Source organism: Cetorhinus maximus, chromosome 9 (assembly GCF_964194155.1).
Source record: "Cetorhinus maximus chromosome 9, sCetMax3.hap1.1, whole genome shotgun sequence".
NCBI classification, from domain to species: domain Eukaryota; kingdom Metazoa; phylum Chordata; class Chondrichthyes; order Lamniformes; family Cetorhinidae; genus Cetorhinus; species Cetorhinus maximus.
This window is the reverse complement of record NC_135887.1, coordinates 78,202,306-78,274,394: the sequence shown is the minus strand read 5'-3', so window position 1 is coordinate 78,274,394 and position 72,089 is coordinate 78,202,306. Positions and strand designations below refer to the sequence as shown.

At 46.2% G+C, this 72,089-nt stretch overlaps 1 protein-coding gene and 1 long non-coding RNA gene across 2 annotated transcripts; both read right to left on the bottom strand.

The window, feature by feature from the left end:
- Positions 1-49,973: 49,973 nt before the first annotated feature.
- Positions 49,974-50,859, bottom strand: LOC144684217 (uncharacterized). Its single transcript, XR_013577457.1, has 3 exons — positions 50,790-50,859; positions 50,540-50,634; positions 49,974-50,128 (listed from the first exon to the last, which is right to left on the bottom strand). It is a non-coding gene; the product is annotated as an uncharacterized LOC144684217 (long non-coding RNA).
- A 3,434-nt stretch (positions 50,860-54,293) lies between these two features.
- On the bottom strand, positions 54,294-57,037 carry cdkn1cb (cyclin dependent kinase inhibitor 1Cb). Its single transcript, XM_078548910.1, has 3 exons — positions 56,292-57,037; positions 55,697-55,840; positions 54,294-55,025 (listed from the first exon to the last, which is right to left on the bottom strand). The coding sequence occupies exons 1-2, from the start codon at positions 56,803-56,805 to the stop codon at positions 55,734-55,736; spliced, it is 621 nt and encodes a 206-aa protein (XP_078405036.1). The 5' UTR covers positions 56,806-57,037; the 3' UTR covers positions 54,294-55,025; positions 55,697-55,733.
- Between the last annotated feature and the right edge of the window lie 15,052 nt (positions 57,038-72,089).

Here is a 72,089-nt window from a genome sequence, read left to right as displayed (position 1 = left end):
AGGGCTAGGGCTTGCTTGGGGAAGGGGGAGAAGTAGCCTCAGGCACGGGAAGAGGCTGCAAGGCGAGGGCTGTACTGGGGTAGGGGGTATCCCAGGGTGTGTGTGGTGGCACAAGTTGACCTGTGCAAGTGGCCTCAAGATGGTGAGAGCTGAGGAGGCAGTTTTCAGAGGAGACCAGGCCAGATGGAGATGTGCAGGTAAGTGTGAGAGACTGAGTGGTGATGTCCCTTGGGCTGGCTGCATGGATGAGATCATTCATCCTCTATCTGCATTAGATGGCCAACCTCCTCCGTGCAGCATCGGCATTGATCACCACTGCCATCGCCTACCAAGCCAGACTGGTAATGTTGCTGCCCCTCCTGCGGCCAGAGTAGGGGTAGAGGACATCACAGCGGGCCTTCACGGTGTCCAAAAGGCGCCCGAGGGATGGGTCATTAAACTCGGGGGCTACAGTCTTTTTGCCTTTTGGGGCCATGTCTTCTATGCTGCAGTCCTGGGCTGGAAGCACTGAGAGGTGTGCATGTGGCTGCACTTTAAATATGGTGATGAAGTGGCGAGGTGATGGCGCGGTGGGTGAATCGGAGGCCGCCCGCCATCGAAACCGCATGTTTCCCAGGAACCAACACAGCAGTTTAGAGAAGCTGACTGCACAGCAGGAAGACATTGAGGACTCAATCCAATATCAGAGCATCAGTTTAAAAGGGGAAATCGGCATTCATTGGGCCAACTATAGTGCAAGACTAGCTCTGACTGTAGATACTCCTTGAAGCAAGTATATGGGGTAATTTTCAGCAAGAAAAACTTGATGTAATTCCATCGAGGCCAGTTGTAGATCCAACGTTGGATTCCATTGGAGCACTGAGATGATTGCTGGACCCATGAACCCCATAAACAGGTCGTCACAGGTCATTTCCCATAAAGCACTCCCTTTAAGGATGGGGGCTGTGGTGGGGTATTTCTTATAAATCAAGCCTAGGGGCTGCCTCTCCCCTGAATAACACCTGAACTCGCAGGGTTAAGTCAAGAGGAGAGATTGCATAAACTAGAGCTGGATTCCTTGGAATTTAGAAGGTTTAAGGTGATCTGGTCAAAGTCGTCAAGATATTAAGGGAACAGATGGGGTAGATAGAGAGAAAATATTTCTGCTGGTTGGGGAGTCTAGGGCTAGGGGGCATTGCCTAAAAATATAGAGTCAGATCTCTCAGGAGTGAAATTGGGAAACACTTCTAAACGCAAAGGCTAGTAGGAATTTGGAACTCTCTTTGAACACTGGATCAATTCAGAATATTGGTGAAGGTGATGGGGCAGAATCTTCCAGTTGCTGTGTGGGGCGGGCCGACATCATCACGCTTCATCTCGATATTTCGTTCGGCAGGTGCACACCGGAGTCGGCTGCATGCCCGCCGAAATGTCAGTGGCCTGTTAAGGCCATTAAGGAAGTAATTAAAGTAGTTAAGAACGCTGCCAATCCAACCTTAAGGTTGGCGGGCAGGCGAAAAGTCCAAGCAGCCTTAACATTTCTCAGAAAACCTCATCCACGGGCGGGAAGAGGTTTCCTGAAGCTTTTATAAAATAAATACATAAATTTTCCCACCTTTACAAACTTGTCCCAGCTCGTGACACAGTCACATGGGGGGGACATGTTTGAATAAATTTTTAAACCTATTCTTTACTAATTTTCATAACCTTTCAATCTCTCTGAGGCAGCTCCGTGCCTCAGGGAGATAGCTGCGCTCTTTCATGGGCATGCGCGATAGAGCGCTGGCCTTTACTCTCCCTCCTCCCCCCCCGCCTGCACAGGTAGTGCTGAGCGCTACCGGTTGCGCATTACGCTGGGCGGGCCTTAATTGGCCCACCCGTGTAAAATGGCGGCACGCAGCCGATCGCGGGCGGCGATCAGCTCTGCGCCCGCCCCTGCCCCGCCCGGTCCTGCCCAGCCCGCCCGCCACAGGAAAAATCTAGGCCATGGTTTATGCAGGGAGTGCAGCCAGAACCAGGTCCATGGCACCTTGGTTTGCTCAGTCGTGGATGGGGGAGGGGGACAGGAGGTAGACTGGAAAGCAACAGTGATAGGGGATTCAATAGGGGAATAGACAAGCTTTTCTGCAGCTGCAGTTGTGAATCCAGGATGGTGTGTTGCCTCCTTGGTGCCAGGGTCAAGGATGTCACTGAGTGACTGCAGAGCACTCAGAATGGGGAGGATGAGGAGCCAGCAGTACCAACGACATAGGTAGAAAGAGGGGTCCGGTCCTGAAGGCAGAGTTTAGGGAGCTAGGAAGGAAACTAGTAGGCAGCACCTCAAAGGTAGTAATCTCTGTATTACTCTCAGTACAGCGTGCAAGTGAATATAAAAATAGAAGTATAGAGCAGGGAAAGGCATGGCTGTTGAGATGGTACAGGGGGGAGGGCTTTAGATTCCGAGGACATTGGGACCAGTTCTGGGGGACATGGAACTTGTACAGGGCGGAGACAGGTTGTACCTCAAGGGGGTAAAAATATGTGGCTAGAATGGAGAAGCTGGGGTCATCCTCCTTAGAGGATAAGGTTGAGAGGAGATTTACATAGAATGACATAGAACATACAGCACAGGGACAGAACATTTGGCTCAATTGATAAGTTTGCTCAGAATCATGAGGGCCTGGACAGAGTAGATAGGAAAGAACCTCTCTTATTGGTGGAATGGTTGCGAACCAGGGGACATTGATTTAAAGTGATTGGCAAAAGAACAAAAGGCAACTTGAGGAAAGCCTTTTTCATGCATCAACATGTGTTTAGGATCTGGAATATGCTGCGTGAGGGTGTAGCAGAGTCAGATCTAATAGTGAGTTGCAAAAGAGAATCAGTATTTTTTTGAAGAGAAAATACTTGTGAAGCTACAGGAAAGGGTTGGGAAGTGGGCCGAGGTGAGTTGCTCTTTCAGAGAGGCGGCACAGACACAATAGATGAATGGCCTCCTCTTGTGCTATAGCCATTCTATGATTCTGACAGTTTTTTTGAACTTTAAGTCTGGGACCTTACAAGGCATGGTTTCACAAGCTCTGAAGTAGGGTGGGCCAGTGAGAACAGCCTTAAGCACTCTACATCTCATCATCCACAGTGGCTGGGACAGGGAACTCTTCAGGACCAGCAGCTGCAGCATCCAACACAGGAAATGGCACCTGGATCCAGCAGAGAGGGTGGTCAAAGGGTTGAAACCAGAAGAAGGCTATAGACTATGGATCAACTTCCTTGGCCTGGCAAAGCAGCAGTGCCTCCAGAGGATGCAGCCAAATCATCATTAACTTTTGTGCACTAATGGAAGAAGACCTGTTAGGAGCAGGAAGCCATCCATTGCCTGTGGTGGTGAAGGTTACCATAGTTTTAAGTTTCTATGCATCCAGCTCATTCCAGGGCTCAGCTGCCAGTACCTGCAGAATTTTGCAGTCTACAGCCCACAACTGTATTATCCAAGTGATGGGTGCATCAACTGAGGGCAGTGCGCTCATCATTGCCCTCGTGCAATCCATTGCCCTGATACTTACGCTGCCAACACACGCACATGCTACCCTGTTGTGAAGGCAGCCTGCTTGTCTCTCACCTCTGACAAATGAAATCCCCAAGGTTACGGAGCTCAAGAGGGGCTCCGCCACAGACTGCCCCACCTGCATCTGTGCAGGGGCAGCCTCGGCACTGTGGGTCATGCACAGCATTTCTGGTCCTGTCAGAGGTGCTGAGGAGGCAACTAGAGGCTGAGGTCACCTTGAGGAGAGCCCCCTCTGCCCTTATCCCTGCCCCTCTCTGCCCTTTCAGAGCCCACCTGCTCATCCCTGTTAGCCAAGAGTAGATGAGCATTTAGCTATGCAGTTCTGAGCCATTACTGCAACTGACCCATCAATGCTGACATATTGTGAAGGCCAGTGTGCTGCTCCTGTATCCACTCATTATCCGACTGCAAACCCCATGAGGGTGGCTTTTCTTTCAATGGAGGAGCTCTAACGCTCATATGCCTGAGAGATTGAAGCATCATGGTGTGGATGGACTTTTCCACCTTCTGTAGGAAGGCTCCACACTGCCTCAGGGAATGGACAGGCGGCCACACATCTCCCTTTGCTGATCCCAAGCATCCGTTTTGTGTATGAACCCCACCCCCTCCCCCCCCAACCGGGCTCAACATCTGTTTCGAGTGGACCATGGCTGAGGCTGTCCTCAGTCCCCCATATCTGTCACTTCCTCCATCACCTGCTTCTGCTCATGTGAAAAGTTCCTCACTTTGTGTCACTCATTCTATCTGCGACTCAGGCTCCTCTGAGGCGAGTGGATCTGCTCTGGTGGAGGGTGAGCATGACTCGTGTGATGATGTTTCCTCAAGAGTGCTGCTCCTCCTTTGAGGTCTGCACTGCCTCCACATGCCGCTCCTGCTGCACCCCTGGCATTGTCCCTGCAGGAGAGATAAGATCTCAATTAGTGAAAAACATTGGCGATATTAGTTTAATTCCCTCACATGCTGCAGAGTTTGAAATATTTACTGATGGCTACATAAGGCCAACTGAAGAAGCTGTTCAGATCCATTTCCAGCAATACAATTTAGTGGGTCAGCTGTGGTTCAGTTGCCTCTAAATTGCAAAGTTTTAGGTTCAAGCCCCACTCCAGGGCTTAAGCACAAAAATCAAGACTGGTACACAATGCAGTACTGAGGGAGTGCTCCTTTGTCAAAGGTGTTGCATTTTGGATGAGTCATTAAACTGAGGTCACCACTTGCCTGTGTGGGTGGAGGTAAACAATCCCACAGCATTATGTTTAAGAAGAGCAGGGGAGTTATTCCCAGTGTCCTGGTCAATATCTATCCCTTAATCAACATCACAAAAAATAGAATTATTTGGCCATTATCACATCACTGCTTGTGGGAGTTTGCTGAGTGCAAATTAGCTACAGTGTCTCCCACATTAAAACAGTGACTACATTTCAAAAAGTGCTTTATCAGCTGTAACGTGCTTTGAGGCATCTAGTGATCGTAAAAGCACCATATAAATGCAAGTCTTCTGTTTTGCTTTCACCCGTTTTCTGCTGCACCCCCTTCTCTCATTCAGTGGTGGCCTGGCTTGTGCCAATCTCCAGGGCTTCCTCCTTCATTGGTATCAGGACTGCCAGTAATCAACACAAACTCCACCCCCAGTCTGACACATCCCTGGGAGTTAGGATCACCCTTCTCTTGAAATAAAAACAAGAAGAATGTTAGAAAGTGTATTGTGCATATCACAAGGTGATGTGACATTTGATGGACTTCACTGTGGAATGGGGCATGTACTTTTGGGTTGTGTATGAGTGCTGTCTGTGTATGTGGAGTGTGACAAAGATCCTGTGTGAGACAATCCTCTGTGTTGCTGCAATTAGTGTGTCTTACCGCCTTTCTGTGCAGAGGTGAGTGTGGCATGGCTGCCAGCTTGGAGTTGCGGGCACTCACTTTGCCAGCCCTCATTGAAGCATTTCCTCTCACGAATCCTGTTCATCACATTGTGGCTACTGACCTCCTCAGCTACCTCCAGTCACGCCTGCTTGATCATGCTGGCTGACCTCTTTCTCCCATCCCCTGGATCCGGCACCTACCTTCAGCTCCTCACCACCTCCAACATATCCTTCAGGAAGGTTCCATGTCCTGCACAAGTCACGTGTTCAAATCCATCCTGCAGTAATCTCATTGCAGCAACTGTGAAGATGGCTGGCGGGCCTTCAAATATTGTACGCTCAATCACACTCCACTCGACATCCAACCCACTAAACCTAATTGGACAGCGATCCCGGAGGCAGGTTCCTAATTGGATGCCATCTGGAAGATTGAACTGGAAGGCCCGCTATCACACACCCAGGTTTCTGACCTGGAAGTGACCTGACATGTGAGCAAAAACCACAGCAGCAAGGTTCCACCCAGAAGGCGGAATCATCCCAGATTTGCACCAAGTGCAATAGTGGGCGAGAAAAAGCCGTTTTACCCACCGGCTGCAATGGCGGGTTTGCACATAGTATCGCCCCATTCCTGCCTCATTAATTACGCAGCCACAGGAAACACACGGTCTCACTGGCTTCTGATTTGCCAGCCACAGCATTACCTCGCCGATTCCTCACGTAGAGCACCATATTTAAACTGCAACCACGCACACATTTCTCAATACTTGCAGCCCAGGACTGCTCTGGTGAAGGCATAGCCCCAAAAGCCAATTAGAGTGCAGCCCCCCAATTCAGTGACACATCCCTGGGATGCTTTCTGAACACCGTGGAGGCCCGACGTGATGTCCTCTAACCCCGCTCTGGCCACAGGAGGTCCATCAGTGTCACTACTCTGGCTTGGGAGGTGGAGGCAGAGGTGGTCAGTGCCAATGCTGTCAGCCATCCAGTGCACAAAACGGATGAACAAACTCATCTGTGCTGCCAGGGTAAGGCAACCATCTCATCACTCTAAACTCACACACTCCCAAGGCCATCACACATTCACTGGCATCTCACTCACTGCCATCTCAAGGGACATCACCAATCACTCTGTCACACATGCCATCATCTCCGCTGGAGACAGCCTCCTCAGCCCTCACCCATCTTGAAGTCGCTTGCACAGATCAACATGTACCCCCACACACACCGAAGCAAGCCCTAGCCCTGCAGCCGTTGAAAAGCCACGCCTGCCTTATGGCTGGTCTGGTAGGTAGAGACCTGCCTGTGAGCCTCCCTAAAAGTGATGTGGTGCTGACTGTGAATCCTGGCGCTGATGACTGTGAGTGCTGCCCAAAGCAAGGTGGGCAAACAAGCCTCGAATCCCAAGTGAAGTGCAGCTGGCCAGGCACACCTCGCTTGTGTACAGTTGTGAAGCAGGTCGGCTGCCTGGATGATCCTGCATGGGGGGGATGATTCCAGTGAGCAGGGCTTATAATGAGATGCTGAAGTATTGAAATTAGGTTCCTAACGTGCGGCGGTGGGAAACAAAGCCCACCATTGAGGGGTGGAGTGGACGATCACAAAATGGTTTCACAATGGCTTGAAACCGATTTTTGGCCTTCTTGCCATATTGTCCCTCCTTGCCCAAGATGCCCGATGCCAACGGGGCTGGAAAATCCAGCCATAGTCTTTGGGGCACTGAGTAATAGTGTTTGTGATACTGAGTAACAGTGCTTGTAATTCTGAGTAATCGTGTTTGTGATACTGAGTAATAATGTTTGCGATATTGAGTAGTACGGTTTGTTCTGTGACACTCAGTAAAAGTGGTTGTGACACTCCTAATAGCTTTTGTCACAGCGAGTAATGGGGCGGAATTTTACTGGCTCTGTCTAGTGCGAACAAAGCCGACAGGGGGAGCAATAAAACAGCAGGGAGCTGGATTGGGACAGCTTCCTGGTGCTGTTCCGCCACTGGGAAGCTTCTCAGCAGCAGGCATGAGTTGGGTTGAGAGGTGGATCAGCTGCCCACCCCACAGATGCAGGCAGCCAACATGCACAATTATGCACCCAATTTCATTCTATGTGGCTGCTAACATTTTGCCAACAGTAGAAGGATTTCCCATCTATCCGATAGAGGGTGCCACCATCAACTCCCTCAATTTTAACTTCAAATACATTTCCAAGTGCACCCTGAGCTCCCCGACCCACCTCAGCAGTGCCCATCTCTCCCAATGAGGCTGCTGAGGCTTCAGAACTGTCAGCACTTTGATTAGGCCAGCCACATCAGGAGGCTGCTCGTCATCCTTAATTGGGTGGCAGCCCTCAGGCAGCCAACTAGGAGGCAGTCTGTGGTAACTTCACCGAAACAATCCCATTGTCAGCAAGTGCAGGCTCAGGACCTACCTTTCACTCCAAACATCGGGATTCTGAAGCCCACCGTAAAATGCAGCCCAAACTGTATGAGTCCTCTCACACGTAGTAATCATGTAAGTTCCGTGTTATTGAGTTACAAATTCAATGAGCAATACTACCATACTGACTGATATAGTTTGGCCATGAGTTCCCCACGGAGAAGCTTAGCTTTGATGTCTGTATAGCCATTGTCACTGGTCAAGATTTTCCGTGCCCGCTGGTGTCGGGCATATTCAGTGGCATGAGCGGACAATATGGCAATAAGGTCAAAAATCAGTGTCACGACGTCGTGAAACTAGTTTACGATTGCCCGCTCAACTCGCCGATGGCGGCCGCATTCAGCGGGAAAGCGCGCCAGTGCAGAACACGTCTTGACAACTGTGACATGCAGAAATCAGGGCTTACAGTAAGGAACTTGCTCACATCGCGGATATACCCAAGGAACAGAAGATGCTGGAGCCTGACAGTAACGACACACTGGAGGGAACGTTCATGACAGCCTGGGTGGATTCTCATGGGCATGGCTCCACTGTGAAGCAGCTCACAGAAGTTGGAAAGTCACCGTTGACTTTCACAACGGATGATGGTCGAGGGGGTGGGAGAGGGAGGTCTAGGATTGACTGGGAGAGGAAGAGGTATCGGTGGGGAATTAAGGTGTCGGCGGGGTGAGATTGGGTGGGGTAGGGAGTATGGGGGGGAAGACGGGGTACCGGGGAGTTGGCAACTGGGGAGGTAGGTGTAAGGAAAGGAGTTCAGAGGGGGAAGGGCTGTGGAGATGGGAAGGAGTCTGAGGGGAGGAAGGAGTGCAGAGAGGGAAAGGAATAAGGGTGGAGGAAGAAGTAAGGGTGCAGGAAGGAATCGGGAAGTGGGAAGGGTAAAGCTGGAGTAAGAAGTGAGGGTGTCTGAGGGAGTCAGGAAGGGGGAAGGAGTAACGCTGGAGGAAGAAGTGAGACTGGAGGAAAGAGTCAAGGGACTAAGTGGGAGGGGGAGCCTGGGAGGGTGGGGGGACTAAGGGTGGGGGGGTGGGGGGTGGGTGAAGGGGTTCCAGGGAGAGGAAAGGGTTCCAGGCGGGGAAGGGGTCCAGAGAGGGGAAGGGGTTCCAGGGTGGAAAGGGGTCCGGAGGGGGAAGGGGGTTCCGTTGAGGGAAAAGGGTTCCAGGGGAGGAAGGAGTTCTGGGGGAAAGGGTCCAGAGGGGGGAAGGGCTCTGCAAGGGGGAAGGGGATCCAGGGAGGGAAGAGGTCCAGGAGGAGGAAGGGATTCTGGGGGCAGGGAAAGGTGTCTGAAGGTGGGGTATGTCTAGGTGAACGTGCAAGGTAGGGGACTGATGGTTCCATGACTGCCTCCTGGGGAGCAAACTGAGGGTGGGCATGATACAAGGGAATGGTGAGAATGACAGAGGGCAGAGTGAGGCAGTAGGGTGGGAGCGTGAGGGTTCGAATGCATCGGTAGATTGGATGACAAGGGTGGTTGGTTGGAGGCAGACACGGACTGTGGGGGTGGGAAGGAGGAGGAGGCCGGGGAGGTGAGTGTGGATGGGGGGGTTCTCGGGAAGGTAGGCAACGTGCATGTTCACCTGGACATCCCCGAAGGGAAAGGGGTTGGCTGGTAGGTCACGGAGGGGAGGTGGAAGGTGACGCCAGGGGGGTCAACAGTGATGGGGGAAAGGAAATGAGCGACTGGGGAGAGGGGAAAAGACAGGGGATGGCACAAAAAACCCAATCCAGACCCTGCTGTCCAAATCGAAAGTGAAATGACAGTCATGATGGACGAGTTCAGGTGCTGCGTGGGAGTGTGATCAGTGGGTGGGCGGAGATGCAGGTCAGCTCAGATGGACAACTGAAAGAGAACCCCAGCAGGCAGCATTGAAAATGCTCAGAACGTTGAGATGAGAGTGATACAGGAAATATCCGCTTGCATGGGAGAGTGCTTGCACCAGGCTCCAAAAGGCCCTGCCACACACACTTCTCCCTCCAGAATCACTCGTTGGTCAGCTGCTCCCTCTGCGATGTCAGAGGATGAGGTTGAGGGGCTCACAGGCAAAGGGGACTCAGGAGGAGAATACAGCCTCTGAGATTCCCGAGTGGATGATCCACGGGTGTCCATTTGTCTCTCCTCCTCCCTTTGAGTGCCCAGGGACCCCGGCCTGACTCCTTGAGGGGAAGGAGCACCTGGAGGGATGTCAAGGTGCCCATTTCCCTCTCGTGTTGCCGCTGCAGGAACTCACCCATGGCTCCCATGATGGCGTGCAGGACTGTGCGCATCTCCGCATTCTGCTGGACCAGGGTCTCCATGGCGTTCGCCATCCTCCCCGTGGAGACCTCCATACGCACATATGTGGGCACCACTTCATCAGACAGCAGGCGGACACACTCTGACTCATGTGCCACTCTGCTGAAGGCTTCCTACAGCTCTGCATGATGTTCCCCTGCCTTCTGCTGACTGTCCACGATGAGATGGAAGGCCAAATCCAGAGGCTCATCATCTGAGTCGGACCTCACAGATGCTTGATCTCCAGCAGTACGCCGAGTGCTGGGGAGCTCAGCTGAATCTGCCTCCTGCTGCTGCAGGTCTGTGCCCATGTGATGACCACCAGATTGTGAACCCGAGCCACTGGGGTGTGTCTCTGGCTGGTGCAGGGTGTGGGTAAGCGCTGTGATGGGTCTCCCAGGCTGCTTATTTCCAGCTCTTCAATGGAGGAGGTGTCCTCTTGGCTGGAGACGAGGACCTGGATGGAGCTGAGGGACTGGCTGGCTGAGGGTGTCAGTCACTTGGCAGAGCTCCCTGTGAACCAAAGTAGAGATAATTAGTGCATGGCAGCAGAGTCAAAAGCAGGAGAGAGCACTCACATTTGGGTTGAGGGAGGGATGATGGGGTGCGGGATCCACATGAGGGTGTTCGCCGCTGACCTCACTGCCGCCACAGGCACGGTCCATGTCCTCAGTCAGCGCGATGGCACGTTCCTCAAAGTGAGAGAGAGATCCAATGTGTGCCACTCCACCCCTGGTCTGGGACCTCTCCCTGCTGTTGTGAGCCAGCTTCTCCTACATGAAAACAGAAGGAGTGTGAGCAGGACACATGGCACTGCATGGAATGTTTGTGTGGTGAGTGGAGTCATGGACAGGATGAGGAAACGAGCTCGAGAGGATATGAGCCCGATGGAGATTTGAATTAGTGGTGTTGTCCTTTAAAGTGCGAGACCCTGTGGATGTGTGATAGGTTTGTGAGTGTGTGAGTCGAGATTGATGAGAATAGTGACTTACCTTAGCAGACCATTCATCCTCTTCCTGCACTGGATGGCTGTCCTCCTTTGCAGGACATTGGCGCTGACCACCACGGCTACCACCTTCCATGCTGGATTGGTGACATTGCTTGCTGGTCTTCTCCCAGACCTGGGGTAGAAGACTTCGCTGTGGGCCTCCACTGCATCCAGTAGGCATTTGATGGAGGCATCGGTGAATTTGGGCACAGCATGTTTCCTCCCTCTGGCAACCATCTGTTCGCAGCAGCTTCCTATCCCTTGAAGAGTGCTTACTCTGTGCAGGAGTGGCCTTTAAATATGGCACCCAGTTTACAGAAGGCCTGAGGTGACGGTGGTGTGGGCTAATGAGAGGACAGCCCACCAGCAACCTGACATGTTTCCCAGGAGTGAACTATTAATGAGGTGTGACAGGCCAGGAACAAGACAACATGGCACGAAAAGCTGCCATTGCTGCAGCGGGTAAAACATCCTTTTTTCAGCCCCCTACTGCACTTATGGGCAAATCTGGGATGATTCCGCCCACTGTCTCAGTCACTGTCTCTGTCATTGTGTCACTCACCTTCTCAGTCACTTTCTCAGTCACTGTTGCAGTCACTTTCTGGGTCACTATCATAGTCACTGGGTGGAAATTCCTGTGCCCACTGCCCGTGTTCGGTGGCGTGAGTGGACAATACTGCGAAAAGGCCAGAAATCGGTTGCACGACGTCATGAAACCAATTTGTGATCGCCTGCTCAGCCCAGTGTTGGCCGGCCGTGTTTCCTGCCATCGGACGTCGGGAACCTCATTGTTATATATCTGCATATCGTTATAAGGCCAGCCCACCAAGGAAACCACCCCGATGGATTGTCCGCCAACATGTTTCAAAACTGCATATATAAGGTGTGTACTTGGCGGGCTGCACTTTGAGGGGACCTCGGAGGTGAGTGCACAGTAACCTTGTGCAGCACTCACCTGGGTTGCCTGTTGGACTTCAAGGTTGAGGCAATTTGGGGTGGAGGGGGAAAGGGCTGCCCTGCGGTTGAAGGTGGTGCACAAGCACATGCGGGGGTGGGGGAGGGAAGCAGCCATGCATTAGGGAAGCCTCGTATAAAGTGACAATTCCTCTGCAGCTGAGACAGTAGAGACACAGCCACATTGACATGCATGGAGTCAGCTCTCTAGCTTATCTGCCCATGGAAGCAGCACGGAGGCATGAGAGTGCCAGCAAGTGTTCCAGAGCTTTTCACCCCTCAGGCATGGACTGCAAACTAATGAGCATTTTAGTGGACTGCAGAACAGTTGAATGACTGGGCGCATTGTACAATCTCCTTGCTAAAGTTGGCCATGGAGCAGTCACTGGTGGAGGCGCTCACAGCCCCTTGCAATGTCATCATCCCAGTTTGTGCCAGTCTCCCCCATGGTCCAAGCTAACAGTGCAGCCTTGCAGTGCGGGTTAGGAGAATGCCTGTGCCTGAGCTGAGAGCACAGCATGCAGCCCAATGGGCAAAGCTGCTGCCAATCGGTCAGGTGGAGTAGTGCAGAGGAGGGTGGGGTTTCAGGCAGCCATGAAGCGTACTAAACTTTGGCTATCCAAGTGATGTCCAGCACTCTCCGGGATGCATTAAGGGGCCTTCAGACTTAGCCAAGAGAGGTTCTTAGAACACCCAAGCTAACCCACGCATCTCTCTCTTTCATCCTGCAGGGGGAGCACACCAGGAGCATGGAGCCTGGTGAACTAGCTGTATGCCTCGTGGCGTACAGAGAGCGGAGATGACAGAGAAGAGAACGACAGAGGTGTCTGGCTGCACAGAGGGAGGGGCAAAGCCCTCAACAAGAAGGGGCGGCTGGAGCTCCCACACACGCTGCTGAAGAGCCAATCGGTGCCTAGCTAGACCCAGGGTGTATGGGCACCGCCTTTTATTCCAGCAGATGATTAAGAACCAGTGTCATCGAAGACTGCGCATGTCTAGTGAACTGGCCGGTCACATCTGCCAGCTACTGCAGGATATGGTGCCATGTGGACATGGAGGGCATCTACTGCCAGTGGCCGTGAAAGTGACTGCGATGCTCAATTTTTATGGCAGTGGGTCCTTTTGGGGCTCCACAGGTGGCCTCTGTGGGATATCACAATCTGCCATCCATAAATGAATCCACAAGGTCATGGATGCCATCTTCACAATGGCACACAACTTTGTGCATTTCGCCCAGAACCAGGACAGCCAGGATTCAAGAGCGCTGGGATTTGCCCAGATCTCTGGCTTCCCACAGGTGCAGGGTGCCATCGACTGCACTCATGTGGCGCTTAGATCTCCATCATAAAATGTGGTCAATTATGTCAACCGCAAGGGTTTCCATTTGCTGAATGTGCAGTGGGTGTGCGACCACCACAAATGCATCCTGCAGGCCTGTGCATGGTCTCCAGACACAATCTGCTTGACTTTACCCAAATTGCTATAGATTTCAAGTTTCTCTTCAGACTCATCAATTTACCTTTACCTTAACCCCACCTGCTCCTACTACTTTAACACCCTGCCTACTATTCTACTTGTTTCAACTTGCCAGGACACCGGTCCTAGCCCGGTTTAATGAGAGTCCATCCCAACAGAACAGCTCCCTCTTCCCCACTACTGGTGCAAGTGCCCATACAATCAAAAGGCTGCCTCCAACACCACTTTTTCAGCTACACATTGAGCAGGATTTTCGGGTTGTTGGGAGGGCGTTGTCGGCGGGCCTGGGACAGCCAGGTAATGGTCCGCCACACGCAATCGGCCCCCGGCTGCAATTCCACACTGGCTATCCAATTAACAGCCAGCCAGCGTGAAACGCGTGCTGGAAGGCTCAGCACTGCTGGCATGAGGGCGAGCGCTAAAGTTTGTGCAGGCACGGGGGAGCGCACAATGAAAGCTCCCTGAAGGCAGAGAACTGCCAAAGGGAGCTGAAGATTTTTAAAATCAAGAATAAAGATTTGGAAATTCTGAAAAAAATGTCTCCACACAGGACTCACTCACATGAACATATACATAATAAAAATTATGTCAAAACATTTCTTTTTTAAATGAATGTCGGAAACCTCATCCCGTCCATGGATGAGGTTTCCTCAAAAATGCAAAGGCCTCCTGGCCGATTCACCTGCCCGCCAACCATAACGTTGGACAGGCAGTGAAAAATCTCTCTTAATTAATAAATTAATGGCCTTAACAGGCCTCTTAATTGTCAGTGGGCGCACTGCTGAGTCTCGTGCGCACCTGTCAACCGAAATATCGCACGTGTGCGCGATGACGTCGGGACACTCGCCCGACGTCATTACAAGCAATTTTACGCCTGATCAGGTCAGGCACATGTCCGCCCGTGGGACGTAAAATTCTGCCCAATTAAACTTCTCATTTGTTTGTCGCAATGTCAATTGGTGCTTGCCTCAAGTAGTAATTCAGACATTATAACCTTTGAGATCTTTTTACTTTGTACATTAGCTCCTCAAACTCACTCAACAAAACTTCATTCCTAGTTCTACCTATGTCATTGATGCCTACATAGACCACAACTGGATCCTCCCTGACTTTCTCCAAGTTCTTCTCCAGCTGTGAGGCGATGGCCTTAAATCTGCCACCAAGCAAACAACACATCCTTTGGGACTCCCAGTCATGGATGCAGAGAACAGTATCTATTCCCACTGGCTATACTGTCCCCTATTACTGCCACGTTCTTTGCTCTCCCCCTCCCCCCACTTGTTTGGCCACCTATACCATGGTGCCGAGGCACAGTTACCTCTTGACCCTGCAATCTTTGTTCTCAGCCACAGTAGTAGGAGGCATCTCATACCTGTTGAACAATGGGAAAGGCTGAGGGTCCACCACCACAGTATCTGTGATCCCTATATAACTGCCTGAGTCGCCGTCACAGCCTCTTTTCTGTAATCACTGACCAGAACTGCTGCTTAGTCTGTCACAATATCCAAGAAACTCTTCCCCTCCCTGATGCACTACACTGGCTACATCTTGGACTCCAGCACAACAACTCTGAGCTGAAGTTCTTCAATTTGCTAACACTTATTGCAGATGTGCCTGCCTAGAATGACATTGTACTCCACAAACTCTCACACACTACAGATGTGGCACACTTCCTATACTGCCATCTCTATCTAACCTTGTTTTATATATTTAATTGGGCCCATCATATTTTTGTCAACATTTGCTGCTTTTTGGGCAATTTGCACACTAAAAGGTCCCACAAGCGGCAAATAAGATGAATGATCAGTTCATCTCCTTTGAAAGAGGGTTGAATGTTGTCCAATATACTTCAGTGTCCTTCAAAGATTGCATTTTGGAAGGTCTAATACAGGCAGGAATTATACAGTAAATGGCAGAACCCTTAAGTGCATCGACGGGCAGAGGGATCTGGGTGTACAGGTCCACAGGTCACTGAAAGTGGCACGCAGGGGGATAAGGTAGTCAGGAAGGCATATGGCATGCTTGCCTTCATTGGCAGGGGTATTAAGTATAAAAGTTGGGAAGTCATGCTGCAGCTGTATAGAACCTTGGTTAGGCCACACTTGGAATATTGCGTGCAATTCTGGTCAACACATTACCAGAAGGATATGGAGGCGTTGGAGAAGGTGCAGAGGAGGTTTACCAGGATGCTGCCTGGTCTGGAGGTTATTAGCTATGAGGAGAGGTTGGAGAAACTCGGATTGTTCTCACTAGAGCGACGGAGATTGAGGGGCGACTTGATAGAAGTTTACAAAATTATGAGTGGCATGGACAGAATAGATAGTCAGAAGCTTTTTCCCAGGGTGGAAGAGTCAATTACTAGGGAACATACATTTAAGGTGAGAGGAGAAAACTATAAAGGAGATGTGCGGGGCAGGTTTTTTACGCAGAGGGTAGTGAGTGTCTGGAATTCGCTGCCAGAGGAGTTGGTGGAAGCAGGTGCAATAGTGGTGTTTAAGCGGCAGCTTGACAAATACATGAATAGGATGGGAATAGAGGGATACGGATCCCGGAAGTGCAAAATGTTTTAGTTGACGGGTAATATAATTGGCGCAGGCTTGGAGGGCTGAAGGGCCTGTTCCTATGCTATACTTTTCTTTGTTCTTTGTTCTAGTGTCATGGGATGATTTCTTTACACTCATCTGAACAGCTTTCTCCATTTAATAGGTCATCCAAAAGATGGTACATCAAACAATTGGATTTTCTACTTTTTCAGCAGTGACTACACTGCACTTTAGGATATCCTGAGGTCATAAAAAGTACTTTATAAAGGCAAGTCCTTCTTTTATTTTTTTTTCTCTATTGAAGAGTAAGGATAATCTTGCAAGCACAGGTTCTGGTTTGGGCCTTGAATCCATAACCATCAGAGTCAAAGGCCGGAATTTTCCAGACCCCCAGGACAGGACCAGCAAGCCATTGCGATCTCGTATGTATGTATGGAGTGTCCATGAGCCCTACATTCTCAGTCAGTCACAGATCCTGGACGCCTTCCAGGGTCCACAGACGACACGGGGATGGCTCCTCGGAGACAAGGGCTAAACACAGAGGAGATGGCTGATGACACCTGTGCGGCGGCCTCAGACTGCAGCAGAGCGACGGTATAATGAGGCTCATGCTGCAGCTCGCAACTTGGTGGAGCAAACTATGGGGATGCTGAAAATTAGCTTCCGGTGCCTGGACCGGTCTGGTGGAGCCCTGCAATATAGTCTGCAGAGGATGTCACGCATCATCATCATCTGCTGCGCCCTTTAGAACTGGGAGAGGAGCGGCTGAGGAGGAGATGGAGGAGCTGGAGGTCTCCTCCGATGAGGAGGACGTTAAAAGGTGATGATGATGGCGATAAGGCCCTCGCGCTGGCCAGGTGAGGCAGGCGTGCTGGAGGATGACAATGACATGCAGTGAGGACACTCCATAGATTTCATGTAGCCTCTGTCTGACTCCTGTCTGGCCAAAGGCAGCACTCTTGCGCTCTGTGATCAAGGTCATATCATAAAGACGCAGCCATGAAGCTTTTAAAGCACCTGATCCCTTGTTCGCCTTCAGTACCTGACCCCTTCAGGAGCACAGCGTCACTGGTCACAGATGCTGAAGAGATGGGGACCAGGCCCACTTTGAAGGTGCTGAGAGAGAATGACGGAACTCTGTGATGCCTGCCCACATCTTTCTGGCAGCAATGACAAGCACCATCAAGGTGCAGGCATCAGTAATGTGTCCAGGGAGTGTGAAGCTTGACCATCACTTTGGCCTGAAGGCTGCACAAATCACAGGGAAGAGGTGCTGCCTTTATCTTGTGCAAAAACGTTTCACATCTGAGTGACACGAACACTGCTCATCAGAACAAGGAGCCATAGGCAGGGAGATATTCATGGGAGTTTATAGACAATAGTGAACATTATGTGCAAGTGATTAACACCCATGCCCAGGCTGTGTAATTACATCTCCTTAACCTTCCTAACCCTGCCGCTACGTCTTGATGCTCCCCCGACATTCACAGCCGAGGTGGAGGCAGCCTGCTACGTCCTGTCTATGAGGATCTTGGCAGGCGGCCTCTGGAGGGCCAAGACCTGCCGGGCCCCGGCTTGCTTTCGGGGTCCTGCTGTGTGGTAGTGACACCCTCCTCAAGCTGTGGAGCTGGAGCTGCTGGGGTTACAGGAAAAGGGGATTCAGATGGGCTGGACACTCCCGAAGTCACCTGGATAGTTGGCCCCAGGGTGTGACCCGCTGATCCTCCACCTTTTAGGTGCCCGAGGGCTCCGGGCTGACTCCTTGAGGAGAAGGGGTAGCTGGAGTGAGATCGAGTTGCCCAGCACCCCTGTCATGTACACACTGTTGGAGGCCAACTATGGTGTCAGCAATGGAGTCCAGCCCCCACAGCAGTGCAGGAGCGACGTCCTGGACCAAGGTCTCCATGGTGGCCGCCATCCTATCAGTGTTGGCCTCGGTGCGTTGGCATGCCGGCGCTATCACTTCAGCCTGAAGGGGGACAGACTCCTCCATCTTACTTTGCAATCTGAGGAGTGCAGCGGACATCCATTCCTGATGTTCCCAAGCTTGCCTTTGCAGCTCCCGCAACTGGGACGTGACCGAGTCCAGAGTCTCGTCATCTGACTCAAACTGAGCACCGTTCTGGCCTCCAGCCATCCTCCCAGTGCCGGGGACCTGGGAAGTCCCTGCCTCCGCCTGCTGTGGATCAGAAAGTGCGATGTGCTCACCAGATTGTGATCCCGAGGCTACTCTAAAGCTAAGTCCCACCGAGGTGTGTGTCTCTGCGCTGGCGGAGGGTGTGGGTGAGCGCTGTGACAGGACATTAGATTCCTCTTCAGAGGTTTCTTGATTGAAGACCCTGGGTCATGGACTCTGTCGACTGTTTTCCAGATGTGGTTGCGAACACAAGGGGAGATAATTAGTGCATGGCAGTGGCCTGTGAAACAGGGCACATCACTCACAGCATGGTTGTCTGTTGGATCCTCACTTGGTAGAGCACCGCTGACCTCACCGTCAGCACAGGAACAGTCTAGATTCTTGCCAGCGAGCTGGATGGCTCTGTTTTCAAATTCCACCAGGACCTTGATTTCAGGCATTCCTCCATCGGTCTGTGACCTCTCCCTGTTGCTGTGTGCCAGCTTGTCCTGCATGAACAGAGATGTAGAGAGTGTAAGCAGGATGCCTGCCAGGCCAGAGGATAAGTATGCCGAGCATGTGTGGCTGGTGAGTGATTCCATGGATGGGATGAGGACAATGAAGGTGTGTGCAAGAGAGTGAATGGTTATGTCCCTTGATCTGGCAATGAGTGAGGGCCCTGTGGATGTATGATGGGTTTGTGAGTGTGTGAGTTCAGAATGATGAGAAGAGTGACTTTTGAGTCATCATCTTGTGGCACTGGGTGGCTGTCCTTCTTTGCAGGGCTTTGGTGCTGACCACCACTACCACCGCTTCCCAAACCGAATTGGTAATGTTGCTGCCCATCGTGCGGCCACAGCGGGGGTAGAGGATATTATGACGAGCCTCCATTGTGTCCAAGCAGTGCTCAAGGGACACATCATTGAGCCTGGGATCTGCAGACCTTTTGCCTTTCGGGGCCATGTCTTCCATGCAGCAGTCCTGGGCTGGAAGCACTGAGAGGTGTGCACGCGGCTGCACTTTAAATGTGGCGCCCAGCATAATGGCGCGGCGGGCGAATGAGAGCCCGCCCACTGTCAAAATGGCATGTTTCTCAGGGATGCATAATTAATGCGGCGGATTTGGGACAGTACGGTGTGAGAAGCCACCACTGTGGCCAACAGGTAAAAGGTCATTTTTCCCGCCCGCTACGGCACTTAGTGCAAATCTGAGATGATTTTGCCCGCTGTCTCAGTCACTGTCACTGTCACATTCTCAGTCACAGTCACTGTCACATTCACAGCCACTTTCTCGGTCACTGTCACAGTTACTGTCTCAGTCACTGTTTCAGTCACATTCTCAGTCACTGTCACAGCCACTTTCTCAGACACTGTCACAGTTACTGTCTCAGTCACTGTTTCAGTCACTGTCCCAGCCACTTTCTCAGTCACTGTCGCAGTCACTGTCTCGTTCACATTCAGTCACAGCCACTTTCTCAGTCACCGTCGCATTCACATTCTCAGTCACAGTCTCGGTCACTGGCTCAGCCATGTTCTCAGTCACGGTCACTGACACAGTCACATTCTCAGTCACTGTCTTAGTCACATTCTCAGTCACAGTCACAGTCGCAGCCATTTTCTCGGTCACTGTTGCAATCACTGTCGCAGTCACATTCTCAGTCACAGTCACATTCACTGTTGCAGCCACTTGTGCACGGTGTTAACTTGTTCTTCTTTCATCCAAAAAGTTTAGTTTCAATACATCAAACGCATCGTTACACGGTGAAAATTTGCTGCAATTCACTGAATGGCACATGGTTCAATATTAATGCTTTGCAGTGAAGTACTGATCTCCTTTATCTAATACATCATTCATTACAATTCAATACATCGGCTGTCTATTTTGAAAGGGTAAAAGTATCAAATTATGCTTCAGTTTAAAAGGATAATATTTATTGTGTTTTCCTATCAAGCATACATTCTCTCTCCTCTCCCCCAACACCCCACCTCCCACACTCACCACCAAACTCATGCACACTTTTCATTTTGTTCTTGATCAGGTATTGTTCATGTAAATCCTCCCCATATATTTTATGAGTGGCTTCAGTCTAAAGGAACAGATGGTGTCCTGTTCTGTCTTCTGAAGCGATTTGCAACCTACATTCCATCACTTGATGCTGACAGATAACTGAGTTATACAGCACACGACCATCTGGTGTATGACACATCTTATGTCTTCCAGACAATACTCCATCAAACCTTCTCAGGGGAGAGGTTAGTCTCTATGGTGACGGCAGCATGTGCAGCTCCAGGCCTTATTCAGGCACAAGCCTCCTCGCTTCTTCCCTTTTCTTCCTTTGCCATTGTTGTCGGTAGGTTCTTAGCTGCATGGCTACTCAGCTGCTGACAATATCCGCGAAGGTTTTGTCCTTGGTCCAGTTGCCATTGTCTGCAAACTTTACTCCATTATTTGTACTTTCAATATCCAATGGCTGACTGAAGCATCTGCTCTGGCTTGACGCAGCAAGTTCACTTTAGCTCTTGGGCCTTGACTACTCTTGCTCATTGACATGCTTCGGTGAATGCGCTGAATGACTCTGTTTGTGTCAGGGTTCATTCCTTTTTTTTGGGCCAGACCTTGCTAATATTGTTTCTGTTTCTGTGTTATCACTCAGAGCATTTCATTAAAGGTACACGCAGAAAGATTCTTCCAAACTCTACGGTTTCAGGGTTCCTTTAGTGCCTCCAGTAGCAAATACTTGAATGTGTTTTTTCCATTTGTGATTCCAGGCCCCAGATATACACGCTGCCTCCATTACTTTAATCCTTCTGCTCCTCTTTTTCCTTATCATCTCCTTATAAACCCTATGTTGCCTCATTCTCAAAGAAGGCTTCACTGATGCACTGGAAGAATGGGCTAAATCAGTGAGGGAGCTGTGACAGGTAGAGGCCGTAGGCTTTTGAGGTAGCCAACACCCAAGCCAACATCCAACCTTACAGTTGGCGGGCGGGCGAATCGGCCAGGCAGCCTTTGCATTTTTGAGGAAACCTCATCCAAAGGTGGAATGATGTTTCCGATATTAATTTTAAAATGATGCTTGGGCAGAATTTTTATAATCTATATGTTTAGGTGAGTGAGTCCAATGTGTGGATATTTTTTTCTGCATTTTAAAATCGTTATTTGATGGTTTTCATTTCTTCAGCTCCCTGAGGCTGCTCTCTGCCTTCGGGAAGCTTTCATTGCGCACGCCTGCACTGACCTCAGCACTCGCCCTCCTCCCATCCCCAGCCTGGCAGCGCTGAGCTTTTCAGCACACCTTTCATGCTGGCTGGCCGTTAATTGGCCAGCCGGCATGAAATCGCAGTGGGGGCTCAATCGCGGGCAGCAAGCCATTTCCCGGCCACTCCCGAACCCACCCACCATGTCCGCCTGATGACCCGAAAATTCTGCACATAGTTTCAAATCTCACTATGGCAGCTGATGGAATTTGAATTTGAATTCAATTAATAAGTCTGGGGTCGAAAGCTAACCTCAGTAATGGTGACCATGAAACTATCATTGATTGTCGTAAAAGCCACCTGGTTCACTAATGCCCTTTAGGGAAAGAAATCTGCTGTCCTTATCTGGTCTGGCCTACATGTGACTTCAGACCCACGGTAATATGGCTGACTCTTAACTGCCCTCTGAAATGGCCGAACAGTCCAAGGGCAATTAGGGATGAACAGCAAATGCTGCCCTTGCCAGTGACGCTAAGCAAGATGAAAATTGTCACTTTGAGAAATAAACCTTTTTCCCAGCTTTTGCACTTGCCAGTTAAATTATGTGATGGGTCAGATACGCCTTCACCTTGAATTGCCCCCTCGATAGAACCCTGCTTACCACATCACTGTGATATCTTGATTTGAACCCACTACCATCTGATTCAGGAGTGACAGCGCTACCACTGAACCACAACTTACATAAAATCAAGTCCAACTCAGGGATCCACTTCACTGGAGATTTTCTTTATATTCTGTTCAGATTGTGAACAGTGAGAAATTATTCAAGATGCCTGATACCTAAACATTAGTTTAGTTTTTTGCAGTAGAGGTTGCAGTTGAGACAGAAGAGCACAGGGAAAGATAGGTTCCAAAAGGCAGAACGGAAAGATGTTCGTGGTGTATAAATTCATCTTGAGTGGTAGGACAAAACAGGCGATAGCAGATGAATCAATGTGCTACACAACGTCCAATTTTCTTATCCATTGATTTTGCCCTTTATGCTACTAAGCATAATGAATCTAGATGCCAGTCTGTTTGAAACACACAAGTCAAATCGTTGAAGAGGGATAGCATTGGTGTCCATTGTTTCCATATTATTACATACAGAGAAGTTGTATCGAGTGAATTAAATAAATCTGATCAGTGTTGCTCTGTTCACTGACTTTATTTTGGAACAAAACTATTCAATCCAAACCTCACCTCATCTAGTGTTAATTCTGCCCTCAGAAAGGTTGAAGAAACACCAATGCAACAGAAGCAATCCAGGTCGCAATGGAGCATCACTGTTACATCTGCTGATCCAACTACCACATAAATATGAAGCAATGTGATCCAGCTCTCAGAGAAATAAAATTCGCAGACTGCTTACAGGGATGATTGATGCCGCTGAACCCAAGAAAGAATCCATTGCAGATTTAAGCTCCTAATGTTCACAAGGAAGTAATGGGAGAATATCCCAGAGAGAAAGGGCTGAGGGAATGAGCAGGGAAAACTAACCCAGGAACCAAGAGACATAGACGGCGAGTGCACAGAATGGAGGCTGGTGCAAGTCTTGTGGTTCTACCTGTGACCTACACTCATTCAGAACTTGAGTCTTCACAGAGTAAACTGAGAGTTTTCGGGCTAATTTGCCTCAGATGTACCGGTTGGGGATGGAATCGATTAGCAAGTGTAATCCGACAATCTCGTTCTGGGTAATATTATATACTTGCAATTGGTGCCTCAGAAGATTGCTGTGTACCTTGTAAAATTAACCAGATCAAATCTGCTAAGTATCACTGGTTTAGCAAAAGCAGCAGGTGAACACAATCCTATATGTTCATCAAAAGGAGCCACAGTATTTTAAAATCTTCAGTATTTCCTCTCTCTGTCACTGGCAAATTATGATAAAGTTTTGCAGGTTAGCTAAACATTTTCATAGAAGTCCTGAATGCCTAAACTATCCAAAGCATTTACCTTAAAATGAGCCTAAGCATCAGGTAATTTACTCCACTTACTCTTAATGTACTGTACACTTATGTCAACACAGTCTCCGCATACCATGAACACTTCTTTATAGCTCTTTAGAATTGCATTAATTGCATTTTAATGAACCGGTTTCATTTAAGCTCCTTCTGTTATTCTTGGCTGCTGGAAGGCCGTCCCTCAGGGAACAAATGTATCAGCCCATCTGCTGACTGAGATTATGGAGTGTGAGCACTGTACGATTACGATCAAAGTGCTTTACAGCAGCTACACTCCGTAGTTAGCTATTCTAGTGGTCATTTGATGCATTTACTCTATTCTATTTTCATATGTACCTCAGTCAGAGGAGGAACTTATGTCAAAGCTCCATACATATTTCCATTCGGCTTTCTTTTCTAAATCACCCGCCCCTCAAATATAAGATCTGGATTGTGAGGAGAATGACGCAACTCAATGACAGAAATAGCATCTCTTTTGGGTTTTTTTTTAACGTAAACTTCATAAAACATTATAATGTTTTTCCTTGTTCGGATGTTAGCTGTGTTTCAGTGGGTCGCACTCTCACCTCTTGAGTCAGAAAGCTGTGGGTTTAAAGCTCACTCTAGAAACTTGAACATAAAATTTAGGCTGATGCTTTAGCACAGCATTAAGGGAGTGCCCCACTGTTTAGCAGTGCTGTCCTTTGGACGAGATGTTCAACCACCCTCTCAGCAGACATAAAACAAATCCCATAACATCATTTCAAAGAAGAGCACATGAGTCCTCCTTTGGATTCCTGGTCAATTCTATCCTTAAGCCAATCTCACTAAAATGTCTGACCATTATCACATCGCTGTTTTTGGGAGCTTACTGTACACAAATTAGCTGCTATGTTTCCTACATTACAACTGTGACTGCAATTTAAAAGTACCTCATTGGCTGTAAAGCACATTGAGGTCATGAAAGGTTCTATGTAAATTTAGTCTCTCTTCCTTCCTGTTTGATTTTGATACAAGTTTAATAAATAGTAAGTGAGATATATCTGCATTAATTACCAAGTCTGAAATGCTTAACGTATAATCAAGAGAAACTATTGTCCTAAGGTGGTCAGTAATAGTTCATATTTCAGCACAGAATTCTACCCTATCCTGGAGCTATTTCTAATTGCTTACAGGGTTAGATGTCACCTGAACACTTGGAGGGAAGGATGAAATTGAAACTGCTCAAATCCAAATAAAACCCCACAACTGCATTCAACAGAACCTAGTCTGGACATGAGGTTCAGCTCTGCACTGATCACTGATAATAAGCCATGTGTATTTCAAGCACTTCTAGAAGAGGTATATCATTGTATTGGCACTATACAGCTGGTTGATGCTATATTGAAAAGGTATTGTGATGGTGCTAGTGCTTTTAAAGGAGGAACATGATTTAACCCTCACCCGAGAGGACTAAGCACTGACAGTCAAGAAGTAAGCAATTAGAAATAACTTCAGGATAGGGTAGAATTCTGTGCTGAAATATGAAATATTACTGACCACCTTAGGACAATAGTTTCTCTTGATTATATGTTAAGCATTTCAGACTTGGTAATTTATCACAAACTCTGCTCTATCTTCAAGCTGTGCCTTTTAGTAAAGACTATCCTGTGAATATATATTTAGTGAAGACTAAATATGTACTTATGAATGAAATAAGGGGAGACCTTCGCAGTCATCGCTCCAAAGGAAGTGAGTGAAGTAGTGATTTTGTGGACCAACAGTGAGTAGGGGCTGATTTCTTCCACCCCCCAAAACCCTTTCCCACTCCAATCCACCTCACTGCAACTCCAGCTGCTGCTGGTTATACAGCACACCCCATGCCCTCTACCTGACATTTGTATTTCCAAGCTCACCTAATTTACATGGGCCAGCTGATCTTCAAAAGCTGACCCATCTTTTGGCCCGGATCTAGCAACTCCAAATGGGGCAGGTAGGTCAGTCTCTGCTGCAAGCCTCTCAGGAACTATAGCCCCTCAATAACAGTACCTTCTGGCTGATGTCTGACCTCCACCTCTTCCTTCTCCACCTTCAAATGTAGGTGTCCCATTGTTTTCAACAGGTGGCACCTTGACCTCTCTCTCAGCTCCTCTGAGTAGGGTTGGGCACCTCGCTTAAGGCCCACTTCTTCTGTGCTGTCTTCCAATTAAATCCGCCTGGCAATCTGACCAAAGAAAGAGAAGGCAGTTCCACTTACGTCACTCTCATTTGCTTGGGAGGAGACAGCTTACACCCGGTGTATGCCTCACCATTCCACCCTCCCCAGAAACACCTGGGAAATCTTTGGATAATGCAAAGTGGATGGAGCCCTGGTATAATGAGGCTTCTTCCTCTTTTCTCCATCTGCTTTAGGCCCAGGGAATTGTGAGTTTTCCAGGACTGTGTGCGGCAGTGAAAAATTGGCTTTAATGATTGCTCAAGAAGTGAATTCCTAATCTCAGCTAGGCCACTGTGGGAAACAATGTGGCCTTCCATAATTGGAAGATGGGTGAGAAAACCAGAGGCAAAGTCAAGCCAGGTCATTCTGACAAACCTCCCGAAACCCCACTGACTGGCTCATTGGACTGGGGCACCTTTCCATCTGTGTATGGTGTTCATGGACCTGAAATCACCCATGATGCAGAGACAAAATGGCCAAAATGTTTTTATTTACCTCTCTAGGGGGCCTGGATAGCTGGGATCATGCTGGGCCACTGGCAGTGTGTTGTGAAGGGGTTTCCTGCTACTGACTGTCCAGGTCATTTACCCCGCCCCAAAATCCTGGAGATGAGTTCACTTTAATCTTCAGGGTGGGCAGGGATGAGAAGGTTGACCATACCTGTAGAGGCAGGTGGAAAACTGAAGTGCCATCTACATTCCAAAGGGGGGCAGCTTGAAGCTTACTTTCTTACATAGTATCATCGAAGGGTAAGCACAGGTCCGCTGGTTACTGACCCTCCTGAAACTGGAGGCCATTTCGCCCTATTTACTCTATCAAATCTTTCATGATTTTGAAAACCTCTATCAAATTTCCTCTTAACCATCTCTGCTGTAAGAACAATCCCAGCTTCTATCTTCACACAACGTATGTCCTTCTATTAAATCTCTTCTGCACCATCTCTTGATGTCTTTCTTAAAATTAGGTGCTCAGAATTGGCCACAATGCTCCAATTGGGGTCTAACTAGTATTTTCTGAAGGCAAAGCATAACATCTTTGCTTTTATACTCTCAAGTTATAAAGGCTGGAGCATCATATGCTTTTTTTTTTTAAGAGGCCGACTTGTCCTGCCACCTTTAAAGATTTGTGTACATACGCCCTCCAGGTCTCTCTTTAAAATTGCAGGGAACTGAAGGCCTGCATTGTGAATGACATCAATCCCTCTTGATTGCCTTTGGCTTCAGCATGTTCGAAGCCTTTACGAGGCCCACGACAAAAGCATGCCTGTTGTCAGCAGGCAACAGATCCAGCAGGCCAAAGAGGGCATGATTGATAGAATTGCCAGGAATGACAAATGATATGCCCCCAAACTCCTGCCAGGTTATAGTGGGGATGGCTGGAAGAGGTGTCCACTTCCCATCTGACCCCATAGCTAAAATTTCTGATGTTAATCAAATGGAACAGAAATTAGTCCGATCCAGGGTTTGCCCCAGGGTCAAGATAAAAAAAAACTTTGAACGTTGGAAATCTGGAAGGAGCAAAAATATTACAAGCGCAAATTTCATTTGCCCTGATTATTGGGTATGAGGGCCTTGATTCACATTGAGCCCATTCCCGTTCAGATGGAAGTGGGTAAGGCACAAAATTGATCTGCCCACCTCCATCTGAATGATTGCAGCACATGTTTCTCCACCTCCAGAGCTGGTGTCCTTTTTTGAACATTGAGGGAGAGCTCCAGACACAGCGGGAGGCATCGGCAGTGTTGCTAGACACCAGTGGTAGGGTTTTAGGTTTTGAGTCATACCAATATCAGTGTCCCATGAGGGTCCTGACCCCATATTGCGTCAGGGGTAATCACTCAGTATGACTTTCCCTGAATTGGCCAATTCATGTCCCGAGGGCAGGCTCACTGTCCAACAGCAGGCAGGTCCTGCAGCACAGCAGGAGACTCAGTCTGCAGTTACAGGTAAAGGAAAGTGAGAGAGAGAGAATGCCTCCACCTTGAGGTCCCCTCTCAGCAATTTTTAGAGCTTTTGAATTAATAAATGGCCAGAGCTGCTGGGCCACCATTTTAGAGGGGAAATTCCTCCCAGGGCAGCCTGTGGCTGCAGCTATGGCCAGGGGGGAGGGCCTCAAAGCCTGCCTGTGAGTGCAAGGCTCCTGATCTGCAATCAGGAGGCCACCTCCAGGTAGCTGGACTACTTCCAATACCATGGGGAGCCACAGGCTGTCTCGGAAATTCCACTCAGTCTCTTATAATTAGCTTTAATTGTGTCTAGCAGCACTGCTAATGCTGTGTCCAGAGCTCACCAGCAGTGTTCAGAAAAGGACACCTGCTTGCTTGTGGCTGGGTAGCCCTTTCACCCCGATCCTGCCTCCGGAAAAATGGCTGGAGTTGCGATGGTGCCCGCAAACTAGCACACCCAAACAGCAGTGCAAAATGATGAGCACCCCTATCTCCACTCTCACTCATATATCAAGATGAAAATTCAGCCCTGCATGGTGCAGGCAAACAGGAGAAAGGGCTATGGTCTTTTGGGAGGGCAGGACGCCTTCAAGGACCACCCTCAGACAGGAGTGGGCACAGGTGACTATCAACGTCAACTCCCAGTGTCAGGACCCAAGGACCAGCCAGCAGTGCCACAAGAAGTGTAATAATTTCATGTAGATGGTCAATGTCTGTGAATGCATCTTCACATGACATCTCCTACCCACTACAGCACCAATCTCTCACACTGCTCAATGCACCACACTCCCATCGCTCACTCAGTCGCACTCCCCCTCTCACTCACGTCTCTGGTCTAACATCCAGATACTCCACCTCACCCTCACACGCCTACCAATGCTGCCAGCCTCATGCCCACCTCTCATTGCCTCCACTTACCTCCAGCTATTCGGCTATGGCAGGCAAATCACCTAAACACAGTTATACATAACCACTGACATTCTGCCCCCACTCTCTTAGGGGACAAGGTGGCACACAATAGAAAGGAGGTAGAGTAGAGCTGGCAAAGGGCACCGATCCATGCATCTCCTGAGTCCTACAAAGGAGATGGTTCTCGGCATCATGCGGCCAGCTGCGCCAGAGCCTGCAGCATTCGGTGTTGCGTGAAAATTGGGGATGATGATATGTTCCTGTATTAGGCCATTTATCAAATCTAAGCACATCCTCATCCTGCTATCTGGTATGATGAGCAAGCTGCTGAAAGTGTCGTCATGGACCTCTTGCTTCTCACTCCCAGAAGAACCTTCGCCTTCTAAGTTCCTGCTTTCAGACACCCGGGAGCTGCCCCCTGCCCAGCCATGCAGCCCAAGGAGGCAGGCAGAGAGCAACAGCACAGCCCTGATGAAGTGGCCCTGTCACTTGATCTGACACTCATAGCGACCAGCTCTGATGCTCACTCTGCACTTATCTTAGAGGCTAGCATGGAGTTTGGGATCCACATGTGTTGAGTCGGAGGGCATGAATGGGCTGCAAACAGGCCAGAGATAAAGGATGGTAAATCTGCCAACTCAAACAGACGACTCAGATGGGAGGGCTGGATTTAGTTCTGTTGCCGCAGCAGTAGCCGCTAGCAGGCCCAGAAGTGATCATGGATGTAGTGCGGGTTCCTGGCCATCAGCTGAACCTGATTGCTTGGCGGCAAGATCGTGAATGTGGGTCACAGGGACATGCGGCTGGATCATGTGGCGAGGGGTCTCTGACATCAGGAAGCCCGCGTTACCTGATGGCTGAACAGGAGCTGGCATCATATTTAAAGGGCTGCCAGCCCTGTGTTGGAGTTGGAAATCATCTTGCAGTTTTTTTGAGAAAGTTCTGCAGTTTAAATCTCCAGCATCTAAATTTCTATTGCTCCAGCACAAAAAGACATTCCAAAGTCCAGGTAGAAGATTCCTCTGTTGTCACACAAGATCATGCGGTGGCATCAATGAGTTCAACTGAGGTCTGAGAGTTCACAGTAAAGCAACTCTCCTGCAACACTTGAGAATGAAGACAGACAGGGTGCATGATTTGCATGCTGCCATTACCTCTCCTTTTCCTTGCAGGCTGTTTCCTAAGTGTCCTCATCTTTGGGACACAGAGCTGTGATGCCACTTTAAGGGATGGCTCCTCTGCTCCTCATTTGTGTACTGGCCCTTTAAATTTTGCTCAGCAAGTTTTTACACAGAGAAATTATCTCCGAGATCATCCCAGTGCCCTGTGACTGAGTCTCCTGGAAGTCCAAAGGGCTGTCACAGTGAGTCAGGGAAGTCACATATAAGTCACCAGCTTTCACAGGGCAGGTTACTCTAGGCACGAGAGATACGTGTGAGTTTCACTAAACTGGGGAGGCAGGATTAAATTGTGTCGAATTGCATTTAAATTTTATGCAAGTGGGCACTTAAATATATCAATGAGCTTCCCGCGGCTAATGATAGAGTTTCCTGTTTTGTTACCTTCCTGCCGCTGACTTATAGTTTTCCCGCCATCGGGAATCTGATGAGCGGCCTCCCGCGCAAGTCTCCATGCCCGCCCACCATCCTTCCCGCTCTAGCGGGCTCCACAAAATCCAACAGGGGACTTTGATGGGGCGGCCTGCAGGAGAGCACTGAATGGGCATGTACACCCCGAGATGCTGAGTGCACTGACTGGTCTGCCATCCAGCCCCCCATCAATGTCATAGAGCATGGGAGCTCCAAGTTGACAAGGAGGCATCGTGCTGAGCTTACCATCTCCACAGCCTCTGCTCCATCTCTCTGACGTACTGCAGACCCAGAGTAACAGCTGCTGCTGCCCTCACACATGTCGCAGCCTATGTGAGAACAGTTCACCTACTCCCCTCGCCTCCCTGTGAGGATGCAGCAACACTGTTGTGAGGGTGCAGCAAAATACTCCCAAAAACACTCAAGACTCCTTTCAGGCACTTTCCAAGATAAAAAGTTCCATAAATGTGTGACGTTAGGGTAATTCCTATTCAACATATTCGGGGGCACACGAGGGGACACAGTCACTTGCGCTCATGCCAATGAAGAATGTTGCCCAGACCACGTAGGTAGTGGCCTAGGGCACTGTCAGCCCCTGGGCCTACAAAATGTCTACTTGAAGTAAATTAAAAATGTTTGATTTAAAATATTTTTATTTCACTGTGCTTAAGAAAGAATTGGCTAATCTCAAATCCTGTTCTCTCTTTGTGTTATAATAAGCTCCTGTTATTGCTGTTTGCCATTCCCTCATGCACCTGGGTAGATGTGGTCATGCTTTGTCCTAACATCATCTCTGCCTAACTAAACAGCCCAGACCAGCAACAAAGCTTTCAATAGCTTTGCTTGTGTGGACAGTGACCTTAGGGTGACCTTGAGTTGTGAGTTAAGGATCAAATTACAAGACCTCATCTATCCGTCTGCATGCAGTCTTTAAGCTTCAAATGAAAAACGCAGCACATTTTAGCAGGTGAAAGCCAGCGTATCTTCACTAAAGGAAATTAGTGACCTCTTCTGCACTTGGCTGTCACAATAATGTCCGCAGGCTCCTTGTTTCAGGGAGACACCTGTTCCAGCATCATGTCTACTGTAACTAAGAAAATAAACTGGAAGCAATGATTGAACAGATAAGTCCTTAAAACACTTTTTAACCCTGAAATGATGCAGTGTGATGTTTGTGCTCTTATTGGGTTAATGCTTCTGTTAAAACAGCAGGCAAGGGAACTTGATACAAACACATGAAACTTTCAGCACACTAGGGGGTGGGTGGGGGGCAGGGTGTAATTTCAACTTTCAGTGATAGTGTTAAACAGCCAGTATTGAATCTGCCACCCACTATATACCTTTCCTTTTCAATTGACTTACTGTTAGTGTGTTCTAAGGCTCTAGTTGCTTACAAAGTCGCTTCAACTCGACTAACCTCTGACTTGTTGCCTTCCTTTTAATCAATTTCTTACTGTAGGAGGGTGTTTTCCTCCTCTCTCTTTATCCTTGCACATTTAGTGAAACCTTTCTACCACCAAGTCATGTAACAATGACAGACTTAGGTCCTTTCAGCAGTCCCAAAATTTTAATCGCAACAATAATTAATGGGAAAGTTGAATTGCTGAGGGCTACTGCCTCCATGTGAGCACAATGTACTGCTTTGGCAAAAAAAGCTGATCTTGTACATTTGCACAGTGCCTGTCACAGCCTAACTGAGGGGGTGTCACCACTGAGGGTGACAGCGGTGCGGATTAGGTGATGGACGAGTTGGGAAACTGGACATAGATCCCCATTGCCAGGCATCTTACCCATAAAATGCCATGCGTACTGCCAGGAAAGTGTGAGCCTCATTATAATATTAAAATGAAGTAAAAATACATCTGAATCAGCACGCATGCAATTTCTGCTAGGAATTCACTGAACATTACTTATGACTGTTTAAACCATGCCAAACTGGTGCTGACAGGAAGTCAAAATTGAAAGGGACACCTCATGTTACATAGAGATTTGTAGTACAGGTTATTTTGAGTTCCTTTTTTATTGTCCAATCAATTTTTGTATATTTTGAAACAATTTTGGTTCAAATATTTCCTCACCCATATTTTACCTCACTGTTATTCTGTTTGGAATGCCATGATTTTTGTTTTATTTGCAGGAAAAAGTAGGAAGGAAAGTCAGGACACCAGATACCTGAGATGGACTCCAGACACCTGGCACTACCCACAAACACCGAGCTATAGCCCGAGGCGCACCTACCATAGCATATCTGACAAAATTGTATCATATCCTGTAAACTAATCTCCAGCCGAGCTTCATCAAAGAGACGGTACTGCCAGTGGCTGTAAGGTCATCACCATTCTGACCTTTCGCGCTTTAGGCTCCTACCAAGCTTCCACAGGGGGCCGCCAGTCAATCTGCAACTCACATATGCACCAGACAGGTGCCTAAGCTGTTAGTCATCAGAGCAAACAATGTTATCACTTTCCCCATGGACAACTGGCAGCTGAGTCTGAGGAGGCTGAATTTCCAGATTTCCCAAAGGCCAGTGTGTCATAGGCAATAATGATCAGTTTCTACAGCTGTTGTAGTGATAGAAAGAACTTGCACTCCTATATTAAAAATAAAATACCGTACTTGCTGGAAATCTGAAATTAAAAAATGCTAGAAATACTCAGCAGACCAGGCAGCAGCTGTGAGCAGAGAAACAGGGATAGAAATTCATCTAGGGCTGTGCCGCAAACGCATGATATTGGATTATATGCAGTGCCTGACACCTAATTCTATTGACTGCAAGACGAATTTCTGCCTGACAGGAATTAACATCTCAGGTCATCAATCTTTCGTCAGAACCGGCAGAAGTTTGAGATGCAACAGGTTTTGCATGATTACAGAGGCAGGATAGGGGAAAGGGGGAAGGGAAGAGCTAAAGGGAAAGTCTGTGATAAGGTGGAAGGCAGGAGAGATTAAATGACTAAAGGAATGATTGCAAGCATCGGGGATAGTAATAGGACAAGTACAGAAACAAGATGCTGGAAGGATGTTTCCTCTTGCGGGAGAGACTAGAAGTAGGGGATATAGTTTAAAAATAAGAGGTCTCCCATTTGAGATAGAGATGAGGAGGATTTTTTCTTCTCTCAGAGCGTCATCAGTCTTTGGAACTCTCTTCCCCAGAGTATTGGAGGCAGGGTCATTGAATATTTTTAAGGTTGAATTAGATAGATTATTGATTGATAAGGGAGTCAAAGGGTATAGGGGGCAGGAAGGAAAGTGAAGTCAGATCAGCCATGATCTTACTGAATGGCAGAGCAGGCTCAAGGGGCCGAATGGTCTACTTCTGCTCCTAATTCTTATGTTCATATGTAAGTTGGATCCATGGGAGGTGTAAATGAAAGCAGCAGAATCATTACCGGTATCTGCTGTCTGAAAAAATGGGAGCTGTGGTTATGATCTGAAATTGCTGAACTCAATGTTGAGTCCAGAGGGTGTAAAGTGACTAATTGAAGAATGAGGCGCTGTTGCACAAGCTTCCATTGAGCTTCATTAGAACAGTGTAGGGGGCCAAGGAGAGAGAGGTCAGAGTGTAGGGGTGAAGAGACTTGAAATAGCAAGCAATCAGAAACTCAGGGCCACACTTGCAGACTAAATAGAGGTGTTCAGCAAAGCAACCACCCAATCTGTGTTTGGTCTCCCAAGTACATTTATATAACGCCTTTCATGACCTCAGGTTGTTCCAAAATGCTTCACAGCAAATGAAGTACTATTGAAGTGTAGTCACTATGTTAATGTAGGAAACATGGCAGTCATGTTGCACACAGCAATGTCTGACGAACAGTGATGTGATAATGACCAACTAATCTGTTTTTAAGTGGTGTTGATTGAGTGATAAATATTGACCTGGACACCAGGAAGAATTCCTCATTGGTGTTCAAGCACGCAGTGTTATCAAATATGTTTCTAGAGTGGTTTAACACTGAGTGTGATTCAGGTTCTCAATTTGGACCAGATTTAAACCCAAATTCCAAATGTGTGTCCCTTCCAAAACCCCTTTGTTTTACAGGCATGAGCTTTACAGGCAACGGAGACACTCTCCCTGAGGTAGAAATTTTTAATATTTCCTATAATAGTCTTGATTAAGTTTAGTTTTAAATATCCGTGTTAGGATCCATTATTGTGCTAAACATGATAGCTCCCAGGTACTTCAGTCAGCTGGATAAAAATAGCATTAGACATGTGCTGTTGTTCTGAGAATAGACCTTTGCATTGGTTTGAAATGCAAATGTATGCATTAATTTATCCAAAGTCGTGCTGGTTTGACATCTGCGTAGAAACATTATGTATATTCTTACAGATGATGTTGTGGATGCCTGAGCTTCTGAACTGAATTTTAATAGTGCCATCTGGTACATTTTCAGTATTGTTGGGGAAAGTGTATTTTCGTGTCCTTCCATTAACTGCTTGACATGCAGAGCAGTTAGTTCCCTGAAACAGCCTAAACATTCATAGATCAATTGCCAAGGATTTCCTGCACTTTATATCATCAGGACGCTCTCGTTATTTTACATCCTCGTTAAAGGAATTTTCTCCTGTTAGTCTGATGCTATTGGAGATCAAAGAAGAAGTACGTTTAGGAGCTGCTGCTTGAGCAGAAATCTTTGGTGAGCATCTTTAAAACAAATGCTGTGCTGGAGCAGATCTTTTAATCAAATTAGCAAAAAAAAATGAAGTCTGTTTTCTTCAGGGAGTGGCCAAAATAGATTGGTGCTTTGACAAACTTCCAGTGATGTGTGTGCAACAGTATGGCCTTGTGTTTGTATAATATTTTGCCTTATCCTAGTACAATGGCTGCATTGTATTCTGTAATTTGTAAATAAATATTATAATTGTAGCCCATGTTAGTCTCGTCTTCCATGCAATGTGTCCCCGTTTTATATTGACTGGAGACTAATTAATGCTCAGTTTGCAGTTTTACTGTAATTAGGTAATTGCTCATGTTGGGCAATGCAGCCAAAGACCTGCATCAGGGAGAGGTGTGAATCACTAGCAGGGAGCATATAATAGCTATTGACAGGGGAACTATCTTAAAAACGTGAATTATAATATCCCCTATTGGATTCCCCAACAGTGCAATATATTTTCTACATTGTGGTTATTTTTTCCAAGTGGAGGAGACATGCACAGATTGATTTTTAAAAATGTATTAAATTAATCTGTAGCTAGCTTCCTCCCCATGTTGGTCTGTAAAAAGTAATTATATGCATAAGCATGAATTTTTCAGAAGTAATGATGTTTATATAGCAATGAATCTCCTGTGATATTTTTCATGATCATTTTTTAAAAATGCCTCCTAGAACTGTCTCTCCATTTTTCCCACTATTTCATTTTGTTTTCCATTTTTCCTACTTGCCTCCCATTTGTTCTGTCTCTCTCCATATGGCTTTCTGTCATCTTCATTTCAGTATCTCTCTTTCTCATTTTTTTCTCATTCTTTCTGTTTGTGTAAGTTGGTCTTCTCTCTTCTGTGTAGCTTTCATTTTGCAACCCACATCCAATATCTCTCCATTTACTCTCCATAAGCCTTCACACACTCGAATTCCTTTTCTCTCAGTATAACTCTCTACTTTTCACTAAGATTTAGGGCAGAATCTGGGCTCTCTCTTAACTGCAGAAAATATCTAATTTCTCCCTAGCAAGTAGCCATGTCTCTCACCTCAGCTAGCTTCATAATCCTCAAACAACCTTCAGAAGTCTGACCTCCACACAAATATTTCAGTCACGTTATGGGAGGCAGTGGTAGGCCTAAGATGGGCTGGTGTCTGGCGAGGAGTGGAGCAGAGTAAAAGGCTGGGATGGAGCAGGGGGTCTGGTCATGGGCTGCAGTGATCTCTTCCCTGGAACAAATGGGCTTCTTATTGTTATCATGCTGGATCCAAAGCCATTGTCATAGCTACTGGTGCAGAAGCAGGGAGTTGAGAGGAACAAGATGGCTCAAACCCATTATTGTATAGGTGGGTTGTATTGACTGCCTAGACAGGAAAAAGTTCGAGAGTGGATTGGCTCCAGAGTCAGGCCAGCAGCCAATTTGTGCCAGGGTTGAACAGAGAGTGGCCATAAAACCAGGTCCACATGACATGTCAAAGAAAGATATTGCTGTTTGCCACTCAATGATAGAAATTGTTGGGAAAGAATAGGTGGCCTAAGAGGGAATGAGCAGCCTAAGGCATGGGTTCTACGAAGGAGCAGAATGGCTGAACATAGAAGTGGGGGGATTAGTTAGCATGAATCAAGCTGAGGTGTGGGCATAGACTGTGAGGTGTTCAGGTCATGTGGTTCGCAGGGATGAATCAGATCCATGGGTGATAACGAATGCAATCTCTTAATTTATATCTGGTAGACAGACAATCTTTGAAATTGAACTAAGTGTTCTTTATGGTATTATATTAAATAGCACTATAGTTACCAGCATTCTATAACTAACTGTTACTAATATTATGTCAGTCACATGAATTCTGATATCACTCATCTTTATTGATCCCATTTTTATCTAGTTCATCCAGAGCAACTTTCATTTTCCTTCAATCAGTTTCATTGCTGCAGTAACTAACCAAAACTACCTCAACTAAGCTGGGAATAGAAAGGATGGGAGAGATAAAATAATAATGGAAAGGTTTGTAAATGGATATAAGTTAAAATATCATCTTTGGGTTCCCTCCCCCAACTCCTGCCTATCCCCTCCAACAACTACTACTTTGTATCTTACTAAAGGCCTCTTATTGTCTTCTTAAAAAAAAAAATACTGGGTTGTGGTTTGGAACATATTACACTGTACAACATGCATTGGTACAAAGTGGTTTTCTGAGAAAGACTAGAATAACACCGCTCAGAATTCGTGTTGATTTGCCAGTTTTATCATGGTGACAGTAGGTTCTCTTCCATTGGACAAACTTCTTGCTGCTTGGAATCTCTCTGCATTCAAATCCATGCTGAACTTTGAAAATACGTAGAATATTCAACAGAGTTCAATGGGCTAATTATTATTAAAAGTCAGCAAAAGAATTGTAAGGACTATCCACTCTTTTGTATCTGTAGAAACAAAAGCAAGGGTTGGATGCTGGAGAGTAGGACCTGACACAACACTTTAACGCTGCACTTACACTTACACTTGAATGCAAAGCAGTTTCTGCTGTGATCTGCAGCATGAGGAGCACTTGATGATATGATCTGATCTGACCCCTTGGCCCAGTGTTGCAGTGTTGCTGCACACATTGCCGCAGCCCGCAAAGATTTATGTACCCTGCCCATATTGCTTTATTTCAGTTGGGACCTCTGATCCCTGCCACAGCAGTGATGGGACAGCGCAGCCTTTCAAGGACAAGACTGGCGAGCACAAGAAAAGACCAGCAAAGAGAGCACATACCCCTCTTTTACCATATTAACTGCTGTATTCAGGTAAGTTTGTAAAGTTCTCAAGTCTTTCAGTGAGTAAATGGGCGGGTGAGTGAGTGGGTCAATGAGTGCATGAGTAAGTGGGAGAGTGGGCTGGTGAGTGAGTGGGTGAGCGAGTGGCTTAGTGAGTAGGTTAGTGAGTGATTGGGTGAGTGAGTGGGTCGCTGAGTGGGTGAATGAGTGGATGAGTGAGTGGTTGGGTGAATGGGTGAGTGAGTGAGTCAGCGAGTGAGTGGGTGAGTGAATGGATGAGTGGGTGGGTCAGTGAATGGGTGAGCGAGTGTGTTAGTGAATGGGTGAGTAAGTGGTTGGATGAGTGGGTGAGTGAGTGGTTGGGTAAGTAGGTAAATGACTGGGTGTGAGTGGAAGAGTGAGTGGGAGGGTGAGTGAGTGGGTAAGTGAATGGGTGAGTGAGTGAGTGGGTGAGTGAGTGGGTTGGTGAGTGGGTGGGTGAGTGGGTGGTTGAGTGGGTGGGTTAGCGGGTGGGTGAGTGGGAGAGTGTGTTAGTGTCTGTGTTAGTGAGTGGGTGGGTGGTTGGGTGAGTGGGTGTGTTAGTGACATGGTGAGTGAGTGGGTGAATGTGCGGGTTAATGAGTGGGTGGGTGAGTGGCTGAGTGAATGGGTGAGTGAGTGGATGCTTGAGTGTTTTAGAGAGTGGGTGAGTGTGTGGGTTAGTGAGTGTGTGGGTTAATGAGTGGGTGAGTGAGTGAATGGATGAGTGAATGGGTCAGTGGGTTAGTGAGTGGTGGGAAGGGAGTGGGTAGTCCCATCATGGGGTAATCGGGTTGGGTTGGGGCTGGTCAGGGCAGGGAGCGGTAGTTGGTTGGGTCAGGCCGGGGCTAGTCAGGAGGGTAGCTGAGTCAGGTCGGTGCGCTAGTCGGGTCGGGTCAGAGGCTAATTGGGTCAGGTTGGGGGTGATTGGTGGGGTCAGTTGTGGTGCTTAGTTCAGTTACACTGGCTAATCACTGAAATTGAACAGTGTAATATTTCCAGGGTAAATATCCATGTAAGTTCCATGTATCTAGCCTAAGTCCCCCACCCTGAGCAGTGTGTGTATCGAAGACTTTTACATAGTGTCCCAGACACGCAAATCAAAAAAAATTAAACTTCCCAGGCAATTTCAGCGCATGTGCACACATCTTGAATTCTGCATAGTCCGGATGCACAACAGCAACTTAGTCCAGATTTCACTGCTCTGGACCTTGGAAGATTGGAGCCCATGTTGCACTGAAGCTTGGAGATTGGGCAGGCAGCCCACAGCAGGCAGCCTGGTGAGGCCTTGCTTACATTCCAACTATAGCAGGGGAAGGCGGTGGCGTAGTGTTTAATGTCACTGGACAAGTAATCCAGAGGCCCAGGCTAATGCTCTGGGGACATAGGTTCAAATCCCACCACTTAAATTCAATTAATAAAATCTGGAATTAAAAGCTAGTCTCACTGACGGTGACCATGAATCGATTGTCATTAAAATCCCATCTAGTTCACTAATTGGTCTGGCCTACGTGAGACTCCAGATCCACAGCAAGGTGGTGGACTCTGAAGTGGCCTAGCAAGCCACTCAGTTGCATCAAATGGCTATGATGTCTAAAAAACAGAATTGCACCGGACAGACCACCTGACATCAACCAAGGCACTGGAAATGACAATGGCAAAACAACCCTGTCAATCGTGCAAAGTCTCCCTGACTAACGTCTGGGGGCTAGTGCCAAAATTGGGAGAGCTGTCTCACAGATCAGTCAAGCAACAGTCTAACAAAGTCATACTCATGGAACCATACCTTACAGACAATGCCCCAGACACCACCATCACCATCCCACTGGCAGGACAGGCCCACAAAAGGTGATGGCAGTGGTATACAGTTGGGAGGGAGTTTCCCAAGGAGTCCTCAACATTGACTGTGGCCCCCATGAAGTCTCATGGCATCAGGTCAAACATGGGCAAGGAAACCTCCTGCTGATTACCACATACTGTCTGCAACCACCTCCCCACCTTCCCCACCCCCATCCCCTCTCAGCTGATGAATCAGGACTCCTCCTTGTTGAACACCACTCAGGAGAAGCACTGAGGATGGCAAGGGCATAGGATGTACTCTGGGTGGTCTAAGAGTGGCTCAGTAGCAACACTACTGACCGAACTAGCAGAATCCTAAAAGACAGAGCTGCTAGACTGGGTCTGCGGCAGGTGGTGACGGAATGAACAAGAGGAAAAAACCTACTTGACCTCGTCCTCCCCTTTATGGGTAGGACTGACTGCAGTCCTGCCTTCACATTGAGGATATCATCCATCGTGTTGTGTGGCACTACTACCACTATGCTACATGGGATAGGTTTCTAACAGATCTAGTAACTCAAAACTGGGCTTCCACGAGGCATTGGCCATCAGCAGCAGCAGAACTGTATTCAACCACAATGTGTATAGCCTCATGGCCCGGCATATCCCTCACTCTACCATTGCCATCAAGTCAGAGCATCAATCCTCGTTCAATGAAGAGTGCAGCAGAGCATGCCAGGAGCAGCACCAAGCATATCTAAAAATGAGGAATCAACCTGGTGAAGCTCCAACACTGGATCACTTGCATGCCAAACAGTAGAAGCAGCAAGTGATAGACAGAGCTAAGCAATCCCACAATCAACAGATCAGATCTAAGCTCTGCAGTCCTGCCACATCCAGTCGTGAATGGTGGCAGACAATTAAACAACTAACAAGCCTCATAACATTTAAGAAGTATTTGGATGTGCACTTGCAATGCCATGGCATACAAGGCTATGGGCCTAGTGCTGGGAAATGGGATTAGAATAGTTAGGTACTTGTTTGACCAGCGCAGACTCGGTGGGCCGAAGGGCCTTTTTCTGTTCTGTAGACCTCTATGACTCTATGAGGAGCAGTCTCCACAAATATCCCCATCCTCAATGATGGGGAGCCCGGCATATCAGTACAACAGACAAGGCTGAAGCATTGGTAATCATCTTCAGCCAGAAGTGCTGGGTAGGTAATCCATCTCGGCCTCCTCCCCAGCATCACTAATGCCAGTCTTCAGCCAATTTGATTCGCTCCACATGATATCAAGAAACAGTTGAAGGCATTGGATAGTGCAAAGGCTATGGACCCTGACAATATTCTGGCAATAGTACTGAAGACTTGTGCTCCAGAACTTGCCACATCCCTAGCCAAACTGTTCCAGTACAGCTACAACACTGGCATCTACCCAGCTATGTGGAAAATTGCCCAGGTATGTCCTGTACTCAAAAAGCAGGACAAATCTAACGAGCCAATTACTACCTCCTGAGTCTACACTTGATCATCAGATGGGAGGTGTCATCGACAGTGCTATCAAGCGGCAGTTACACAGCAATAACCTGCTCACTGATGCTTAGTTTGGGTTTCTCAGGATCACTCAGTTCCTGACCTCATTACAGCATTGGTTCAAACATGGACAAAAGAGCTGAACTCCTGAGGTGAGGTGAGAGTGACTGCCCTTGACATCAAGGCAGCATTTGACCGAGTGTGGCATCAAGGAGCCCAAGCAAAACTGGAGTCAATGGGAATCAGGAGGAAAGCTCTCCACTGGTTGAAGTCATACCTAGCACAAAGGAAAATGGTTGTGGTTGTTGGAGGTTAATCATCTGATTTCCAGGACATCACTGCTGGAGTTCTCAGGATAGTGTCCTAGGCCCAACCATCTTCAACTACTTCATCAATGATCTTCCCTCTGTCATAAGGTCAGAAGTGGAGATGTTTGCTGATGATTGCACAATGTTCAGCTCCATGACTCCTCAGATACTGAAGCAGTCCATGTCCATATGCAGCAAGACCTAGACAACATTCAAGCTTGTGCTGATAAGTGGCAAGTAACATTTCTGTCACACAAGTTCCAGGAAATGACCATTTCCAACAAGAGAGATTCTAACCATCTCCCTTTGACATTCAATGGCATTGCCACTGCTGAATCTCCCACTATCAACATCCTGGGGGTTACCATTGACCAGAAACTGAACTGGACTAGCCATATAAATACTATGGCTACAACAGCAGGTCAGAGGCTGAGAATTCCACAGAAAGTAACTCACCTCCTGACTTCCCAAAGCCTGACCATCATCCAAAAGGCATAAGTCAGGAGTGTGATGGAGTATTCTCCATTTACCTGGATGAGTGCAGCTCTAACAACATTCAAGAAGCTTGTTCCATCCAGGACAAAGCGATGGCTTGATTGGCATCCCATCCAACACCTTCATCATCCACTCCCTCCACCACCGATACACAATGACCAGCAGTGTGTACTATCTACAAGATACACTGCAGCACCTCACCAAGGCTCCTTCAGCAGCACCTTTGAAACCTGTGACCTCTATCACCTAGAAGGGCAAGAGCAGCAGATACATGGGAACACCACCACCTGCAAGTTTCCCTCCAAGCCACACACCATCCTGACTTGGAACTATATCACTGTTCCTTCATTGTTGCTGGGTCAAAATCCTGCAACTCCCTCCCTAACAGCACTGCGGTGTACTTACACTATGTGGACCTTCTCAAGGGCAATTAAGGATGGGCAATAAATGCTGGCCTAGCCAGTGACGCCCACATTCCATGAACAAATTTTTAAAATGCATTGAAGAAAAGGAACATGTATTTGTATAACATTTTTCACAACCTCAGGGCACGCAAAAGCACTTTACAGCCAATGAAATACTTTTGAAATGTAATCACTGTTATATCATAGCCAGCCAATTTGCATACAGAAAGGTCCCACAAACCACATGACATAAATGGCCAGATAATCAATTTTAACTGTTGGTTGAAGGATAAATATCGACCCAACTCTGGGACCATTTTGCTGCTCTTCTTCAAAACAGCTCCTTAGGTCCAACCTTGGAACCAAGATTCAGACCTAAACCTTGAACCAGAATCAGACACGCAGTTGGACAGATTGGTCTGCTTATATGTAAGTCCTCACTTTAAGTCACCCCGCTTAACATTGTTTCATGTTAAAGTAATTTCTTCTTGAGGGCCTGTTTCTGTGATTTATGTTGTGATTTTTATGCCATTGTGTGTCATCGCTGTTGGTGTCATCTTGTGTGTGTATGTCATCACACATCGGTTCATTTAACTTTGATTTGACATCAGGTCCCATGATCCAACTGGCCCCATTGTGAAAAAAATTAGGTGTTTGCAACTGAGGGAACTTTGATTTAAAGAAACACTGAAGCAAATTTTGTAAGAAAAAATATCCAACCCAAGATATTTTTTTGCAAGCAAAAATTTAAAGTTTGGGCTGCTCATTTCTGTGAAAAAAAGGCCCATTTCTTGACTCTGCAAGCTGATTTTAGTTTTGGAACCCCAGCTATGCCTGCTCTGGATGAGGTGCAGAAGCCATTTTGAAGTCTGTCAGAGAGAGGCATTTGCTACCATATACAAGTAAAATTGCTTTATTTGTTTGATTGAGAGAGGGGCAAGATTGGCAGCTCAGTATTCCAGGATATAGGGTCTTCAGGCGAGATAGGGAAAGAGGTAAAAGAGGAGGAGGTATCACAATATTGATCAAGGAATCAATTACAGCAGTAAGGAGGGATGGCATCTTAGAAGGCTCCTCAAATGAAACCATATGGGTAGTACTTAAAAACAGAAAAGGAGCAATCACATTCCTGGGAGTGTACTATATGCCCCCAAACAGTCAGAGAGAAATAGAAGAGCAGATATGTAGGCAAATTTCAGAGAAGTATAAAAATAATAGGGTGGTAATAGTGGGGGATTTCAACTTCTCCAACATTAATTGGGTTAGTCATAGTGTGATAGGTTTAGAGGGAGCGGAATTCTTAAAATGCATCGAGGAGAGCTTTTGAAGCCAGAACATAGAAGGTCCTACGAGATAGGGGGCGGTCCTGGACTTAATTTTAGGAAATGAAGCCTGGAAAGCGGTAGAGGTATCATTGGGAGAGCATTTTGCAGATAGTGATCATAACTCTGTTAGATTCAAGGTTGTTATGGAAAAGGACAAGGATGGGGCAGACATTAGAGTTCTAAGTTGGGGGAAGGCTGATTTTAATAAGATCAGATATGATTTGGCCAGAGAGGACTGGGAGCAGCTACTTTTAGATAAATCTGCATCAGAGCAGTTGGACTCATTCAAGAAGGAAATAGGGAGAGTACAGGGCCAACGTATTCCAGTAAAGATAAAGGGTGGGACCAACAAATCCAGGGAACCCTGTATGTCAAGGGATATACAGGATTGGATAAAGAGAAAAACGGAGGCTTATGGCAGATACCGAGGGCTCAGAACAGTGGAAGCCCTAGAGGAGTATAGAAGGTGTAGGGGGCGGGTGGGGGGGGTATCTTAAAAAGGAAATTAGGAGAGCAAAAAGGGGGCATGAAAAGACATTGGCAGGTAAAGTAAAGGAAAATCCAAAGTTATTTTACAAGTACATTTAGAGTAAGAGGATAACTATGGAAAGAGTAGGGTCCATTAAGGACCATAGTGGTAATTTGTGTGTGGAGCCGGAAGACGTAGGTAGAGTTCTAAATGAAATCTTTGTGTCGGTGTTCACAAGTGAGAGGGATGATGTGGGTCTGGAAATCAGGCAGAAGGACTGTGATATAATTAAAGAAATTAGCATAGAAAGGGAGGAGGTTCTAAGTGGTCTGGCAGGCTTAAAAGTAGATAAATCTCCAGGCCCAGATGAAATGTATCCCAGGCTATTGAGTGAGGCAAGGGAGGAGATAGCAGGGGCGCTGGCAATAATTTTCAATACCTCTCTGGCCACAGGAGAGATGCCAGAGGACTGGAGAACAACCAATATGGTACCGTTATTCAAGAAGGGAGGAAGGGATAAACCAGGGAACTACAGGCCAGTCAGTCTAATCTCAATGGTGGGGAAACTATTGGAAACAATTCTGAGGGACAGAATTAATCTACACTTGGAGAAGCAGGGATTAATCAAGGACAGTCAGCATGGTTTTGTTAAGGGGAGGCCATGTCTGACCAATTTGATTGAATTTTTCGGAGAGGTGACCAGGTGTGTAGATGAGGACAATGCATTTGATGTAGTCTATTTGGACTTCAGCAAGGCTTTTGATAAGGTCCCGCATGGGAGACTGATAACGAAGGTAAGAGCCCATGGGACTAAAAGCAATTTGGCAAATTGGATCCAGAATTGGCTGAGTGGCAGGAAGCAGAGGGTGATGGTCGAGGGGTGTTTTTGTGACTGGATGCCTGTGTCCAGTGGGGTTCCACAGGGATTGGTGTTGGGTCCCTTGCTGTTTGTGGTATATATAAACGGTTTAGAGTTGAATGTAGGAGGGTTGATCAGTAAGTTCGTAGATGACACGAAAATTGGTGGGGTGGTAAAAAGTGAGAATAGTCTTAGATTACAGGAGGATATATATAGGCTGGTCAGACGGGCTGATCAGTGGCAAATGGAATTTAATCCAGATAAGTGTGAGGTGATGCACTTGGGTGGGACAAACAAGGCATGGGAATACACAATGAATGGTAGGACCCTGGGAAGTACCGAGGATCAGAGGGATGTTGATGTGCATGTCCACCGGTTCCTTAAGGTAGCAGGACAGGTAGATAAGTTGGTTAAGAATGCATATGAGATACTTGCCTTTATTAGCTGAGGCATAGAATATAAGAGCAGGGAGATTATGCTGGAACCGTATAAAATGCTGGTTAGCCACAGCTAGAGTATTGCGTGCAGTTCTGGAATCCGCATTATAGGAAAGATGTGATTGCACTAGAGAGAGTACAGAGGAGATTTACCAGGATGTTGCCTGGGCTGGAGACTTTTAGTTATGAGGACCAATTGGATATACTGGGGTTATTTTCCTTGGAGCAGAGGACATTGAGTAGGGACATGACTGAGGTGTATAAAATTATGAGGGGCATAGATAGGGTAGACAGGAAGGAACTTTTCCCCTTGGTGGAAGGATCAATAACCCGGGGGCATAGATATAAGGTAAGGGGCAGGAGGTTTAGAGGGTAGGTGGGGAAAAATTTTTTCACCCAGAGGGTGGTGGGAATCTGTAATCACTGCCTGAAAGGGTGGTAGAGGCAGAAACCCTCATAACATTTAAGAAGTATTTGGATGTACACTTGCGATGCCATGGCATTCAAGGCTATGGGCCTAGTGCTGGAAAATGGGATTAGAATAGTTAGGTACTTATTTGACTGGTGCAGACTCGTTGGGCCGAAGGGCCTTTTTCTGTGCTGTAGACCTCTGTGACTCTATGTTTCAGGGCTTGTTTAGGTGAAAAATACAGGTGCACAATGGGTAGGTGGGTTGCAAATTTCAGGTTACTATCAGATCAGCCATGATCTTATTAAATGGTGGAGCAAGCTCAAGGGGCTGAATGGCCTCCTGCTTCTTGTTTGTATGTTACCTTTTAGGGGTCTGACTCTGCAATCATCTGATTAATTTTAGAGTCCCCAAGTCTGATCCTTGTTCAAGTCTGCAGCAGGTGAGGCAGGAGCACTAGCAGTATTTTCAAAAGGTTCTCCAAATCCAGGTGTTGAACAGCCAGTTCTTCCCCCAAGCCAACATGCCTAACATCAAGGCATTAATTCACTCAAAAGCCACCTCCACTGAAATGCCTTAGGGATGTCCTTAAAGTATCCCTGAAGAGGTCAAACATCTTCACTGACTTGTGGTGATTGACCAAAATGGGAGAAGGTTCATTTGGGAAGGCACAGGGGCTTTGACAGGAACATGCAGAGGTGAAGTCAAGGCCATGGGGGGAGTACAAAAACCTCCAAACAACTCATCTAACTGGCCCTCCAAGCAACACCAGTCCCACATGTGGCAGAGTCTGCAGATTGCACATTGCGCTTATCAGCCATGTCAAGTTATTTCAGCTAGGAATGTGCAGTGCTGCACATGTATGGCACAGTAGTTCAATCTGTACATAAGGGTTTTCTGGGTCAGAAATTCCTGAACTCAGGTTTTAACATTGATTCCTGTAGGAACCTAGATTCACGTAAAGGCCGTTTCACTTAACGTCGCCGTTCGCGGGAAGGCAACCATAACTTTAAGTGAGGACTTAATGAAACATAGTATGCAGTGTTGTTATTATTGGGGAGAGATCACATGCTGCCGTAGTATGCCTCACCCCACCCATTTGTATAAGTGTGCGTATTGTGTTGCTGATTTCAATTCGAGGTGCCACTGGCCGTGTGGTTCTGCTTTGTCTGTGCTTCTCCACAAGTTCCAGTCTGTGAGTGGGCAATGTAAATCCGAACGCTAGCTACACCTTTAATCAAAGTGATCACTGCAACCTATCACTCTCGGAGACTTTCAGCAATGCAGAGTAGGTGTCGGCACAGGCTTCGCCTGGCAGTCCTTAATGGGAATATGTTTTTCTTGGGGCTGTTTTGCTATCTCTTGTTTGTACTGGGTCACTTTAAAATCCATTCTCCACAAATTCCAGGCAGTGATGTGACCGCGCGCGCTCTTCACACTTAAAAACCATTATTCGCTGTGACTTGCTTTACTAGGACCATCTTTATAATAAATTGCCATTTAGTAACAAATTGTTCCGATAAAGCAGGACAGAGATGAGCTGAAAGCAGTGAAACTGCCAAGGAAGATCCCGGTCACTTGAAAAACATTCCCCCCAATCCGACCCTAAAGTTCTCCTCAACTTTTACTCGGAAGATTTACAAGCTCCCGGGTAAGTGAATCGTCGCGGGGAGTGAGTGTGTTGGAAAATTGATCGGATCAGAGCGCTCCAGGGCTGAGCCGGCCTCTCTCGCCGTCCATCGGAAAAAAACTGCCACGAGTTCCTTGTCACTCAGCCTTCTGCCTGGCCGCTTTGCCTGAATGAGCGTCCATTGTTTGCGCTGGGGATGAATGCAGATGGAAAACAAGCAACAGCCCCTAACACCTGGGAGCAACTAGCCAGCCGGGAAGAAAGGGCGGGGGGTGCAGCGGTTGTTGCTGGGGAAAGGAAACAAAATCAACTCCCTTTTTCAGTATAGCAGTGCCTAAACTGGCTTGTGTATTGTATTCAATAGGACAACCGGGGGCATCGGGAAGGATTGTGTAGAATTCTCCCAGTGTGCAGCAAATAGGGGCACACTGGAACAACAACTTGCATTTATATAATGCCTCCGAAGTAGGTGCTATCAGAGAAGAGGTAACACCGAGCCACTATTCTGTTTCAGCGCCTCCAAGGAGCGGGATATGCGCTGAGAGAGAGAGAGAGAGAGAGCGAGCGTTCAGCAACCAGAATCAGAAGAATAGGGCAGGTGACCCTTTGGGCACAAGGGTTGATCTAAGGAGGTCCTAAAAGTGCAGAGAGGAGTAGAGGCGAATTGGGAGAATTGCAACTTAAAAAATAGCCAATTTTAAAAAAAAATCCGATCAACTATTAGATTAGTCGGGGCCAGCTATGGAATATTCTACAAGAGGGGCATGCGGTTGGGTCGTTACACTCAACTGCTATCCACTCCCCGCCGGGTGTCTATTCACTGCGCGGGAGTTATTTGGGGGAACATGTTCGCCCTCCAACATCAGCCAAAAGGGAAACTACAGAGTTATTTGCTAAGATTATATGCTGATTAAACGTGAAGAATTATTCTCGAGAGATGTACACATCGCCTGCAATTGCCCGTGTTTGTCACGACGTGGTCCTTTTAAAGTGTGAAAAAAAAATCTACGCCCAGGTTTTTGTAAAAGAAAATGTTTCCTAACTGTTTATGTGCAGTCCTCGGGAGGTGTGTGCGAATATATATATATATACATAAAGGTCCTTCTATACTGACTTGGCCATCCGCCCTGGCCAGTCCCACACGGTCGATCAGCTTCATTCTGGCGCCCTCCCGGGGGATTTGACTGAAAGGTCACGCTAGTTACTGACCAGCTCCCCCGCGGTGCCTTTCATTCGCGCCTCTAAGATTGATTGATCGATCGGTCAATTAGACTGGTTCGGAGGAGATTCTGGTTGCTGAACGCTCGCTCTCTCTCTCTCTCTCAGCGCATATCCCGCTCCTTGGAGGCGCTGAAACAGAAAAGGACTTTTTTTCCCGCGCAAAGATGGTTGCAAAATAGAGGTGTGGCTGATCAGGTCGAATTTCTCATCGCCAAACACTTCCAATCCCTTTTAAATGAGAACATTAAAGGGGCAGGTGCAGGAAGCCCAGCAGGATGTCTCAACGTGGAATCTGTTACAGCAAGAATCAAAAGACGTGAAATAAATGGTGTTTAATCTCTCCATCCCGGTATCAACTTTAAAACGCTCCCTCGGTCGTATTTCAGGTTCCTGGTCAAACTAATATTACTCTTTTAAATCCACTGCCAACATTTCCAATTTATTTGGAATTAACTATTGGCTTGAGTGAAGTTAGAATTTGACAGGGCGAGGACATGTTCCCTCGCAGTCTTGTCTCTTTTTAGCCAAAACGCTCACTCACCAAACCGTCATTTGTATTATCGCAATGACACCTACAAGGGTAGAAGCCACAACGGTTTGGTTTGGCTGATACCATTTATTGAAAGGGACAGGTTGTTAACACGGTGACCTTGTCTTCGAGGAAGCTAGCGGCTGCGCTCAGGGTGCTTTGGAAGATGGACACAGTACTCCGAGTGCCCGAGGAGCTGCTGATACCGCCAGTAACTCCTGCAGTTCCCTTCTTGTTGTTATCGGGACCCTGAGTACATAATGGGAGTATGTGAGAAGGCAGACGGCACTCATTAGTGTTTTCGTTCAGATGGAGGCCGATCGGGCTGATTGCGAGCCCCGGGACGGTAGCGCTTTAATTCGGGGACAATGACTTATTTACAGGTCAATAGCGTGGCACGCTCACTCCACTCCTCAGCCTAAACGCGCCATGAAGCTCCCTTTTGTTATTCATCCCCAAACGTCGTCTGCTTCGAAACAAACCCTAGTGCCAGATGCCCTGTAAAATGCTAATTGTCTTAGCTTTCTCTCTCTGGAATTAAATTGTATTGCTTTGCAGATGGGACGAGGAATGTGTGTGTCTGTGTGCGCGGATTTATATTGAGACGAGGTTTCCACGTCCAGAGACTTGAATGTACTAAATCTGATAAGTCAGCTTTGTAATGTTTTAGCGTAAATCTGATTTCGCCACCACCCCGACTGTGTCAGTAGCAATATTCGGCCCGTTATGGCTATGAGAAAAATGCCTCTAGGTTCACGCAGGGGTCACCTTTAGTCCTATCACAAAAGACAATATTTGGCTCTCTGATGTTTATTGGCTATAGGTGTTATTTAAAAAATAAGTCGGTAGGCAGACATCAATAGTTTGTATTACAAAGGAGCCGTGCTGTGTGCAATAGGTGGAATGGACTGAGATGATTCGGTCCTGAATGCAACAGGATTGGATGTGAAACAAAACGAGGCAACGTTCAAATTAACGGCTTAGTATTATAATATTATAAATGAGCCACGAGGAGTGGCATTGTTTACCGTACTTTCAGTGTAAGGACGCGGGTTACCTGACATTTGCCCCTTATCCAGGGGATCAGACTTAAATCTACAGAATACTGGAGCGGGCGGGGGAGAAGGGGGGAGAAGCGGGGGGGGGGGAGGGGGGAGAAGGGGGTGGGAGTCGTTATTAGGTTTTGCTTTTCTCGCAGTTAAAGAAAGTGCGTAGTTGTAACAAGACCCGTCCAGTTTCACGGTGAGATTAACAGGTTTTTTTGAAAGAAGGGTCGCTGGTGCCTGAATAAAATGAAGATCCCGTTTCTGTTCACACCAACTGAGCTGTAATCCATCTCCCTGTGAAAAAAAAAAGCAGCTAAAAATCCTATATTGGTTAATTCGTGATTTCCCCTCTTTCCATGCGCCTCTCCCTTCTGTCCCGAAGGCGCTGATTTTGTGTGTGTGTGCTGGTCCAGTAGGTTCACAACATTGGTCTCACGTAACGGTCTCCAATTATGTGACAAGTTAAATTTAATTGAAGGTTCACGGAAAAAAAATAGTTTTTTTTCTCTTGGGTGTGGGAGGAAGGCAAATGAATCGGTTTAGTTTCGGATTCCAATTCCTTCTATTAAAAAAACGTATGAATGGTTCATGGAAGAAACAAAATTTCTTTTACAGCTAAGGATTTATTTCACAACTACAACCGCAATAAGTATTATGAAGCAGCGGTGATAATCGTCTTATGGAAGAGCTGAAACCTTTACTTATACAATGGCAGCAGATTGGGTTACGCAGACCACACAGTTATTTAAAGATTTCGCCTTTATACGAAAGAAACAGCTTAGTGTGATATTTATGCCTGGTGGGTAATAAGTAGAACAGAAACATATCAACTTTTAGCAGTCTGTAAATCACACGAAGTTAGATAAGGCAGCCCAATACAGTCGGTGTTGGTCAAGCCACTTTATTGAATGGGTGCGATTTCTCATGATGTGCTTGATGAGCAATACGAACCTGTCTCTGAGGATCAGGGATTTCGAACAACATGCCCGGACGAAAGTTTTGCCTCCGCCTTAAATCAAAATGAACACGAGGAGCTTGTCTGGGTGGGTGCAGCACAGGTCAATGAGTAATAAGCAAACGGAAGCTATGGCTAGTGATATATGCATGATGTAAAGTTACATTGCGCTGTTCAGGTTGCCCAATGTGTCTGGCGTGATGTTGATTTTGATCGGTCTGATTGCACCATGTATTGATCTCCTAAAACCACATACGCAAACCAGCAAAAGGAGTCACCCTCGATTGATTTAATTTTATCCCCTGCCGTGTTTGTATGAATTCCATCAGAATTATAGAGACGCATATCTGGGCACTTTATTTTATATTGCCCAACGGATAGAGTCCTTGTGGGTCTCCTCAATCCCCTCGCTGAGTTCACACTGATTAAAACGCCATGTAGAAAGATTCAGACACACCCCCTTGAAAAAAAAGAAGTCACTGACTCATTGTCTATAAAGCTATCTATATTGCCTATAAAGCTGTCTATAAAGGCAAGTTTCATCATGTGGCGTATCCGCCTACTTATACCGATCTGCTGAAATAGGCCATTAGTACAACCATAGATCAAATACGGTGATAATTTGTAAAATATATTCTGGGTATTAGAAAACAGGAGCTGCTGGAGTTATTTTCTGATAATATTTGAGACTGACGTGTTTTGGGTTATTTAAGCACACGAACCGCGCATCACACATAGATACATGTGCGCTGGAGAGCTTTGTATTTGATATAACGGAACTGTAATGCTGTATTTTTCAGATGAATGTACTAATGGGTATTTGACAGTGGCTGAAGCTGTCAAAAGAAAGATATGAAAAATAACAACCAGAATGAATTGGTATTCCCAAACTAAATTTGCCTCGAATATGCTTTGACTTGATAGAATCACCGAGGGGTGATATTTGGAGCGTTGATTTGAGTTTATATGGCGTATGTCCTTGTTCAATTATTCATTTAATGTTTAAAAATAATACGTTTATATTTTCTTTCTGTGCGGTGTATATCTACACGTAGGCTTATTTACCCTGCAAACTCTCCCAGTTCATTCAATTACTCTAAAACTATAGGTACATATGGGCTTGGTTTATAATTAGCTGGATATCTCTCATAGTAGATTATTTCCCCTCCCTCTCTCTCCCTTATTCGCTTCTATATAAAGCAGCCAAACAAAGTTCCAATTGTTCTCGATGCAAGACATTATCGCCCCGAATAAATGGATCTCGACTATGTCTACACGGATTTACCATATGGCTACAAACCTCGTGAATAATAGGGGCCCAGTGTGCTTTGTGTTTGTAATGAGAACAAGGCTCCTGCACTGTTACTGCAAAAAAGTAGCGACAACAAAAAAAAATTGTGCAACAACCATCTCCAACCTGGGCCACGGCAAGTGAAGGGGATATATCAGTTCATATTACATAATCGCACACACACATGTATAGATTGACCCTATATCGAATTCATATATTTTGGGCAGGGCACAGTATGATAGAGTCATTGTGATTTCGATGAGGCTATTTTAGTTGCAGGCTGCTTACACAATGGTGCGTAAGACACCTGCTTCCATTCTAACAGGAGAGAGCCTATAAATCGGGCTCCATACAGCTGCCTTTCCTGACTCCATTGTTAATATTGTTTAACATGGTCACTGAAGTACAAAGCCCAACCCCGCTACCCCCTCCTCCTCGGGAAATAAAAATGATATTGCTAACACTCTGTATTGTGCGTGTTTCAGTCGTTCAGACAATCGAGGAGACAGGCAATAATTCTGTCAATGTCAGTAATATCAAAATTGGCGAACCGTTTATTGTTTGGGTATCGACTTCCATTCTAATGCTACCTGACCTGCTGACTGTTCTCCTGTATTTTCTGTTTTAATTTCAGCCTGCCAATTCCATAGTATTAATGTTACTTTTCCTATTCTGATACCATTGAGTTTAGGGGGCGTTGATTTGTGGTTAAGACTTATAGACTACATATGTTTGAGCTCTCCTTGCATCTTCTGACAGTGAAATACTGACACGGGAAGGTGGTTTTACGCAGAAATATGAACCGCAGGGCTGGAGATTTACAGAAACTGCGTGACTCTTCGAATTTACACTTTCTGTTTCACAGATTCGCAGAGTCAATTACAGCCCGTACGGGGAAACCCTCAGCTCGGCAAATCTCATCCGTCAGATGCTGTGTTTCTTTATTAAACTAAATGCAGTTCTGGATAACAGAATTAGCCAATCTTTTGTATGCTTCCGTTCCCTCGTCCTGCACATGATGCCCGCCTCAGGCGGACAAGGATTAAGCCAAGACCAGAAATCAAGAGACTGGCTGCAATCCCTGCTATATAATGAGCTGGTGATTAAAAGCGAGAACCCCTTTCCAATGCTTGGGGGCTGGAGACTTAAAATATTTTAATTAGTAGTATGACCCCTCCCTCCTCCCTACCCACTCCCCAAAACTAAATCATGGCTTCCAGGTGATTAGACTATGTCGTGCGTTTAACATTGGCTGATGAAAGCCAATCTGTTATTTTGTACTAATGACAACTGAACAGAAAACAACCCCTCCCCCAACATATACGAGTCAGAAAGAGAAGTCAGTTGTAATTTTAAAAGGACTGAATATTGTCTCTATTCAATCCATTCAAAGAGCACATTGAACGGAATTCGAATGTTATTTCCTTCGTGAACAGTTCCTGAATTACATTAAAATGAATAAATAACTGCCGGGCATTCTCTCTGGGACACATGTTTCTTAACTAATCCACTGAGGGACAATGGAGGCGCTGCCTTCCTGATTCGAGTAAGAGAAAGTTACAGAGGCCATCAATCTCAAAGCTCACCCTCCCCCCCTTATGTGTTATTGTTGGGGAATTAAATGAAGAAGGCGGGAAATCGGCCAGCTTTTTGCCTCGTAGCGAATGGGAGCAGGTGTTTAAAAGAAGTCAGCGCAGATTTAGTGTGAGGATTGGTGAATCACTGGACAGACGTGTGACCCGTGAATCAGCCGGGCTGATTGAGGGAGATTGTTCTATTATTTGTCATGTTTCTGGAGGTATAACCGAGTTCATTTGGGCTCCAGCTTCAAATGCTTGACCACTTTTTAAAAAGACTTTAAAAAATGTAGAATTGCAAAAAAATACTATTCACACCCTCGACTGCCAAATATGTTTTCTTTTGCCATATTTAGCTTACTTCGGTAGCCAAATAGCTTAAGTCCAGTACTTCACATTGCGCAATGAGTTGTTAAAAGATTATACGGTTTGTGCAGAGGGAGGACGAAGGACAGCATTTGTAACACATCAACTAATACCTCAGCATTCAACCAGAACACACCCACCATGAGGCAATCGATGGAGTCGGAAAGCGGTTTGGGATGTTGAAAGTTTCCACACACGACCATGCATAACTTAACCGTGTCACAGACCATTCAGAATCAGGATAGGAGATAAAAGAGACTGACAACTTTATATAATTAAATGGTATCCATTTATTCAGCGGAAACAAGAAATGCAGTTTTTGTCTTTCCAAATTTTACCAACACACGAAAAGTGGCAGTGGCACATGAATGGCTCAGAAACAAAAAAAAAACAAAATGGGACCCTATGCTCACCTTCAAGTAACCTAAACATTTCAGCTACAAACAGATGTGAACGCAAGACACAAACTACAAAAATAAAAAAAAACATATTTACATATTTTGTAAATAAAGCAAGTCAAGAGTGCCCTTTTGTTCTACAACAAAGGGAGCTCATCGGGTGCCACAACTGGTCAAAACCATTTTTAACATAAATAGGAAATATAAGTTAGTATAAGCTTTTGTATTTTACAAATGTACATCTCGAGTTGTACTGAGAGATATCAGCAGAGCACTATTTAGAACTTTTTTTTGCCCGTAATATACCCATTGTGAATCATTACACGTTTGGCCAGTGTAGATACACAATGCAACTGGATAGGTTTACATTGCACGCTGTGCTCCTTAACACTGCTGCAGTGGTTCTTCCACCACTGGAGGTTGGTTTGCTACATGTACTGTGTGTTCATTCCATATATTCGAAAGACGGTCAATCCTTCGCTCTTCTGAATTTCGGATCAGTGTCCTTTCTTTTGCTCAGCCTTCGCAGTAGTCAAGATGGTGATCGTCGCTGTCAGCCACTTCTTTCAGTAACCAAAATTAAGAGTGGAGTGCAAATATCTACAAGATTGAGGTGAGGCGGGGGGGGGGGGGGGGGGAAAGAACAGCATTAGTTGACGGATCCTCAAGCAGACAATATTATTTGTTACCAACATCACTAAATCAGATCTGCCCTCACCAGCGGTGAGTCAGCTCAATCTGCCCACACCGTGACGTCGGCATCCACCCCTCCCCCACCCCACCCCCGGCTGACGTCACCGTGACCCCAGGAGATATTAACAACAGCTTCAGAGAGAACAAAAAAGTTAGTAAAATCCTGAATGTCACGGATTGCGACTCAGGTTACAAATTCAAAAAGTCATAACCTAATCCACAAGTGATGACCAGGTAAGGCAGCTCGCTGCTAAGCCCACTCTCTAGAGCCCTAGCCTCCCCACATTAACACACTCGGGAGCGGTGAGCGGCTCCCAAAAAGTGCTTTAAAAGAAAACAGATGCCGGCGATTTGAGAGTTGGAGCTGCTGGTCACTAATCTGCTCGGTTTGCTTCAGTTCTGCAAATATTAGTCACGGGACAATGACAGCTCAAACCTCGCCCAAAACCCTGACGTAAAAGACGGAGCGAATTGTTTACTACAGGACCTACTATAAGCCATTACTCATGCTCGAACACAGCCGTTGTTTTTCCTCCCAATTCATGACTTCCAGTCCTGTAACCGTGCGAACTACTCACTTTTGTTCTGTCCTTCTGGGTTCTCCCCCTTCCTTTTTTATCGTATTCTCTTGCGTGCAGCCTGTTCCCCCGGCATCCCAGAAAAAGACCCGTTCTCACTGGAAACTTTAGATACGATCGTCTTCTTTCGCTTGACGAAAAAATCTGTTCACAATATATATATATATAATTTTTAAAAATGACCTTTAACTCTTTCGCCATTACAATTATTCAAACCCGGCAAAATAATGAATGTCTACTTAAACGTATTTAAAGGAGGGAATACTTATTGTGGTGGGGGGGAGGGGGGAAACGCCTGAAAACGTTGAGGAGAGCAAAATACTTTCTGGAACAATCTGGCTGTTAGGTCGCATTGTAAACGCTGCTGTCTTGTTTTTCCCCCTCAAGGCAGAAAGTTGCTGTGCAAGCGTTTCTCAGAGGGAGAGACCGCTACTCCACACCAATTCAACCCTTCATTACCAAGCACCAGGACAGATTGCAATCGCAGCCCATTCCAAACAAACAAAAACACACGCACAAAAAAAAAGGTTCTTATATTTTTTTTTTAAAAAGCGAACACAGGCGAACACGGTTCCAGGTCGGACTGTCTCCCTACCTGTGATGCGTGCCGTGGATCCCCTTTTGCGCAAGTAAGACGACCCTCTGGCTGCTTTAATTCCTGAGTGCAAGTTATCCGATCGGTTTTCCTGGTTCGTCTCGTTGCTTTCCAGTCCTAACAATCGGTTGACCATGTCGGGCGAGTCCCTGCTCTCCAGGCCGGCGGAATCGCTGCTGTTGGTGTCAGAGTTACAGGACTCTGGAGCCGGGCACTGCAGTCGGACCGTTCCCCTCTGGATGCTCTCCCGGTAGAAAGCGGGCGCGTCCTCGCCTTCTTCCCACTCGTACTCCCCTCCCTGCAGCGGAGTGTCGGTGGCAAAGTTGAAGTTCCACTTCCTCCGGTCCCTCTCGCTGATCTCCCGCAGTTTGCTCTTGGTCTCCCGGCGCAGCTCGTCGTGGTCGATGGGTCCGAAGAGGCTCCTGCACACGGCCGTCCTGGCGTGGAGAGGGTAGGTTCTCCTGGCCGCCATCCTCTCCAGGCAGCCGATGGAGAGCTGCTGCACGCTGGACATTGCGCTTCGCTTAGAAATGCCAAGAGCGGAGGAAAAAGCAGCAGCGGCAGTAAGAGGGGGGAGTGGAGGGGGAAGCGGGGCTCCTACTGCAAACAGTAGGGAGTGGTTGCTGATACAGTGAATGCAACAAGAAGCACAGCCCTGGGGCAGGGTTTTTTTAACAGGAGGAGAGGGAAACTGCTCTGAATGCCACACTGCCGCGTTTGCGATGTTTCTCTGCAGCACCTCCTCGATGCTATTTAACCAGCCCGGGAGGGTTGGCCATCAGCATACCCAGGTCCCGCCCTCATCCCCCCTCATTGCCCAATACCTTCATTCACAACCAGCAGCGCCTCCCCAACTCCTGATTCCTGATTGGCTCCTCCGACTGACACCTCCGCCTCGTGGATTGGCCCGGACGCCCGTCAATCAGCAGGGGGTGGGTTTGATTGGCAGCCCGCGCACTCTCTTTGTTTACGCCAGGTTCTACTACTATACTCTAGCAAAGACTTGCTGAGTGTGGACAATGTGCAAAGGCACACAAACCGGCCTTTTAAACCTCTATCACTACACACCAGAAACAATAACAACTTCGCAGCTGCAAACCAGGTTATCAAACCAACTAAAAGAGATTGTATGTGCGACTGTGTGTCGCTTTTTGCCTTGCAACAATCTGGTTGTAAAACACGTAAAAATCTATGCCCACTTTACTCTTGTATATATTGAATGTGCTCTCCAAAATATTACTTGGTAATGTATTATAACGTGCAGGAATTTATTTAACCCTTACATTACCTCGTTGTGAGTTGGGTGAAGCCCGCCTAGGTGCTTTTAATCCATCGTGGACGTTTAAAGAATGTTTACGAGTTCCAGGGCTAATAAAAACATATTTGAGGTTCCTACTTAAATTTTAGTTTCGGCAGACAAAACAATACTTTATGCCTGTGGGGTCTGATTGATATGCAAATAGGCCTTCAGCTAAAGTAAACAGATTTGGAAAACACGTTCCTCTGTCCTACATGAATACTGTTCCAACTGTTTTTTTTAAAGATGTTGCACACATTCAGCTGCTGCGGTCCTTTTCTTCATCCTTTCGCGTAGTGACTTTGTCAACAAACTTTTTAGGGGTTGTTTACAACCCCGCATCTTCCAGCTGGGAAAACCGACAACATTCAGTCCCATTAGCTGACGACTTTCTCACAAACCTACCACCTTCCATGGCGAAACTCCCTTCAACCCCACCAGGAACCGCTGCCTTCACACCCCACAGCAGATTAGTGTTGTCTGTCCCATGTGGAGGCGGCAGTTTCTCACCGTTGTTATACACATTGTTCGGGCCGGAAAGAAACTAAACGCAGACCTGTGTGTGTTTAGGAACCTTTCATATATAAAAAAAACTTTAAAAAAAACACGTTTGCTGTGATGTGGCTTTTGGGTGTTGATGAGAAATGACGCTCTCCTCTCCAGTCCCCTCACCCCCACTCCCCGCTGTAATTGAGTCTCTGCCCTGTATCCGGAAGGCAATTTACACCGAATCAAACCCCACCTTTGCCAGCACACAAATGCAACCACATTGCCTGATGCAATATTCCCAACAACTCCGCAGAATCCGGGAATAAAGAATGATTTGGTAATTTGCATATGTTGTTAAAAATCACTTCAAGTAACCCAGCGAATCCCCCTCCCAGCTTTTTTTCGAAAGATAATTACATGTGGAGCGACGCGGAATATTGTTAATAACAGATCTGACCCAGTGGGGTCTGGAGACAGCAGTTTCAGACAGATTATTTAATTCACATAAAGACAAACTGACCGCACACGCTCGCTTGGGCAGACTTCATTACTAGTCCATAGACTTCAGTTCAAATGCAGTGGAATCGTTGCTTACGCAATGTGTCATGTAAAGCCACAATGTCTCCTGCGTTCTTGTAACAAAGTTCAAGTTGTCACTCAGCAGCTTTGCAATGTATAGTAATTGCTCTAAAAATACCTGGCTACTCCCTATTAATAAACAGACCATGACCCCCAACCCTCTCCAAAGAAAATACACTCGCAGACATGGAAATATTTTCCCAATCTCAAAAGGTCCCGTGATTCACACAACACTGTAAACTCAAAAGTCGAACATAACGGCTCCAGGTGGGAGTAGACCAATACGGATTAAAGATTCCTTTTAACATTAAAAACGACTTTCTCTAGCCTTTGGAGTACTTTTGAAATGTAATTTATTTTTGGAAGCTAGATGTTTGCTCATACTCCTAGTTTTATGTCATCGGCAGTGAGTCGAATCCTGCCAGGGATAGGATTGAGGCTTTAGACAGATAATCTTCTGTCTGGTTCCTCATGACGACTAACGGCATCATCAGGGTTCAGTGAAAGTAGCAGCACCCTGGTTAAACTAGCCAGACAGAACGAATGGCGAGATGTGGGTGTACGCCTTTAAGTACAACAATCTCATACACTGTTCGAAGATGTTGCAGAGATTTAAACATTTTAAATGAGCATGAAACGTGATCGTACGCACACAAAGAGGTGTTCAGTCATTCATTAATAAAAACGCTAAAATATTTTATTCATGCAGTGTGGGGGCGACTCGTGTAGGCTATCTTTTTTTTAAAAAAAACCTCTTTGCTCCAAGAATTCAGAGCACCGAATATGGAATAAGCCATTTCTAAAATGATGAATTTGGCCCTGAGTGACTGCTGTTTTACAACAGCACTGGTTTGATGGAAAATGCTTTGATAAAGTTTTGATAATAGTTATGTAAATGCCAGAGACCACATCGCATTCCGATCGTTTTTGCAATACCGGAGTCTGCCCCACGCTATGAAAACGCACACGGAGCACATTCAGATTCACCATTCATAGGTAACAAGTCTTTCCTTTATAACAATCTCAGTCTTAAAATACGCAGCTGGGCTTTACTTCACATAGATCCAGTTGGTGGGCGAATTGAAATAAATGATGCACGATGGGTGTAACAGACTAGATGTTACTGTTTCGAAGAAATGGCATCATCAAGAACCAGAATTAAAGTTCATGCTACACTGAAGGCTCAGCATCAAGTGTTTTTTTTAAAGCACCGACTTATTAGGCCAGCACCCCCTTATATTTACTTGGTGGGAAGACTGGCAAACAATATCACACACACACACACATATATATATATATATAGGTGAGAGGCTGTCCTAACATGTGCCGGCACTGAGTGATATGGCATTATGGGATAAGGGCTGCTCTCCAAGGTGTCAGCTATGTTGGAGCATTGTCACCTCTGAGTTAGAAGATTGTGGGTCCAGAGATATAAACACACAATCCAGGTAGATTTATCAGCAATGGGGTTGAAGGAGAGAAACCAAGAAAAACAAAAAAAAAAGACAATTTTTGGATAGGAGATGAAGCGATCAACAGGACAAGATGCAAAATCATTACATTTCATTGTAATAAAAATACAGTCCTGTGGGACAAAATTGTACTTGATTTCCACATAGAATAGGAAAATAATCAACATATAATAACAGATATGTTTTAAGGAGTGCCTTAAAGGAGGACATAAAGGTAGAAAGGATTTAGGGAGGGAATTCCAGAGCTTAGGGCCTAGTATAATATCACATTGAGTTCAAATATCTGTATACTTTCATTTCCTATTTACTCCCCCTTTTCTCCTGAAAGTATTAACTAATAATCTAACTAACGGCAGCCCTCCAAAATCTTACAAAAATATTATGCTTCATGTGCAGGCCCTAGCTGTCAATTAACGAGTTAATGTGGATTACCCAAAACCTGTACTTCTTTTTGCCCCTTTCTTGGTTTCCCTCCTTCACCTACCTGTCAATCCCACCACTGATATGTCTGCTTTTGGATAATCTCGTGTCAGCTTGTAGGCTTTGCTGCAGAAACCATTGGAAATATTCAATTAGATTACAGCCTATAGCTCACTCCCAGTTAATTATTCCATATAGAAACTATTTGAATATATTTATTACATCCCAGCCTGCAAATAACTCCTAGGTGTTCATTGTTCAACATGTAAATGATCTGAACCCACTGATGATATTTTAACTGGTAATTCACACAGGAATCCTTTACTCAATACTGGCAATGAGAAACCTTACTCAGCATAAATGCACATTGGAAAATCAAGGGTACATTGCTTGTGTTGTTCTGATATACACAGGTGATGGTTGAAGTATACTGGAAAAAAATCTACCTTTTATGGAAAACAACTGAAAACCATCAGCCTGAAACTCACTCTCAGGCACTCAATATTCCCTATTTAATCCCGCTCTTCCTCATCTACATGTTGCTCATGATAATCACCTGAAGACATGGGGTCAGGTTCCACATGAACGCTAACAACACCCAGTCCTAACTCTCTGTGCTGTCAGACTGTTGATTAAGAGTCCTTGATGAACCACAATTGCCTCAAGCTAAATGATGGGAAGAGTGAAGATATGGTCTTTCCAACTAATTCTACCGTTGTCCCTGGACATGGTTTTAGGCTGAACCAGACTGTCCACAGCCTTGGGTCCCAGTTGACTCCATAGTTGAGTTTCTGATTCCATTACTTCCATCACAAAGACCACAAACTTCCACTTTTACAAAATCATCTATTTCCACCCAGCCCCTGCCCATCTGCTTCCTAATCCCTTATCCTTTCTGTCCTTTTCTCTCTGTCTTTCTCTCTCTCCCCCCTCTACTTGAGGCTTTGCTTTGCTTCTTCTCAAGAAATTTCACCAACAGCTTGTGTCTGCCTCCTCAGTTGCACCTGACTACTTTGATCAGTTTATTATTGTTGCTCAATATCAGGCAGCTGATTGTTCTTTTGAGGCGCAACCTTGTCTGATGATGTCATTCACCTTATTTAAATGTAAACTTTGCAGAAAAGGAAAAGCTTTAAATGCATTTTTTAAGTTGATTTATAAAGATGACATTGGTTTTCCTAGTGTCAATATATTATTTACTCCTTCCACATGTGCCAACCCAACCTGTCAGCCACATTAACCAGTAAATGTTGACTTCCAACTGAAACCCTCTTCCATGCCTGTTATCTCCAGGCTCAAATTTGGCTTCTTATGTATTCCAAAATCACTTTGCCCCCATTTTTGATTGCAGTGCCTTCACTTGTCTAGACCCCTAAACTCAGGTATTTGCTCGGTGTGCCTCTATACCCTTCTCTCCTCCTTTAAAACCCTCCTTAAATTCCAGGGCTTCGACCAAGCTTTTATTCATTCCACCCTAATATCTCCCCCTGTCCTGATTCAATTTTTGTCTGATTCTGTGAAATACCTGAGGATTTTTTTTTGTTAAAGGCACTATTTAACTGCAAGTTTTTGTTATTATCTGAACATTTTCCCTCGATTTAAACCTGTGACTCACTCTTCATTCTATTATTTTATATTTAAACTCTGTCGATTTCTCAGCCTATACCTCACTGGTGATGTGAGAGTGACTGTCGTTGAGATCAAGGCAGCCATTTGACAGTGTGGCATCAAGGAGTACAAACAAAACTGGAGTCAATGGGAATCACAGGGAGAACTCTACGTTGGTTGGAGTCATACCTAACACAAAGGAAGATGGTTGTGGTTGTTGGAGGTCAGTCATCTCAACTCCAGGGCATCACAGCAGGAGTTCCTCAGGGTCGTGTCCTCAGCCCAACCATCTTCAACTGCTCCATCAATGACCTTCCTTCCACCATAAGGTCAGAAGTGGGGATGTTCGCTGATGATTGCACAATGTTCAGCACAATTTGCAACTGCTCAGATAATGAAGCAGTCCATATCCAAATGCAGCAAGACCTGGACAATATCCAGGCTTGAGCTGACAAGTGGCAAGTAACATTTGCGCCACACAAGTGCCAGGCAATGACCATCTCCAACAAGAGAGAATCCAACCAATGCCCCTTGATGTTCAATGGCATTAACGTCATTGAATCCCCCACTATCAACATCCTGGGAGTTACCATTGACCAGAAACTGAACTGGACTAGCCATATAAATTCTGTGGCTACAAGAGCAGGTCAGAGGCTAGGTATCCTGCAGCGAGTAACTCACCTCCTGACTCCCCAAAGTCTGTCCACCATCTACAAGGCACAAGTCAGGAGTGTGATGGAATACTCCCCATTTGCCTGGATGAATGCAGCTCCAACAACACTCAAGAAGCTTGACAGCATCCAGGACAAAGTAGCCTGCTTGATTGGCAGCACATCCACAAACATTCACTCCCTCCACCACCGACACACAGTAGCAACAGTGTGTACCATCTACAAGATGCATGGCAGGAATTCACCAAGGCTCCTTCGACAGCACCTTCCAAACCCACGACCACTCCCATCTGGAAGGACAAGGGCTGCAGATAGATGGAAACACCACCGCCTGGAAGTTCACCTCCAAGTCACGCACCATCCTGACTTGGAAATATATTGACGTTCCTTCACTGTTGCTGGGTCAAAATCCTGGAACACTCTTCCTAACAGCACTGTGGGTGTACCTACACCACATGGACTGCAGTGGTTCAAGAAGGCAGCTCATCACCACCTTCTCAAGGGCAACTAGGAATGGGCAATAAATGCTGGCCCAGGCAGCAAAGCCCACATCCCGTGAATGAATAAAAAAAACTCACAGGTGTCGAGTATTCCATCCATAAACCATCTAAATTCCTTCAATAAATTCCAGTCTGTAACTCACTCTCAGATACCTGCTATTCTGTGTGTAAACCGTCTCAACTGCTTGATTAAATTCCAGCCTGTAACTTTCTCCTGTGTTCTTTACCCTACGTCTGAATGATCCAAATCAGATCCCAGCCTGTATCCCACTCTGGGTGTCCCCCATTATTCCATATATAAACTCCAACATATATATATATATATATATAAAAACAAGCAATTAATTCAACGTGAAATGTAATGATAATATGCAGTGAAACTCAGTGGTTTAATGATAAATAAAATTCAGAGTGATTCAGTCCTATGGGTGAGTGAATTATGTCCCCAGCACTAAAGTTTGGTTTTACATTTGGCAAGTCACCAAGTCCCATTGTGTGGTTCGCTACATTCTATTAAAATTGCTCTGGCAAGGAAGCCACACCCATCTGTTTTTGCTACTATTCAATTGTACATTGTGTAGGACGTTGCAATTTCTTAATGAAAAAAGTAAAAAAGCTACAAAGGTTTAAAATAAGGTCAGTGAGTAGAGTGCTGCAGGACCTTTTCTATATCAAGAATGTTTTTTTGGCAGTATTGTCCTAACAGGCATTTTCTTCACATACACAAAGACAATATTGATGAAAATCATGGTACATGTAATAATTTCCAGCATATTTTCAGTAAAACAGTACTCTTTCTCTGGAAAATCACTTCCAAGGACTCTGGAATAGTTTCATAGGAAATGAGAAAGGTGGTGCGCAGCTTCAAGATTCAATTAAATGGTGCCAAATCCTTCATTTTATCTTTAATGAGGAAAGTAATGAGAAGGTTTGGAATACAGATAATCTCACTCTGCTTCAAAGAAGATAAAGAGGTTTATTCTCTCTCTCATCCACATCAATTATTCTGTTAAAAACACGTTCAACATAAATAAGAAGCCCAGGCCCATACAGCACTTTTGATGCCACTGCAATGTTATAGCGCCATCACCTGGCGATACCTCTGCAAACCATGAGAGAGAAATATAGACCATTAAACTCTTACAATTCATAGAAGCAGCAAATGATACAATACAGAAGGAGACTATTAGTTCTATTGTGTCTGTTTTGACTCTTTGAAAGGGCCTACCTAGTTCTTCCCACTCCCCTACTCTTTCTCCATAGACCAATAAACTTTTGCCCCTACAATTATCTATCCAATGTCCTCTTGAAAGCTATTATTTAATTTCCTTCCACCACCCTTTAAGGCAGTGCATTCCAGATTATAATGATGCACTTTGTAAAAAGAGTGTTCTGAGATGACCTTTGGTTACTTTGCCAATAATCTTAAATCTGTGTCCTCTGGTAACCAACCATTTCACCATCAAAAACAGTATCTCCTTATTTACTCTATCAAAACCCTTCATGATTTTAAACACCCCTATCAAATCCCTCCTTAAACTTCTCTGATCTAAGGAGAAACAACCCTCGTTTCTGTAGTCTTTCAGTGTAACTGAAGTTCTTCATTTCTGGTACCATTCTCCTTTGCAGTCTCTCGAAAGCGAGGAGCCCACAATTGGCCACAATACTCCAACTGAGGCTTAACTAGTATTTTATAAAAGCTCACCATAACTTCCTTGCTTTTGCACTCTATGCCTCTATTTATAAAATTAAGGGTTACATATGTCTTTTTAACAGACTTCTCAACTTGTCCTGCACCTTTCAAAGACTTGCGAATATACCCTAAGGTCTCTCTGTGCCTGCACCCCCTTTGAAGTTGCACCATTTAGCTTAAATTGCCTCTCCTCATTCACTCTACACTTCTCTGCATTAAATTTAATCTCTCATGAGTCTGCCAATTCACCAATCTACTTGTTCCTGAAGTCTGTTACTATCTTCCTCATTGTTTATTGCATTCCCAAGTTTTGTATCATCTGGAAAATTTTAAATTATGCCCTGTATACCAAAGTCCAGTTTGTTACTATACAAGGGGCACCAATGAACATTTCACTCTAGTCTGAAAAACAACCATTCACCAATATTCTGTTCCTTAGACAGTTTTATATCCATGCAGCCACTGCCCTTTTAATTCCATAGGCTTCAATTCTACTATTATCGATTGATGGCCTGCCCACACCCATTCAGACTGAGGTGGGCAGCACGTGAATTTGCTGCACCGCACCCCCCCCCCCCCCCCCCCCCCCCACCCCCCACCACCACCCCCTCACCTACATGTTTGCAGCATCATGCCAAGCAGGCACCACTCTATTGCCTTTGATGTAACACTGTCAGTAGACTCTACGATCAGCAGGGGGCTGAGCAGTATTGTTCAGAATCATGTGGTGCAGCCAGCTTATGCCTCTTAAAGGGAGGCTGCCCCTCTTAAAGGGAAGCTGCACTGAAGAATATTGTTGCAAGTTAAATGATGGCTAATTGAACACCAGTAAAGAAAGAGGGTCACAGGGTGATGGAGGCAGCGCAGGAGGCAGAAGTGTGGAGGTGGACAGGAGGTGAGATGCCATGGATCTGGGGGTGCCTGGATACCATCAATGACCACCCTCGGAAGCAATTGGCAGCAGGTGGCCATGGATGTCAATCACCGGCATCTATACTTGAGGACCTGGCAGCAGCTATAAGAAGTCTAATGACCTCATGTAGGTGGTCAATGTCATTGAATGCATCTTCACCTGACATCTCGTACCCACCAAAACCACCAATCTCAATGCATCACACACCCATCAATCATCCAAAGCACTCCCTGGCACTCAGTAGTCATGCCTAACATTCAAATACACCTTCCCATCTTCACACACCTACCAATGCTACCAGCCTCACACCCACCCCTTGCTGCCTCCCCATCCCTGAACTATTCAACTATGGCAGCCACATCACCTAAACACAGTGCTACACAATTACTGACATTCTTCCCCCTCTCTTGTAGGACAAGGTAGCACACAATAGAATGGAGTAGAGAAAGACCAGTGGGGGACGAGAATGCCTGGATCTCCAGAACCCTACATGGTTCTTGGCATCATAGGGTTGCATCAATGGGGTCAATAAGAACCTTGAGGATGACATTATGTTCCTGCCTTATGTTCTCTCAACACCCTAATCCTGCTATCTGGCAGGATAAGCAAGCTGCGAGATGGTGTTACCATGGATCTCTTACTTTACACCCAACACCTCTTCCCTTGGCTCAACCTTCCCCTCCTGATTTCCTGCTTTTAGACAACAAGAGCTGTTGCCTGCCCAGCCACAGCATGCCCAGGAAGAGGACAGCGGGAAACAGCACAGCACTGATGAACAAACACTGTCACTTGATCTGCATGTAACTTGGATGCTGTACAGAGTTAGGATCAGCATGTGGTGTGTCATCAGGACACAAGTGGACTGTAACCAGGCCAGGGGGAAAGGATGCTTTGTTTATCACGGTGAGATCACAGATGAGTTCTGCTGCACAGGACACAGCTGAGGACCTCGACTTGGGTGGCACGCAGGAGAATGTTGAGGGGCATACACTGCGAGATGTTCGATGCAACGACTGCCCTGTCAGACGTAGATAGATTTTTGATCACCAAAGGAGTTAAGGGTTATGGGGGACATGTCAGCCATGATCTTATCGAATGGTGGAGCAGGCTCAATGGGCCGAATGCCTAATTCTGCTCCTAATTTTGGTATGTTCTTGTGGGTTCTTAGACAATGTCCTGTCAGCGTGAAGGAGCATGAAAGAGTCCGGCTCCAAGCTGGTATAGGGCATTGTGCAGGGTTTGCCCTCACCACAGCCTCTGCTCTGTCTCCCCATCATACTGCAGACCCAAAGGCAGTGCTGCTGCTGCCCCCTTACCTGTTGCAGCCTTTGTGTGGACAGGGTAGCTACTCCTCTACCCTCCCTGTGAGGGGGCAAAAACTCTTTCCAGCAAATCCAGAAATTCAACACAAGAGATCTCCAGAAACACTCCAGAGTACCTCCAGACATTTTGCACTCAAAAAAATTGCCAGAAATGACTTTGCCTACAATTTTTGGTGCTTTTCTCTTTAAAGAATGCTAGTGTGTGGCACCACCTGCAGCCTCATGACCAATCTTTGCAGAGTTGGACGAATACATGGCCAGGACGAATGTTGTCAAAGTTTGAGATCCTGGCATTACATCAGCTGGTTAGGCTTTCATCAAGGGGGTGCTGCTTCAGAGGTTGCATGATCCCAGAAAGCAGAGCAGGGCTATGCAATTGACTTTCATGTCTCCTGTGTTTTGAGGCCACCTCACTCTTGGAAAATCAAACGCCTGTACATTCAACTACTCCTTAACTCTCATTTGGAACTTGGAATCCTAAAATGGGACTGACATATATTTGGTGATTTAGCTTTAGCTGCATTTGTTGCATTATTGGTCTTGCACACTTCTGTTCTGCTGTTAATGAATTTTTGCAATGCAGGCCTTCTTTTCTACAGACCTGTAGCTTCGTATAGTTGCCCTCTTCTGACATGCTCAGCATGAATATCCCATCAGGCCTGCCTTGGGCTGTCACTGACCTGAAGGGGAATGAGGAGTTCAGGTAGTGGGAAGAAAGCCAGGTACAGTTCTCGCCAGTATCTGGAACCTATTTGGCATCACCCAAGAATCAAGCACTCAGACACAGGCACACATACTTGGACATGTCTGAAGAGACCTGCGTTCATCAGTTTGGTTTTGAAAAGCAGGCTGTATCAATATTCTGGCATTGGAAGCAGAATAAATATGCAATACTTTGTCTGTGGTCACAATTTCAGTTAGTGCCAATCACACCCAATTGGCCCGTGTTCCCAAAATTTCATGCTTGCTGACTCACCTCTGATTTGTGCCCAGGGAACACTCAATTCCCAGATATAAAGCATCAAAAAAGGGGTCAGAATTGTATGATACAGGTCTCCGAATGCTTCATGTTGCTCTGGGACTTTCCTCTAAGGGGCTACAGAGTGCTTGCATCTGGGACAGGCACAAACATTCTAATTTTGTGGGGCTGAGGTGGGAGTCACATAACATCACCACCTGCTTCATTTTCATCCTCCAACACCAGGCTGCCTGAACCCATTTGAAAGGGTGTGCAGAAGCAGTAGGCCTTAGTCCCAGATCTGTTTAGGTCAGAGGATTTGAGAAGGAGCAGGAAGCAAGAACAGGGGGCCTGGTCAAAGGAAGATCTTTGGGACTGGAGGCCTTGTGGTTGCTATTTTTGGTCAAGTCCAAAGGCCCTGCAGCTGGCAATTTTTTACTACAGGCTAGTCAGGCCTGCAGCAGTGGTTGGGTGCCCTTATTCTGAGAGCAGACACCTGCCAAGTGGCAGGTCTGCACTAGAGAAATGTTGGGCCCATTCAGTTGGCCTGAATTTGGAAATACAGATGCATCAGGTTGAATGTACTTCAAGTGTGTTTTGTCTGGCTAGTGACCATAGGTAGTTGGGAAGGGGAAAGGGGGATCATGGGGGAGTGAGTTGGGCCAGAAAATCAATCAAAGTATTATCTGAACCTTGTGTTTTTATTTTTTGTAAAAGGAGTCCTTTTGGGAAGGTTCCTGGGATTGTTCCAAAGATCAATTTCCAAAACAACTGGGAAAGATGCAACAGATCCAATACTTTCAGCTTTGAAGATTGCAAAGCAGTTCTTCAGGCAACATTTCATTCTTTTACAAGCCACTCTTTACAGATATATTACAGTATGTTATTGCACACATATGGTTTACAAACCCAGCAGTGAATTGACCAGAATAATGATGCCTTTTTACTGCTGTTGATCAGCGGGAAACACTTTCAAATCTGGGTCACCATGTTGTGGGCTCAAGTTCTTTTCCAGGGTGTGAGCACAAAAATCAAGGCTGAAGCTAAATTTCATCACTAAGGGAGTGCAACACTGTTGGTGGTACCATCTTTTGACTTTAAACGGAAGCCCTCTCATGTGGGCCTAAAAGACCCCAGTGTCCTGATCATTATCAAATTGCCGCTGTGCGCAAATTGGCTGCTGTGTTTCCCACATTATAGCAGTGACTACACTTCAAAAGTACTTCCCTGGCTGTGAAGTGCCTTGAGATGTCCTGAGGTTTTGAAAGGTGCTTTATCAATGCAAATTTTTCTTTACTTTTATGGTCATATGTTTGTTAGCTCCACCAATGCCTTAGCAGGTTAGCCAGAATATACTAAAAGTCCCAGGTTTGACCCCTGACCTGTACTCAGTTGAACTTAGGTCAGGGCAGCAGTAAGAATACTACAAGTGACCTCAGCATCCCTGAGGTAATGAAGGGGAAAAATCAAGTGGATTTTTTTTCTACTGATCACCATCTAGCACCTCTCTTTCCCTCCTTCCTTGTTGGAGGTGCACATGGTTGGCCACCTGGTGAGGTGAGGTTCTAGCTCGGCTGTTGATTCTGCCTGGGATCAAATGACTAATGGGTAGATTATAACCCACAGGCAGCTAGTGGGTAGAGTGTGCAGATTGATTACCCAATCCCGTTGAGGACAGAGCTTCATTACCATGCCACCATTAGACTTCACGCTCCAAATGATTGATCACGGGGGCAGGGAGTCCAATCACAAGGGAGGGTCTGATTGAGGGGAGGGAAGCAGGTTAGGTTAGGAAGCTGGGAGGAAGCAATTAAGCTCTTCTGTCCCACAAGTGGTACTGGAAAGGCACTTAGGTCTCCCATGCAACAATCCTCACCTCTCTTTAGCTGTCAGCTATCCCAGAGCTCAGAAACACAGCCAGCCAGAGTTAAATCTGGAAAAGAGATAAAATCTGAGACATTGAAATATTAAGCGTCCAACTCACCTCCTGGGAGTGGGTTGCTTGTCCACCATTCATCCCGCCTCTGTTAAAACTGGAGGTGTGGCTCATTGGGTCCAAGTTTGAGATTTTAAATGTTTTTAATATGTCAGACCAACATTTTGATGGGATTAAAATGCCCCCCTTCACCACCCAGTTGTCACATACTCCTATGTATGATACAGAACCCTGATTTACACATAATAATGAGGCTCCCACCTGCTTCATGCAATCGCCTGGGCTGAACATCAGAAAGCCCCAGGACAAATGGCACAGAGGAAACTGGTGCAAACTTTGCTACTGCCCCAAGTTAAAATTCACCCTTAAATATCCAGGCTCACCCATGAACATTTGTCCCCAGAAAGATACTGAAGAATGGCTAGTGCTCATGGAATTGTACTACAGCAAGAATACGAGAAAAGAAAATTCTTCAAGACGGAAAAAGGAAAAGTGCTTTAAGTGTTTCTCACTGATATGTATTGCTGTAATTCTTCTAAATGCTGTTACTGTGTCATGTAAACATCATTGCATCTGTTGCTTATGTGTAATTTTGATGTAGGATAAGTACTTTTGTTCTAGCTGTTCCTCCTATCTGTAATAAAAAACTGTACCTTTTAAAGGCACTTAAACTGAGCTATGCAATCCCAGAAAATGCCATCTTCCTGCTGTTTTCTAATTCACCAGCAGTGGGTGCAAAGTCCCCAAAATATCTTAAAAGACACAGTTGGAGAGGCAAACCTAATTGTTCAATTCATCAAAACAATCCCCATTTTAAATGACAAATTTGCAGAAAAGAAGTTGCTTGATATATTAAGACGATTTTAATTGGAAATGTAATTAATTTCGGCAGCCGTAGGTGTGAAAGTAAAGCAGTACCATTACCTCTGCTCCATCCTTTCACCTGAAGATGAGGATCATAACTCCCCAAACATCACCCCCACCCCCACCCCCGCCCACCCCATCACCAAGTACTGACAGTTAATTTAACTCCTTATATCAATGAAGAAGCTGGATATTTTCTTGAGTGTTCACTGTGATGCTTGAATATCCAGCTTATTATTAGAAAGTTCTGTGACAAACATCCAACTGTTAAACAATGTTATTGTTTTTATATAGACGACAGAACTCTGCCAGCAACTATCATAAACAGAGCAAGTCCAACACTGTCGAATACCTTGGCTAGACTGATAAAAACAGACCCAGTTTTGCCCTCTTCTGTATTTGTTTTGCAACAAAGAATATTTCTGTTGTGCCGCATTTACTCAACACCAGATTGCTTCATGGGTAGGTTCTTGACTGCAATGGTTGGGAGAATCTTCCCTGAGATTATTAACTGTGAGATACCACATTAATTGTTCCAATCATACACCTCAACTTGTTATTTATTGTTCAACAGCCAGCTTGCCTCAGTCAGTTACACTCTTGTCTCTGAATCAGAAAGTTGTAGCGCCAAGTTCCACTAAAAACTGGAGTACATAATCCATTTAGATAGCCTATTCAATCTTGAGCTAAGCTTTAAACTCCAGACCGTATCCATCGCCAAGACTGCTTCCTTCCAGCTGGCAACATTGTCCACCTCCATGCTTACCTCAGCCCACTGCTACTTTTACCAGTTCCAGATTCAACAAGCCTAATATTCTCCTTGATGGCTTCCCATCCTCACCTGCCATTAACATCATATATTTATTCCTGCAAAAGGCCTGTTTTCACCTCACCTACATCCTTGCTGGTCAATAATGCCTCCTTGTTCCACAATGCATTTAATTCACAGTCTTTGAATTTTTCTCTAAATTCCTCAGTGACCTTGGCCAACTGTAATGACTTGACGTACCGGACAGGTTTCTACTTGAAACAGATAACTTTATTACAGAGAGCTTTTCAGAAGCTACATGCTTGAA

Coding starts and splice junctions, on each gene's coding strand:
- cdkn1cb (XM_078548910.1), bottom strand. CDS start 56,805: ATGTCCAGCGTGCAGCAGCTCTCCATCGGCTGCCTGGAGAGGATGGCG. Junction 55,841..56,291: donor ATCCACGGCACGCATCACAG/GTAGGGAGACAG, acceptor TATTGTGAACAG/ATTTTTTCGTCAAGCGAAAG.